Source organism: Humulus lupulus, chromosome 5 (assembly GCF_963169125.1).
Source record: "Humulus lupulus chromosome 5, drHumLupu1.1, whole genome shotgun sequence".
NCBI lineage: Eukaryota > Viridiplantae > Streptophyta > Magnoliopsida > Rosales > Cannabaceae > Humulus > Humulus lupulus.
In genome coordinates, this window is record NC_084797.1 from 11,427,793 (window position 1) to 11,499,881 (window position 72,089).

The window sequence follows — 72,089 nt, forward strand, 5'->3', positions numbered from 1 at the left end:
TAGCAGCCACTCTCCCGCTAAAGTCATGTGATGTTCACTTGTTTGTTGAAAGCTTTATGTTCAGTATGGTTATAATGATAATCATTTGATAATGTTTTGAAGAGTATTATGTTTTCTTGCTGGGCCTTGGCTCATGGGTGCTATGTGGTGCAGGTAAAGGGAAAGAAAAGCTCACCTAGCCTTGAGTGGAGAGCTGATGTGGTGGTGTGTACATATGCAGCCGCTTGACTGCCACGGTCATGGTGTTCTCAGAGGAACTAGGGGGTTTACCCTATTTTTGCCGCTTAGGTCGGCGGGATTGTAAATTTAAAACTGTAATGACCATTTTGTACTGAGAACCACTTGTAAATGTTTTGTTTAGCTCTGCAGAGCAGTTTGTAATAAAATCTCCATTTTCTTTTTATTGGTTTTACACCTTAACCTGTTAATTACACTTAGAGCACGTTTTTGACCAAAGGACTCGGGTAACGAGTCAAATTTCCGGTCCACCGTTCACCGTAACTGTTCTGGGGTAGCCAGGGCGTTACAATTTTACCCTTGGGAGTATTTAGGCAGCCTTAAGTGACCTAGGGGCAAAAGGGTCTTTTCACCATGTGATATGTTTAAAGCCATTGAAGGCTGTAGAAACTTGAAGAAAACAAAGCATAGAAAATTTCCTCCTGTACCTATTTTCTCTTCCTTTTCCTTTGTGATTTTTGAGCTTAACTTGAGGATTCAAGCTTGGGAAGTAAGTCTTGAGGGCTTGGGATTGTGTTCCTATAACGCCCTAAACTCCAGGGACCGTTACGGTGCGCATTAAAAACAATGCTAAACTCTGTAATCGAGTCATTTGGCCATAAACGTGTAACTAAGTATGATTACCGGTTTAGGGATTAAATTTTTTTGTTAAGATATAACGTTTCATTAGAACGTTTACTATATACATTGGGATCCCAAAAGTATAATTTAAAGGTCTTTTACAAGAAAATATTTACAACCAGCCGATCTAAGCAGAAAACAGGGTTTAACCCTAGTTCCTTTTTCAACCTTCGACCGTGGCAGTCGAGCAGCCGCATATGTACACGTTGTCACCTAAGCTCTCCAACTCAAGGATGGTCCAACTTTCTTTTGCCTTTACCTGCACCACATAGCATCCGTGAGCCGAAGCCCAGCAAGAAAACTCAATATGCTCATGAATAGTAATAACATGTCATCAAATCATAATGTGCATGCCTAGCAATAATAGCTTTCATCATGCATGCAAATAAGTTCAAATAAATGATTATGGGGTCCTGCAACTGAATAGATGACTAGTGAGTCAATCTCTGGGGACCTGCTTCTTGAATAAATGACTAGTAAGTCAATCTCAGAGTGGGTGAATAATGAGTCACACCCTGCATATGTGACTAATGAGTCACACTCTGTATAGAAGACTAATGAGTCTCACTCTGTATAGGTGACTAATGAGTCACACTCTGTATAGATGACTAATGAGTCAATCTCTGTCTAGGTGACTAATGAGTCACACTTTGTATAGAAGACTAATGAGTCTCACTTTGTATAGGTGACTAATGAGTCACACTCTGTATAGATGACTAATGAGTCAATCTCTGTGTGGATGACTAATGAGTCATTGTAACACCCTGGATAGCCAAGACCGTTACACTGTGTGTTTATAAAAGTGCTAGACTTGCTAATCAAGTCATTTAATTAAAAATGTGTTGTTGAAACTATAGCGGAGCTAAGGTTAAAAGATTTTGGTCTTAAAAGTCACATTTCTTATAAATAATATTTCCTGTTAGTATGGGATCCCAAAATAGTAGCAGGTTCAAAACCATTTACAAAAGATTCATAATTTAAGTACAAGTTAGCCATACTAAGGCAAAATAAACAGTTCAGCGATCCCTGCCCTGATCCACTCCTTGGCCAAAGCAACCGAACAGCTGGCTATGCACGTTCAGCCCTGCAGCTCTCCCTCTCAGGATTGGTCTAACTTGCCTTTGCCTTTACCTGTACCACGTAGCACCCGTGAGCCAAGGTCCCGCAAGAAAACACAACAACAGTGCATAAGCAATCAACAGCCAGTTCAATATCTCATATAGCATAAATATGTTCACAACCACATAAATATTCAGAATAACCAAGTATTCAGCATACTAAGCATATCAACACATATCATATTTCAATTTGCAAATGATAACTAGGGTTAGCGCCCTCAGGCCGCACCCTCCGTTATCCCACTGACTCCGGCCCGCTTAAACCGAGCTCAGTGAATAATAAGTTGTCCTCGGCTACCAGTGGCCAAGCCGTGCCCTGTGCGCAAATATTGAATACGACACCCTTAGGCCGCTATCACATGTCCCATGGCGTGATACCATCATTGAAATTATACAAATATTGGGAGCTCTTAGTCCCATCTCAAACATATAACCGGGTGCAGTTTTCTTACCTTTAGATTCACTAGCTTTGATCACTTGACTCCTTGAGCACGATCCCTTTTGAGCCCTAGCGCTCACCTAATCATAATCATAGATCAAAGTCATCATCAATCCTCAAGTCCATAACCTAGCCTCGGGACCAATCCCAAGCCCTCGGGAAGTCCTAATTCCACCAAACAGGGTGGTGGAACCGAACCCCGAACCATTGGTCAAAAACCCTTGTAAATAACCCTAAAATCCCTTTCTGGAAATAGGGTAGCGCTACAACGCTCAAAAGAGGGCGCTACAGCGCTACAAGTAGTACCAAAATCCCCCAGAAAGCATGGCCTAGCGCTACAACGCCCAAAGGCTAGCGCTGTAGCGCTAGTCACAGACAGCCAATACCTCAATTTCCCTTCCTGCGATTTCCCCAAGCCAAACTCAACCAAAACTTCTCCAAACCTTCACCAAACTTGAAAACAAGCTTATTAACACACTTCACTCATCCCAAGCACCCCAAATACTCAAAACCCAATCACATGCATCCCTAATCCCAAAATTCACCATAGCCACTTCTAGACTTCAAAACTCAGCAGAAACCAAACAAAACACCAAAGTTTAAAGCTCATAATGTATACCTTTGATGGAAATTCGACTTCAAGTAGCCTCTAGATCTCTTTAGCTTGCTCTTCCTCAGCTCTTGGCTCCAACTTCCCTAGAATTCCCCATCAACTCAGCTTAGATACCTTAGTTAAAAACCAAAACCAGAACTGAAGGAACTACAAAGTTTTACCTCAAGTGATGGTGTGTTCTTGCTAAGCTCTTCCAACTCCTCAAGCCTAGTTCAGGATTCCTGTTGCTCAGCCTAACCTAACTCCCCTCTGAGTTTTGCTCCAAGAAAATGCCCAGAAATGGTGAAGGAGATCACCAACCAACTCCTAGGAAAACAACTCTGTTTTCTTCCCTTTCCTTTCCTTTCTTTTCCTTCTTTTCTTTCTTTCCACAGCCTTCTACCTTTCTCTACAATTCCCACCAAGTATAAAGCCTTAACATACTTATCTCTGAGAATCCAATTGACCAAAATGCCCTCCCTATTAATTCTAAACCATTTAATCCACTTAGGGGCATTTTAGTCATTTTACCCAATTCCCGCTAATTCCTCAAGTGTCTCTAATATTTTCCGCTTACCTCCAGATACCTAATTAATCACCAATTATATTTCTCGGTGTCAAAATAAACTCCAATATACTCATTAAATTCCCATTTATACCCCCAGGCTCACCCCGAGCCGGGTATAAATCCCCGCCATGACTTTTTCGCTATTCTGCTCACTAGGATCGTCTCGAGTCATAGATCACAGATATATCCACATAATAATGTGGTCTCAACAATTATCGCACATATATACAGTTATGCCTGCAACGAGCCAAAATTACGATTATGCCCTTCTAACCTAATTAGGGCCTACATGCATCCTAATACACATAGTCATGCATCTCAAATATTCAAATAGTCATATAACATGCTTTAAATCTTTAATCATGCATTTTACTCATTAAAATCACACATAATTCCCATTATGCCTTCCAGGCACACTAATCAAGGCCCTTAAGCTTTATTAGCGAATTTGGGTCGTTACAGTCATACCCTGTATAGGTGACTAATGAGTCACACTCTGTATTAGTGACTAATGAGTCACACTTTGGAGGTCCCATACCCTCCTAGCCATATGACATGTAGGTCACCTTAGCCGTTCTGGCTCTGGCTCTAAATAACTAACCCTTAGACTAGACAAGCGCTTTTTAATTTTCATCAAATTTGAGGTCGGTCCAGCATTAATGCTCATTTGAGTCATTCAATGCAGATGTCGATTAGATCTAATCTTTTATCAGCTTGCGTTGACACGCTAAGGCCATACTTGACTTATGAGTCAATCCCATGTGACTAGTGCTTAGTACCACTGCCGAACTTGACTAATGAGTCACAACTTCACAGTTGATACTGACACAATTGCCAATCCCTGACTAATAAGTCAGTGCTTCCTCATTTAGGTAATACAAACAGACATATATCATATGTCAAATATTCAGATATAAGGCATTTGGCATGCTCATTCAGTAATCAGAAGCATAATTATAATCATGCACAGTTACGGAGACTCAAGCTCTGATCAATCTCATAATCAACATTCATGACATGCCCTAATCTCATGTATCTTATGCATTTTCAATGCAATCAATGTCCACATATAGAGCACTCAACATTCTTCACGAATAACCATGCATGTCACATATGGGGTGCAGTTTTCTTACCTCTATTTCGAGTGAGAAACAATAATTGAACGACCCTTGAGAACGATCGACCCCTTTTTAATCCTTTAGCGGTCACCTATTCATAACCAAATACAATCTCCAATTAATGAAAATCTGTTAGGAGTGTGTCCTAAAAGCATACAAAGACATTTGTTTTCTCTGTGAATAAATAAATACAATGGTTTAATTATTATTGTTATATTTAGATTGTTAAATTATTATTTGAATAATTTTGTGAATATCAGAAAAATTTCATATTCATTATTGAGGATGTGATCTTGTATTAGTACGAGAGAATTAAGATCACATGAATGAATAAAAATAGTCAACAACAACAAATTAAAGTTATGGGATTATTTAATTGGAGTTGTAAGTACGGTTTACTGAGTATCATAATTATACAAATAATCTAGATTCGGATTATTGATGTGGAAAGACATCTCGGTAAATGTGCTTTATATAATATGATTATATATGACATGGACCGATATGAATTAAAGTCTTTATCCAAAAACCATTTAATAATAAAGACTTGTAATTCATATCATAACTGATGATCATTTATAGATCAACCTAAATCCTGAGTGTTCATGAACTCCTGTTCATGTTTATTAAATCTTTTGATTCATTCGTTAAGGTCTCTTCAAAGAATGAGGCTAATGACTTTTGTTTTGGAGATTTAATATCATGGATGGCTGGGAACATGTATCAACAATACGGAATCTAATCTTTTTGTTTTTTCTTTTAAAAAATATGTTTATTTATATTTTCAAATAAAAGTTTTCATTATTAATAACAAAAATATTTATTAACAATCTAACTCATGAAATATTATTTTTAATTTTGTTTCTTTATTTTTTAAAAATAAAAATATATTTGGTAACTATTTTTGTTTTTTGTTTTTAAAAACAAAAAATAATAAATGTGTTTGATAATTTTTATTTTTATTTTTTGTTTAATAATACAAAATGAGTTGTTAATTTGAAGAATTTAAGAAAAAAAATAAACGAAAAATTTGAAAACGGTTTAAAAAAAATTTGAAAGTGAAAATTTTTTATTTTCAAAATTTAAAGAATTTTAATTAAATTTTTTTAAAATAATAAATAAAAATAGAGTTACCAAACACAATTTTATGTTTAATTGTCAAATTTTTAATTAATTAAATAAAAAAATTATTTTTTAAGTGTTACCAAACAACACCTTATTTTTACACAAAATTTTTAGTTTTTGAATGATATTCTGGTTTCAAATAAGATTATTAACTAGTCTTAAAAATTTTAGTTATGGTTTCGAAAAAATTATTAACCGGTAATTAATTTTGAAGAGACTAACTAATTATTGGCTTTGTAATTAGTTTTTTTTTAAAATTGTTGATCAAGTGACTAGTTTCAAAGAGACTTAGAAAGTACTTAATAACTAATTATGTTTTTTATATATATAAAATAGTTTCTATAAATAATTAATGATATGTTTTGTCAAAAAAATTAAAGATACGAAACTTTCATATTTTTTATTAAGATGAACTATTTTTCTCATTTTTTTTATAAAGTCCAAAAAGATATTCCGAAAATGGAGAGCAATATCATAAGCATGAAAAAATAGGATCTCTCCCCAGTGAATTAAATCTAGAAAGGGAAAAAAAACAAAAGCAAAGGGAGGATAAAATGAGTTGCTTATAAAATTTTCATTTTCTTTCAATAAACATGTATTTGTATAATTATTTATTAAGATTTAACAATTTATGTATAATACTAGATACAAACAACGTGCAATATGCACGTTTGCTTAGTTTTATTTATAAAATTTATTAATTATTTTTATTAAATTTATATTAATGTCATATAAATTTTAAATAAATATCCTATTTTAATTAAATAGTTTATTTATTTTTGTTTAAGCTTATGTTTGTTTTAATTTTTGAATTTGGGAGTGACAATATGAGATTATATATTATATGTTTAATGTAATATTAAATATTATACGTAAATTTTAAATTTAAGTTTCTTGCTATTTTTTTTAAAGTAATTTGTTCCTAATTGACAGTAGATTATATTATATGTTTAATATGATATTATTCTAATAAGTGAGTTTAAGTTTAATTTAATTATATTTTATTTAAGTTATAAAACGTATGATTTTATTATTTTTAAATAATTATCATTGTAAAATATCTTATTTTAATTTATTTAATTATTTATTATTTTTAAATAATTATCATTGTAAAATATCTCAAAAATATCATATTTTAATTTTTTTTAATTATTTATTTAAGTTTAAGTGTTTACAAACTACCGTTAAATATAAGAATATTCTATTAAATATAAGAATATTCCGTTAAAGTTAACGGAAAAAAATAAAAAGCCGTTAAAACCAATAATTTCCGTTATCTACACACTTATTATATAGAAGATGTTATACCCAGATTTCGAGCCATAGTGAATGTGACCTCGAAAGCTGAGTTCGCAACAAATGGTCTCGCAAGGATTGGGTATGCTCCAGGATGGCATATCGAGTCTGCAAAGTACGATATATGATCTCGAATGTGGTGACCTCGAAATGATCTCGATCTCGAAAGGTAGCTCTGAGAACACCCTCATCTTCAGGAACAACTTCGGAGCAGGGGTCTTGAGCTCGATGTACTATCTCGAAAGCAATGTTAGCTCGGGAGATGTCAGTGGCTCGCACAATGACGTGAAACCTGAGATGCTAAAGCCTTGGAGATACACTATAACCACCTTGAATATCTACAAGTATTGTAAACATGAGATGTAATCCTCATTTATTGATGTAAATCCCCAAGAATCGTGGGATATTATTTAGTCAGTTATGCATTTCCTGGTCTTCAGGGACGTTTCCTTTTTTATCTGATTAAAGGCATTTAAAGTCATTTATTTTATTCACAAAAGAGTAACTACCCAAAATATGTGGGATAGTATTCTGCATCCTTCTCTATAAATAGAGAAGCCATGCACCATTGTAATGGACCGAAATTCTGATCCTTGAGAGAAAACTCTGGAGAATTCATGCTAAAGAATTTTTCAGAGATAATCTTAAGATTAATAACAGAGACTCGTGCACTAGGCAGATTTAACTGCTGAACCACGTAAAAAACCGTGTGCTTGATTTGTTTGTTTCGGTTGGCCATCGTTATTCATTGTTTTTGTGCTCTTCTTTTATCTGTTGACGAAAAACGGCGTCAACAGAAGAGATATACACATTTATATCAATATCAATCTTTTGCATCCCTATATTAGTTTTAGGTATGTTGTTCCTCTCTTTCCTGTTCATTCAACTTTTTATCTGACTTTTTAGTTATTCAAATTACAACATTTTTTTAGTTAGATATTGATTTGTTATTTTTTAGTTAGATATTGATTATTGACAATATATTTTGTTGAACAAAAAAAAAATAATAATATATATTATTATAAAAAAAATGATATCGGTCAAATTAGTGGAGATGAATATCTCCACTTTTCTCTGCAACTTCTCATATTCCACTCTCACCACTCTTCACATAAAGTAAAATAGAGTCTAAAAGGGAAAATAAATCAAACACAAGAGGAAGGGAAGAGAGAAGAAAAAAAAAACTCTGACAAAACGCCTCCCAAAAGCTTTATGGCTTACAGGACCCTAGATGAGAATGTGCAAGTTCGTTTAGCTGAGCTCGAGACATTAGATGAAAAACGACTTGATGTCCAACAAAATCTCGAAATATACCAGACACAAGTAGCTGGGGCATTCAACAAGAAAGTTAAATTCAGATGCTTTTCAGTTGGCGATTTGGTACTGACTATAAAAAGACTTGTTGTTATAACTAGAATGATGAAAGACAAATTTGAAGCTAAATGGGAAGGGCCATATGTTGTTACTAAGGTATTCTTAAGAGGAGCATATGAACTTTCTGATTCAGAAGGCCGACGCATCTACCCATGTGTAAACGAAAAGTTCATCAAGAAGTTTTACACTTAAACAAAAAGGTTTTCACCTAATGTGTAGATCGCACACTTAAAAAAAGGGTGTGCAATGAACTACGAAAGGCTTGATCCCACTTTGGGTACGTAGGCAATCTAGTTTATAACTAGGCCTGACCACAAAAATAAAACAACTCATATTCCCCTTCAAAAAAAAAAGGAACTACGAAAGGCTTGATCCCACTCTGGGTACGTAGGCAATCTAAAATGAAATATGTTATTAATTTAGATGCAGCCGCAAAATCAAAACAAAACAATTTCTCCACACAACGGAGTTAAGATTCAAAAAAATCCAAATGACAAAACTACCATCAGTTTCTAATGGTGACAAAAAAAAATGATACTAAAAGTTTTGAAACTAAACAAAAACAATTGATGAGATCTTTAGTCTATCTTGAGGAATGAGGTTAAAGAATTGTGGATCTTCTGAACTTCTTCTTCACGAGCTTCGATTGCAGCTTTAGCTCTTTCGACTTCATAGATTTTTTCCACACCAGCTTCAAGCTTTGATTACTTTATCCTCTCATCAATCTGTTGATGTTGCTATAATGAGTCTTCAAGATTAGAAAGATCTTTTTCGGCTGATGCTTTTTCAGTCTCATATTCAGTTCGTCTTTGTTGTAACGCCAATTCCGCTGCGATAATTCTTGCCTCCTCGATCTTAAGATTTGTCAAAACTTGTTTCTTGTACGACATAGATATAGATAGTCTATCCATGGTAGCCAAATTTTATTCACCGCGATTAATTATATCATGGATGAGAGATATATCAATATCTATGGCACTTTCAACTACTTGTGAAGCAACTGCAGATTTTTCTTTAAGAGCAAATGAATCATTGACAGAACTAATGAACCATGCAATCACTGGAGTTTCAACATTCATCATCCTACAAACAACATCCAGTAAGTCGAGCTTCTTAATTGCTTCAGCACGACATTCCAAAATGTATTTTGTTGGTTGAGAAAGAGATAATAAATTAAATATGTCATTCATGATGCCAATTACGAACTCCTTGGTGTATTTGAGGTGGTAATTGCTAAAACAGACAATATTCTCTCGAGACAACATTTCATCAGAAAATTCAACATTAACATAGTCATCAAACTTATCAAAATCAACAAGCTCATCTACTCTTGAACTAGAGGCATCAATACAAATGTCAAGGGGTGCATTAATTGAATCATGTGTAATTGGAAAAGCTATATTTTTATCTCGATTAATTTCAAGGGTTTTCGTACGCTTTTTCCTTTTGAAATTTACTTTTGAGGTATCATCACTATCTGACCCAACATCGACATAGTTTGCATAAGAAAATTCAGTATCATTTGGAGTACACTTTATAAAGACTTCATCAAGAGTTGAATAAATCTCTCGAATGTCCTTAATGATATATTTAGGATCCTCTTCTTCATAAGGTTGCTTCAAGAGCTCTAAATGAAGATTCTAGACAGATCTCCCTAAGAAAGGCATACAAGTCTTTGCCCACCAACGACAATACCACCACTTACACTGACCCATACGAGTCATACTAGGCCCGGGCTTTCATATCAATGAATACCAGTATTTCTCCTTAAAAGCAAGGCCCGAGCTTCAGCAATGCCAGCTATCCCACATTGTGTTCTATGAGAAAAACTATAACGGAGTTCATTTAAGGGCACACCTTGATCAAAACCAAATTGGCGAGCAAATCTATTGGGAAAGTATGGCTCAACATACAATTATTTACCTACTCTCACAGGTAACATAGAAGAACGCATAGAAACCAACATCTCAAATCTATCATCATATAGGTCTTCATTGTCCATACAATCAAAATCTTCTTCAGCAGGGAAAGAATATGGTCGGTGAATGACATAATCTTCTTCTCTTAAAATACGGCGGGCTGCATTAAGACTTTGATTCTCAACTGGTACCCCAACATATTTTCTTAAAAAAGGAAAATCAATAGAGGAGCTCCAATTGCTATATAGGTCACGAAAATGTTCAGCCAACTAGCCTAATACATAATGTATAGGCAAGAAACTTTGGCCTTGACCTTGCACATGTGTAGCTACAATATTTAAACCATGATAAATATATCCTAAAATAGAAGGTGCAAGTGAAACTCTGACCCCTTGTGCCATTGATGAAGCCATATAAAATGTTTCAGGCCTTACATCATATCCTTGATAAGGAAAAACAAACCAACTTAACCAGAAAGATATGAAAGCTGCAAGAATACACTCCTTGGATGTATTTAAAGGAAGAGAGCGTACATAAATTTGTTTGTCATCTTTCCTTTTTAAAGTTTTCTTTGAGGGTTTGGAGGTTGAAGCTCCCTTAATACCTTCAAAAATATTTTTCCCTCTGTAAAAATATTCGACCCACTGCTGCTAAGTTACTTTTGTACCGCTCAAATGGTCACAAATTTGAGCACGAGTCCTTAAAAGTTCCACAACAATAGGGCTACGCATAGGCCCTTGCATCAATTTAGCATTTAAAGGAATAAATTCCTTATAAGGAATCCCCAAATTTGGTAAGCCACCAATGAAATTCAATTCATATACAGAAAGGCCCATTTCACCGCTGCTATGGTGAAAGGTATTAGCTAAAGCCCCCCAAGTTCCGTAAAATCTCGCCATATGTTATTCTCAATTAAAAAAGGGAACCTAGATACAGTTATGGCACCATAAATCCCTACATCAGTCAAAGTACCACGATGAAGACGTAAACTTGTTTCTGTCCATTCCATAAGATAAGAAAAAAAATTGAGCTATCCCTCTAAAGGAAAAGTTACCACGGGTTTTCTTCTCCAATAAGATGCGGTGAAGGCTAGGAAAAAACTCACTGGTAACCTTATGAGTAGTATCACCATCATCTCTGTTATCAACCAACTCAAGAACCTTAGCCTTGAAAATAGGACCATAATGTCGCATATGTTGGATGGCTTCTTGATCATTCGAATAGTGATATCGCAAATCACCATAACTAACATCTTCAATTTTGGACAAGGAAACAAGGTCATGTGGAGTCAGTGAAACCCGAATTTCTTTCAATGGTATAGAACGTTGATAAGATGGCCCAATCTTAATTTCAAATCTTGTTTCATTAGGAGCCCACTGAGAATGGAGAGTACCAAAGGCAAACATTTCAGGATAACTCTCTCACTATATAAAAAAAATATATTATTAGTGAAAAAAAAACTCAAGCATGCACATGTACATAAATGACATGCACATGCTTGAGGGGGCATCTGTTGAACGAAAAAAAAAATATAAAATAAAAATATAAAAATATATATTGTTATAAAAAGTGGTATCAGTCAAATTAGTGAAGATGAATATCTCCACTTTTCTCTCCCCCTTCCCACATTCCACTCTCCCATATCCCACTCTCACCACTCTTCACATAACGTAAAATAGAGTCTATAAAAGGGGAAATAAATCAGACACAAGAGGAAGGGAAGAGAGAGAAGAAGAACAAAACTCTGACAAAAATTCTGAGAGAGATTATGATATAAAATAAAAAAGAGAAATTGTAATGCCCCAAAATCCCTAATGAGGTTTAATGGTTGGATTAGTAGGTCGGGACGGTCATAATTGATTGATTATTCCATTAAATAATTATATGCATGATTTTGTGAATTATATTATTAGATGATGATAAATGCATGCATATGGGTCCACTTTTCATTATAAAGGGTATTTTGGTTATTTGGCTCGTTGAAGGCATATGTGTATATTTTCATGCATGTTGGTGAATTATGATTGAGGCCACATTATTATATGGATATGTTCGAGCTTTTGAGCATGAGACGATCTTAGAATGCAAATTAGCAGTTTGGTCATAATAGGGTTATTTACCGGGCTCGGGGTGAGTCCGGGGGTAATTTAATAATTAGAACATTACAAGGAATTAAAGGGTAATGGGATATGATTTATTATCATTTGAGAATATATGGAATAATGGGAATTGGAAGACGTTAATTATAATAAACGAGATAGGCGGGAAATGACGATTTTACCCTTGTTAGCCTTAAGAGAGAATTTAATGACCTAGGGGCATTTTGGTCTTTTGACCTAAGGTTAGATATCAACTAGAAAGTTGTAGAAAGTTTAAGCAAAAACAGAGCAACTGGTTTCCTCTCCCACGATCATCATCCTCCTTCTTCTTCCTTTGGAATTTTTTAACTCCATTTGAAGATTCAAGCTAGGAGATCAAGGTTTGAAGCTTAGAAGCTTAGTTCAACCATTGAAGAGGACTCAATTCAAGTGTGAGGTAAGGTTTCAGCCATGTTTCTCTGGTTTTTTGCCATGTTTTTCTATTAGTTTTCAGCTGAGATTTTGAAGTGGATAGTTAAGAATTCATGGAGGTTTTTGGGAAAGTTTGCTTGGGTTTTGATGAGATTAAGGTATGGATGAAGTTGTGGGGTTAAATTATAGGTTTGGATGATGTTTGAGGTTGATTTTGAAGCTTAATTTTCAGGGGAAATCGCAAGGGAGAAGACCAGAATTTTTCTGGTCTGTCAGTGGTACCCCAGCGCCACTTCTAGCACCCCAATGCTAGGCAGAGGAGAGAATGGGGTTTTCTTTTACTTGGGGCAGCGCCACAACGCTAGGTAAGTTCCAGCAAGACCTATTTTTAGGGCTCGGGATGACTTTGGGGGCTCGGGGGCTGATCCCACTGCCCCGTTTGGGTGGATTGGGAGTCCCGAGAGCACGGGATTGGTCCCAGGAGTGAGGTTTTAGATTATAAACATTTTTATTGATTTATTTTATTGATGTGATTCCATATTTGATTATGATTAGGTGACCGCTAAAGGATCAAAGGATAGATCGTTCTCAAGGGTTGTTCTTTTATTATTTCTCGCTCAAACCAAAGGTAAGAAAACTGCAACCGGTATGTGACATGCATGGTTATTGATGAGGCATGTTGGGTGCTCTAAATGTGGACATTTATTGCATATTAAATGCTTAGCAATCTTGCTTACTTGTGAGTGGCATTGACTTATTAGTCATAATCGACAATGGTGTCAGTATTAACTATGAAGCTGTGACTCATTAGTCAAGTTTGGTAGTAGTACCAAGCATTGGTCATATAGTATTGGCTTATAAGTCAAGAACGGTATTAGCGTGTTTAACGCAAGCCGAAAAGATTAGATCAAATCGAAATAAGCATTATCGTTATAAGCATGAAATGCTTGACCGACCTTAAGTTCGATGAAAACAAAAGCGATTGTCTAGTCTAAAGACTAGTTACTTAGAGTCAGGGCCAGACAGCCTAGGTGACTGCATCGCCACATGGCTAAGGGTGCAGAGCCCAAGTTCGTGACTCACTCATCAGTCACTTATCTGATTCAAGTTTGTGACTCCATAGTCACCCATCTGGTTTAAGTTCGTGACTTACTCATCAGTCACTTATCTGATTAGGGCTTCACGCCCCAGCATGATTATTAGAATCTCGATACCATCTAATTAGGGCTACACGCCCCAGCATGAATATTAGAATCTCGATATTATCTGATTTGGGCTACATGCCCAGTATGATTATCATAATCATCAAGTGATATTGAATACATGCAGTAATGAGTTTTCTTGTTGAGCCTTGGCTCATGGGTGCTATATGGTGTAGGTAAAGGGAAAGAAAAGCTCACACAGCCTTGAGTGGAGAGCTTAGGTGGCGATGTGTACATATGCGGCTGCTTGACCACCACGACCAAGGTGTTTCTCAGGGGAACTAGGGGTTAGCCCTATTTTTGCCGCTTAGGTCGGCGGTTTGTAATTTTTACACTGTAATGACCGTTTTGGATTGTAAATAACTTGTAAACGATTTTGTGGGCCCATGTACAGTTTTATGTTTTAAATAAAATATATCATTTCCTTTTGATCGAGATTTTTCACCTTATGCACGTTTATAACCAAATGCCTCGTTTAGCAAGTTAAGCATAGTTTGAAGTTCACGGTAACGGTCTTGGAGTAACCAGGACGTTACAGAAACTAAGAAAAAAAATACAGAGAGTTAAGATTTTCATCTTCAAGAATTCTACAAAGTAAGTACTAGGGCTTGCCCCTATTTTCTTCTTGGTATTCCAAACATCTTTTCTTCTCCACTGATTTTCTTCTTTTGTCTTTGGTCCACTTAGACCTAGGCTATATAGGCCTACAAAAGGTCTGCAAAAGTGAGATATAACCAAAGGGGAAAGGAGAAATCTTGATTTCTCTATGTTGTTATGCTGTCCAAATCTCTCCTAAAATTAAAAATGATTTTATGTTGTTCATGGTCCACTTTGACCTAGACTTTATAAGCCAACCAAATGTCTTCAAAAGTGAGATATAGCCATGGAGAACATGATAACTTATAAAAATTCACATGCCATTGTGTTGTCTAATTTCTCCCAAAATCAAAGATAATTTTTTATTATTCATGGTCCACTTTGACCTAGGCTTACACCACTTTGACCTAGGCTTTGTAAGCCACAAAAGATTTCCAAAAAGTGAGATATAGTCATGGATAATATGATAAATCATAAAATTCACATTTGATTATACTGTCAAAATTTTCTTAAAATATAAATATCATAAAAGAAAAATTAAAACTTGCTAAAATTCAATACCTCACTGAAATGATCAAAGCCCAAGAATGTAGAAATCTAATTAGCTAAAATATATGTTGATCTAATCTCTCTAATTATTAGGCAAGTCTCAAAAGAAATATGTCTCGTCAAAGTACTCTTGCTAAAAATAAAAATGGAAAAAAAGAAAGAAAGAAAGAGACATATTCAATATGCAGAAACTTCACTGAAGGCATATTTATGTTTACAAAGCAAAGCTTAGTCTTATGAACATGAATTAAAGTCATGCTAAGTCAACATAGTTTAGCGCCTGCATAAAGTTCTTTTTCAGTAAGCATATAAAAGTATTTGTACACATATACATATTTAGCAGAAGATGACGTGGGCTTTAAAAAAAAAAGATGGGTCACGAAATGCTACTGTAAAACTAAATATAAATGCCTAGAAATTCATTTTGAGAAATCCAATTATTCTATTGATTTTCAACTCTTACTATATATATCTGCATGTATATTTTCAAATAAAAATATTGATGACGCGTATATGAATATGGCCAAAGAAAATGTGGCCAATAGTCTACACAAAATATATGTTGACAAGATATATGATATATATATATATATATAAGTTCAAATCAAAATGAATGGCATATTTCGGGTCTCACAATATTGGAGACTGCTTACAGTCTAAAGTCTAATTTTTGAAAGTAAAAATCTACCAACAATAAGGTTAAGACTCTTTTGTGTTTGAAGATTTCAATGGCAAGTTCACAGGGTTTTCTCCTACTAAATTCGTTAGTTGGAGATTTCAAAAACTCATACTCATATGCATATATATTTTATTTATAAACAAAAATTTTGGTTACCAAAACTGAAGAAGCAAACTTTGTTGAAGATGACTCCTTAAATCAATAAATATATGACAGATGAAGATAGATAATTGTCGCAAATAAACATTCTTCGCCTCCTAAGGAAAATATATATAAGTGATTAAAATTATATATTTATTTATAAATAATTGTTTATTATCAAGGAGAACAAACATACATACCCAAATATATGCTTCACTTTTTTCTCAAAGTTAAACCATGTCTTTCAAGTTTGGAGAACTTTGAAGAATGCATCATGTTGAGTATAGTAGAATGTTTAAATAAACAAGAGATGATATCTTATTTCGATTTCAAATTCGAATTCGAATTCAAATTCAAATTCAAATTGAATTTTAGAATATAAAATAATGATATTATCTTATAAATATATATCGGATTTTATCACAAATTCTAAATTCAAATCTCTAAAATTAAATTTGAATTTTAGTATATAGATATTATCTGATATGAAATTTAATTATTCACTACCAAATTTTGGAATAATTAAATTAACAGATTCTAGAATCTGGCAAAATTAGTTTTGATATCTTTATTTTATAAAAATAATTTTCTATAAATAAAGAGATTTCAACATAAAACAAAATTCTAAAATCATATCAAATGATAAAAGAATTTTTAAGCAAGAGGTCTTTCACCTAAAAATTTTTAAAACATCACAAAAAATATTTTTGAAATACGTTAGACTTGATTCCTCCAAATGATAGATAGGCAACTTAGTCACTAAAACTAAGTGCAGTCACATGAACCACAAATTCTCAAAATTCTCAAATATCAAACACAACTCTCAAAATTCCATAAAATGTCATTCACCTCGGAATTTTTCATAACTTCCAAAACATTAAATGATTCCATGATATGGTCATCTCCTGGAATTTCATAAATTTCTAAAAATACCATGAATTCCTATGAATGGTCATTTACCAGAATTCCTCCACTCATTTTCCAAAATATCTATCTAGAACTACAAGTGACTTGATCCTTCATAAAGAAGGTATGTAGGCAGCTTAACCAGTCAAATTTACTGAATGCAGTCACAATTCCAAACTCCTCAAAATTTTCCCAAAATTACACAAGTAATTAACATCATCATAATTGGAATAAAAATGTTTTCCTTTAAATAAAAATGGTAGTAATTAAGAAGTTATTTTTATAATTTTGGATGGATCGAACTCAAATTAATACATTTTTATGTTATAAAATCGACATAAGTGAAATTGTATTTGACAATAATTTTAATATATTAAATTTAAAATTTTGGTCTAATAATGATCAGGGTCATACCTTGGAAGCTATAACTTGTTGTCGGAATGGGGTAGTGTCTCCTGAATTAGCAGAAGCAATGGGGATGCGAGAGGCTTTGAGTTGGATCAAGAAGAAATCATGGGATAAGGTGACTATCGAGACTGACTGCCTCACAGTTGTCCAGGCCCTTCGTTGTTCAATTTCTATGGACTCTTATTTTAGGAGTCTAATCACTGAGTGTAAGGGTTTGTGGAGTGATGTTAAGAATATTAAAATTTTATTTGTTAAGCGGTCTGCGAACAGTGTTGCTCATGCTCTTGCTAGAGCATCCTGTCATGTTGCTGACTGTACTTTCAGGGGAGGTGATCTCTCTCCTGCTATTCTTGATGTAATTTTGAAGGACAGTTGCTAATAAAATTCCTTCTTTATTTCAAAAAAAAAAAAAAATTTGGTCTAACATATTTATTACTAAGTAACTTCGTTAAATCTGTGATAATAATATTAATCATTTGGAAATTCAAATATAAATAATTGAAAATAACAAAAATATTTATTAATAATGAAAATGATACACCCGTATCAATAAATATTTTTGTTATTTTCAATTATTTATATTTGAATTTCCAATGATGATTAATATTATTATCACAGATTTAACAAGGTTACTTAGTAATAAATATATTACTTAGTAATAAATATATTGTCAATGATTTTGTCATCTTTTTTCTTTTGTATGGTCAATGTTTATGTTTATGTTTTGTTCAAATTTTGTTTTGGTCAAGTTTTGTTTTAAAAATTGGCTAACTTTGAAGGATTTCAAACCACAATTGATAAGATAAGTATTTTTTTCATCTCATTGAATTATGGAGATAGAATTTTCCAATTTAGTTTATTTAGGATATGATTTTTGATTTGATAATAATATTTATTGTTGTATTTTTTTTTGTTATAAATTTATCATCCTAATTGATGTTTAATGGTGATATTTTTTTCTTAGAAAAGTTTTCCAGTTTTGTTCTCAAGTTTTTTTTATTTATTCGTAAAAAATTTATTTCAATTTATATTTGTTTTATTATTTATTTTTTGGAAGAATATCTGTTACAGTTTTTCAAGATAACTGATAATTGGATTTTAAAAAAGAGGTTAGTTATTTTTAATTTAATATTTTATATTTTTACTAATTATTTTCTAATAACCTATTATCTATTAAACTTATTGTTGTCAAAATATTTTTACTATGTTCTTCAGTGTGTCTTGTTTATCCTAATATTTCATTTTATGGATACTTGCATCTTTACATATTTTGCAAATGTTCTTCTGCTGGTATTTCATGTGTTAATATACTTGAATGTTTGAATTATAATTTTATTTATTTATTCTTAAGTTATAATTTAACTTGCTAACTTTATTATGATCCATATATATATAATTTTTTTTTTATATTTATTTACTAGATTCTACCTTCTTGTATTATATTTTTTTAATTTCTAGTATTAATTTAATGTTACTAATGTTGGTTTGTTGTTTAATGTTTTATTTTGTAGGATGTTTTTCAGTGATTCAAGAAGAATGTGTGGCGTGTGGTGTTGATGATGGGGTTGGATTGAATTCTATCAATGAGACTTTCAGTGCATGTTGTAGAGACCGATTGTTTAGCACTTATGTCCGCTTTCACTAAGCAACATACATTTTACAATGACCTTGAGTCCTTGTTAGAGGATATAACAAGTATGTTATCCAGATTTTTAGGAGTGGATTGGTTGCGCACACTCTTAGGATGGATAGACAATTTGTTTAGTTAGACGTTATCCCTGACTTTCTTTGAGATATTTAGTCTTTTTAGGTTGTATGACATTACATTTTTTTCAATGAAGTTTTTCATTGCCACAAAAAAAGATTAAAAATACTCAGGATCCAAATTATTCCGAACCAATCCAATTACAAAAAATTAGATATCTAATTACAATTAGATTGAATTAGATCAGTTGGCGGATGAGACTGTGAAAATCCAATTAGGAACTGGTCTAATTCAATTACAATTAATATTTTTTTTGTATAATTATATTATATATAAATATATTTAATTGGATTGTTATTATTTTTGGATGATATGTTAGCACTTTAGAGATGTTGTTATTGTGTTTGTATTTTATTATTATCTAAATAGTTTAGTTATTGATTTTGACACATTAGTTTTAAATATGAATAGTGGTGTTATAAAGTTAATAGTTCGACAACTTAATATAGTAATTGTAAGGACTTAATTTAGTATTATTATTAAATAGTGTTTAGTTTATTGCATGATTTCTTTTGTATGTTTTTTTATTTGTTAATTTATTTAATAATAATATTTAAGCTTGAAGATAAAATAATTGATCCATTCTAATTATAATTGAACTGGATTATATTGGATTTTGAAGCTAAATTAAATTGGATTGGATGATTCCAACATCCAAGTGAATTGATTAAGAATAAAAAAAAGTTCAATGAGATGGATTAGATTGGATAAACACCCATCAAAATAATATCCTCTATATTGAGATGTGATGATTAAAATAGTACAATAACTATAATAGGTGTTATATCCACATATTCTTTTTCCTACATGTTTCTTTCTAATGAATTAAGTTGCCGTCTTGAAGGGTTTTGCCAGTTTTGTTTGTCGTTTTCATTTATAATTTAGTATTTATCCTTTTAATTTTAAAACATCTATTTCCAAAATTTATTATATGAATTAAATCAAAATACATTCTTCACTATAATAATAAAAGAAACAGTCAAACGTGGAAATATTTAATCATTTTTCTCAGCATAAAAAATACTTAAAATTTTTGAAGCATTACTTTTTTCAATACTTCATTTGTTGGAGATGTTAAGTGTTACTCACTAGATATGTATCACCTTATAATTTATGTATTTTTGTTATCAAAATGTATTTTTTAAATTTGTATTAATTTAAAATTTCTTTTCAATTCATTTTTCTGATTTAAAATATTTTTTTTTTAAAATAAACATAAAATTGATCGATTACAGAGTGACAAATGTCTACTTAGTCAATATGCTTAACAGTTTCAATACATGAGGTACTGACAAAAATAATATTATAGTAACTTTATGTATTTTTGCCACAAAGAAAAAAGATTAGGTATTTATCTTTAACCTATATTGAACATTGAATATTTTTGCCATAAAAATAAAAAATTAGGTATTTAACTGTAACAAGTGTAAAACATTAAATATTTATACTACAAATATCCTTTTTTTTTTAAGCTAATTTTTTTTTTTCTGAAAGAAAAAAAAAGTGTAATAATAGTGTTTGGGGAACAATTAGAAAATAGCTTAATAAAAAATTTATGCACAAAGTACAATAGAAAACTAAAGCCGGTAAAACCCAACTTATAATTTTTTTGAATTTTTTTTACAATAAACTTATTTATTATATATTATCTAAAATAAAAATATTTAAAATAAATTAATATTATAATAAAATAAATAATATTTAATTCTTAAATATATTTTTTTTCATAAAATATTTTGTTTACTTTATATATACACAATAATATATTACATTATACAATATAATATTTTTGTTTATAATCATTTTATTAGTCTCTTATTAAAAATATATTTAATTTAAATATATAAATTTATTTTAATAAAATAAAATAGATATATGCTGTCCAACTCACAATACTTTAAAACTTAATCATTTTTTTCCACGGATCAGCTGCGACTGATTTTCCATATCACGGCTACAAATGTTTTTTTTTTCCACAAGAGAGTTGTACTAAAGCCCTTATTCCTATATCCAAACAACCCCGAAAGAGAAATTGACAGTTGGCTTGGCGCCATTTTAACCATAATAAACTTTTATTTAATATTTAAGTTTTAAATTATTGGACACGGTCATATAGTGGACTGCCGTGTAGTATACTCTGACCAGTCAAACAACTTGGCTATATGACGTGGCAAAATATGATTGGCTGAAGACATCTTCCACTATATATTAGCCAATCATGTGTGAGACACAAAACCGTTGACTTGATTCTGAGAGTTAAAAGACTTCGGTAGAGACAGAATCTCCCAGACTAAAAGGCTCTATTATTTTTGCTTGCTAAGGAAAATTGTTTAGAGGCCATTCTTTTTCTGGGATTAGTTCCTTTCCATTAAAATCTTGCTTTTTCCCGGAAAATCAAGCTTGGGCAAATATATTTGCTGACTTGTTATGCCAGGTCAGCTTCTCTCTCTCTCTCTCTCTTTCTCTCAGTATATTATTACATTTTTGGTGTTGAGAATTTAATGGGAAAGTACGGAAATTTAGAATACTTACTTAAATCATGTTTGGTGGCTGAGAAAGTGAGAAAAAAGGAAAGAAAAATGTTTTTCTTCTTATGATATTGTTTTGTGGTTTATAATATAGCATTCTAAAGTTGTTTTGGATGAGATAATGGAACCATCTATGAGAATTTTCAACTGGGTATTAGAACACTAAAATCAAAATGTTTTGATTTTCACCTTTTTCTAGTTTCTTTAGAAAGATATGATGATGATGATCATCAGTATTGCTTTAATCTATTAGTATTGCTATAATCTATTTTGTCAAAGCAAATTTGAGTTTTTTGAAAGAAGAATTATTAACTGCAATCTATATCTATATATGGTCAAAATATGAATTGAGTTTTGTTCTTTATCATCAGAAATTTGGTGAGGCACCTACCCTTTTTGGTGCTGAATTGTGGTTCAATTCGAGATCAAAGGGACTTATTTTAAACCATCAATCTTCAACAAGAGGATGGCAAAGGATGTGATCATTAGTGTTTCAGTGATTCCAGCTTCTGAGTTACTCACTCACATTGTCCTTGATTTATTTGAAACTGCACAATCAGCCAAAAAGGTTCTGTTTCAGAAAGATAACTTTATCACATTCTCAACACACTTGGAGAAAACAGCAGCCATTTTGAAAGAGTTGTCCAAACAAAATCTTGACCATTCTGAGAGCTTAAAGAGTGCCTTGACAATTTTGAACAGAGAATTGAAAGCTGCTAAGCAGCTAATCGAAGATTGCAGCAAAAGGAATAAGCTTTATCTTTTTTTCAATTGCAGGAAGATTGTAAAGCAGTTAGATAGCAGTACTAAGGAGATTAGTCAAGCATTAAGCCTAATCCCACTAGCCTCTTTGGATGTGTCATTGTCAATAAATGACAAGCTTAGTGAGTTATGCAAGAGTATGTTAGAGGCTGAATACCAGGCAGCTGTGGTGGAGGAAGAAATTTTGGCGAAGATCGAGTTAGGAATACAAGAAAGAAATGGCAATCACTCTTATGCAAACAATTTGCTGTTTCAAATTGCTGAGGCTCTTGGTTTGTCGACTGAGAAGTCTGCATTGAAAAAGGAGTACGAAGAATTCATTCGCGAGATAGAAGATGCCAATGTGAGGAAAGAACAGGAAGAATCTTTGCAAATGGATCAGATTATAGCTTTGCTTGAAAATGCTGATGCAGCAACATCTTCTGAGGAGAAAGAGAAAAAGTATCTTGAGAGGAGAAATTCTTTAGGCAATCAACACTTGTTGCCGCTCAAGGGATTTTATTGCAGCATCACTCATGAGGTTATGGTGGATCCAGTCGAAACTTCTTCTAGACAGACGTTCGAAAGAAGTGCCATAGAGAGATGGCTTGCAGAAGGGAACAATCTGTGTCCCTTGACAAATGCTCCCCTTGATGCTGCAGCTCTACGGCCCAATAAAACTCTTAGGCAATCCATCGAAGAATGGAGAGATCGAAACACCATCATTACCATTGTCAATATCAAACCCCAACTCCAGTCAGATCAAGAGGAAGAAGTTCTGCAAGCCTTGAGCCTGCTGCACAAGTTGTGCATTGATAAAGAGCTGCATCGAGAATGGGCGACATTGGAGGACTGCATATCAGTTCTTGTTGGACTTCTTGGTAGAAATAATCGAGATTTAAGAAAGGAAGTTCTTGTGATCTTATCCATCCTTGCAAAGGACAGTGAGGATAAAATGGTAAGTCTAAATCCACTTTCTATTATAATTTATAAAAAACTAGAATGAATAAGCTTAAGATAACTCCAAAATGCTGATTTCCATTGGCTTTGGAGTGCCTATTGGCATATGATGTGATAATAGTTATTGTATATCAGTTTGAAAGATGGAGCTGACATTTTTTTTTCTTTCTTTCCAATATGATATTTTTGACAGGAAAAAATAACTAGAGTAGATGGTGCACTTGAATCTATTGTTCGCTCACTTGCTCGCCAATACGAGGAAAGTAAGGCGGCATTGCATTTGTTATTGGAGTTATCCAGAAGTAATGTTGCACTAGATTTGATTGGAAATGCTCAGGGCTGCATACTTCTCCTATTGACTATGTTAAGCAGTGAAGATAACCAAGTTGCTACAGAAGCTCTACAGCTTTTAGAGATTCTGTCACTCCAAAAGAACAACGTTAAGCAAATGGCGAAAGCAAATTATTTTAAGCCGCTGTTGCAGCTTCTTTCTTCAGGTACGCCGTTGTTAGAAGCAGCATTTTGCATAAACATGTGAAAATGATTTTGGAAACAAATTTGGACACCATTGTTGAGTTTGAAATGTCTAAAATCAGCATAAAATCTGGCTAAACTAAGTATATCTTTTGGATTATTGTTAATTCTGATCATGCAGGACCTGAAGATGTTAGAATGTGTATGGCTGAAACTTTGGCCGAAATAGAATTGACTAATCACAGCAAACTAGCCATTGTTAAAGATGGAGGACTGCGGCCACTTATTGAAATGCTTGCACAAGGTGATTTGGAGGCCAAGAAAGCGGCTATTAAATCTCTCCTGCAACTCTCCAATTTACCTCAAAATGGCCTGCAGATGATCAAAGAAGGTGCAGTTCGACCGCTGTTCGAAGTTCTTTATTGCCACAGCTTACAATCACCAGCATTGCGTGAACAGGTAGCTGCCACAATTATGTACCTTTCCATATCAACCGCCAACCAAGAATCTGATGGCGAACAGGTCTCGCTGTTGGAGTCAGAGGAAGACATTTTTAAACTTTTCTCCCTCATTTCTTTAACGGGGCCTGAAATAAAGCAAAGCATTCTCAAAACTTTTCACTCTTTGTGCCAGTCCCCTTCTGGTTTAGACATCAGAATGAAGTTGAGACAGGTCTCTCTCTCCCCCTCTCTCTCTCTCTCTCTCTCTCTCTCTCCCCGTCTCTCTCTCCCTCTCTCTCTCTCTCTCTCTTATCCTAATTAGTAAAGGGTTACTTATAATGGATTTTGTCATTTCTGTGTTATTCAGCTCTCTGCAGTCCAAGTCTTGGTTCCTCTATGTGAGGTCCACCAACACTCAGTTCGAGCAAATGCAGTGAAGTTGTTCTTTTGTTTGACAGAAAATGCTGGCGATGACAGCACCTTCTTGGAGCATGTCAATCAAAGATGCATTGAGACCTTGCTCAAAATCATTCGAATTTCAAATGATGTGGAAGAGATTGCTTCTGCACTTGGTATTATAGCTTATCTTCCAAAGAATCCAGAGATGAATCAATGGCTTCTAGAGGCTGAGGCACTTCAAATAATTTACAATTGTCTCAATGATGGGAATAGAGATGTCTCTTACAAAAGTCAGGTAGTAGGGAATGCTGTCGGAGCTATTTGTCGCTTCACAGTTTCAACAAACCAAGAATGGCAGCATAGGGTAGCTGAAGCTGGTCTCATACAGGTACTGGTACGGCTTTTAGCTTCTGGAACTTCTTTTACAAAACAAAATGCAGCCATTGCTCTTAAGCAGCTTTCAGAAAGTTCAAAAAACCTCAGCAAGCCAATTAAGAAACGCGGGCCTTTCCTGTGCTGCTTTTCTTCACCCGAGACTGGTTGTCCTGCCCACATGGGCAGTTGTGGAGTTGAGTCTTCATTCTGCATTCTAGAGGCTAATGCTATGGATCCCCTTGTGAGAATGCTTGGTGAACCAGATCTTCAAACCACCGAAGCTGCTCTGGACGCGCTTTTGACATTGATTGATTCTCAAAAACCACTGGATGGCATTAAGGTTCTTGATAATGCTAATGCCATTGCCGCAATTATAAAGTTACTGAGCTATGACTCTGCTAAATTGCAGTGGAAATGTCTAAAGGGTTTGGAGATGATCTTTCAATTGGATGAGTTAAAGCGCAAGTACGGAGGTTTAGTGCAGATGCCACTGGTTGACATTGCTCAAAAGAAAGCTAGTGATATGAGGGAGATCAAATCTCTAGCTGCCAAACTACTTGCTCAATTGGGAGTTTTAGGTGCTCAATCTTCCTTTTTCTAATAGATATTGCTGTACACTAGAAGTCAGTGTCAATTGTTTTTTATTGGCATACTTTAAAAGGTCTTAGAACTAATGAGTTATTCCTATAGATGCAAACATTGGACTGCTTACAATTATAAAATTCAGATTCTTTGTACAGAAATCTATATTGATTAAAGTGTGAGAAATAAGTGAAATACTGAATTGTCAGTATTTCAAGTGATAAGCCACAGATTCTATCTTATGTTGTATGTGTATTAAGGAACACTGTAAGCTTGGATTTTTCATTTTGTATATAGATAATATGCAGAGAAAGAGTTTTCTTCCAGAAAAGAAAATTTATATAAAATGATATTTTGATAATAACAAATTGGATAGAGAACTAATCAACAGTTCACAGATATGGTAAGTAATGCTTGAAACTATTTACAGCCGTGGAAAATAAAAATATCATAGTCTAAGTCTTAAGTAAAAAAAAAAAAAGTTAGCACCAAGATCATCAGAATGCTGGACAATCTTCCATAACAATCCCTTTGGCAGTTGGGCAAGCAGCCAAAGGACAGCCCTCTGGGTCGTTTCCCCACCAGTTGAGACTAATGTTTCGAGATCCCAGACAAAGGAATATCAATATTGTCATGAAAGCTGTTCCAGCATCCAGACCACCAGAAAGGACATAGTTCGACCTCTGCCACAATCGCGGATAGTACCTGTAAACCACATAGCCAGAGAGAAACCCAACAAAGATCCAACTAGTGAAGTTGACTGCAGAAGCTGGAGGCATCATTGATGTGGAACCCAGTAAGACCGGCATGTGAATGAGCCGAATCCATTCGTGTTGTGGAAAAGCCTTGTGTGCAATCCAGACTAGTAGTGGGGCAATGGCCCCAACAAGGAAGAACCAGTTCACCATGCCATACTCTCCAAGGTCCCCAAAGATCCTCCGTGGTCCAACAAGCCCCCAAATGACAGATGCATCATAGAAAACTCGGTCCATTGGACAAGTCCAAGGGCTGTCACTCGGCAGCATGGAGGTATCACAGAGGTTGGGTATGTACCCCATCAGCCACCATGCTGTTGCTGTGTATACTATCACAGATACAATAGTTCCCACAACCTGAAATGCAAAAAGCTTGTTAGATTTTAGATACAACTTTTTCTTTTTCTTTTTTCACTTTAAGAGAATAAACTTCAGAGACAGAAAATCTTGACCTGTGCCATGAACATTGATCTTGGTGGAATCTTCATGTAATGTCCAAGCTTGAAATCGGCTAGAAAGCTTAGTGCTTGAGCCATACTGATGTACCCATAGACCTTGAAGCACATGTTCGCAACAGGGTATTCTGGATACAAGTACCCAATTACGTACTCTGTAATGACATTCAAGCCAGGTTGCTACAAAGATGTATAAAAAAAAAATCAGTAATAAAATAAGTGTATAGACATGAGCTTACAATAAGACAGTTTTTTATATTTTATACCTGGTTTGTAGTTGCTTGGATGATACCAATAGGAAGAGTGAATATAATTGCAAGGGCACAAGCAAGCAATACTCCCCACCATGGCAGCTGGAGTGACTCCTTATAGTACTCACAGGCGAAGATGATAAGAGCAATGTTTACCACAAGAATAATATGAAACCACCACGTGGGCACTGCTTTATAACTCTTCATAAGTCTTGAGTGTATATCCACTTTGTTAGTGCCACGAAAAGCCTTCATGGTTTGATTCCACAAGTCCCTGCAAGAAATATTCAAATTAATGAAAACTTCATCATGTATCTCTAGCAAGAGAAGGAAGTTGATTGAGTACATACCTTCCATTGAAAAGTATAACATGTACGAGTGTAGCAGAAAGAGTAGCAAATCCAAGACCATAAGTCATTGCAAAGAAAGTGCTCAAATTTATAGGTCCAGTCTTTGCATATGTAGTTCGATCTAGTTGGAAATTTTTATCAATGATGCTCAAGATGTCGTATTTCGTACCATTCGACATGAAAAGGGAGCTGGAATATATTGGGAAGTTCTTGGCATTGTAGATATTGAGATAATAAGTGATTGGAGTCATCACATACATTACTAAGACAAATCCAACTGCAATATTTGCAGTGGCAAACCATGGACTGGCCAGAGGACTTCCAAGGTAAGAAGAAATGGTGGACCAATCAATCCCAAAAGAACCAATACCAAGGCCTCGTAGTCCAGAACCCAGTTGTTGGACTAAGATGGACTTAGGAGCAAGCCAACAAACCCAAGAGAAAGATGTCAACATTAAGAAAAAGTAGCCTGGAATGATGTAGTAGGCGAAGCTGCAGACCAAAGCTAGAATGAAGTACTGGGTTCTGGTGGTTTCACCTTTAACTCTTTTGTCCTTCTCATGAAGAGCTCTGCAGAATTAAAATAAAATAATTAACTCATCATATTAGGGGCTGATTAAAGACAAAGATCACTGCATTCTAATTTACAGTATGTACCTGAATAAGGAGACTTGAACCAGATTAGAGGGCCACCACATTTCTCCTGGTTCAACCAGATATCTTCTGAAAATTCCAGCCCAACCAAACCCCAATACCTGTAATTATATTAAAAATTATAACGCATAGTATGGCTTTTTTCTTTTCCCTCTTTGCAGGACAACATTATTGGACAAAACAAAGCTCACAACTCCATAGATATAAATAATAATAGTGATACTGAAAACCTTGGTAAATTAACAGATTCTTGATTCTTTTAAGGTCCCACTAAGATTCAAATCTCATACTAAACAAGCAAAAAGAAGAGCCATTTAATAATTTCTTTCTGGTTGACAAAGCATAATAATTTAATAAAGGTTAACAGTAGCTACATAAAGCCAAGGCTCAAAAGACAAAAGAAAGAACACAACAAGAAATCATCAAAAGAATTCATAAAAAGAGATATTACGGACTGACCTGAGTGGTAAGCATGACAAGGAAGGCAGGCAAAATAGTGAGGCTCCTCTTATACAAAAGCTTAACAGCGGTCAATATATGAGCCGCATAAACAGTCCCAGCTCCAGAATTCGCAAAAATGGTGATTAAAACATGCTCTTTAATATTAAACGGACCTGGGTTCATCGTAAACTCGAAAGGAGTGCCTTGAAATATAGGCCTTGTGGGAAGAGACTTAGCCATGAGATGACCAAGTGGCACCACTGCAATCTGAGCCGAAATCGATGTAATCATCAATGGTTGAGTCCTGTACCAGAAAAACTGGTTGATAAACGACAAAACCACACATGCAGTCAAACCCAGAACCCACATTCGAAAAGTGAGAACCGGCATTGTTGGGTCATCGGTTTTCGGCACCGTTAAATTCACTTGTTTAACGACACACTCATCTTTGTCGTTTGAGGACTCTACGGACCTCACGGACCCAGACTCGTCCACCATTGTTGCAGCGCTTCAGAGGTTCACACAGAGAAAACGGAGAAAAGAACCAGAACCCAGAAAGAAATGGGATCTGGGAAAGAGTCTGAATCTAATCAGAATATTGGTAACGATGTATATATATACACACACAAGCCTATACAGTCGGCGTTTATAAAGATAACGAAGAATTCTAATTTAAGCTAAAAAGTTGAGTAGAACGGTGACTATGCCAGCTAACATCTCTCTTGGAATATTTTCTTTTCGTTTTTATTTTTTGGAAAAAAAAATAGAATATATTTAAAAAAAATCACATTTTATTAAAATAAAAAAGTAACTAATCTTAGTTAGCAGTTGGGTTTTGGGATTGATAATTAATATGGTTATATCTATATATATCCTATAAAAGCTACATTATAGTTAGAAATCATTTTCATGATAAACATTTGTAAATATATAATACATCTTCTCAACTGTAAATAATATCATATAATATAATATTTGCTTTAAAAAAAATATACTAAGTACACCCTAAACATTCTTTTCTACCCTTTATTTTAAAACATTTTCTTAATTAGGCTATTATAGAAGAGAAAAAAAATAACATAAAAAAAAACTAACTAGTGGTCATTATCATTAGGATCTTTTCATTTTATGTGTAAATATACATTTTTTTTTCCTTCTAAATATCGAGGCGATATATTAGGATCGCATGCAAATTATTGAGTCGGTCAAAATTCAAACTCGTAAGAAGCCAACATTTTCGGCTAGTGAGTTAAGTTTTTCTAATAAATAAATATATAAGGTATAGTATAGTGGGTAGAGTAATATATATATATATATAGACAAGTGACCACTTATGTAAAATTATTAATAATATAAGGGTACTTTGTAAAAATCACATATTTTTTAAGTTCAGTTTCTACTCTAATCTAGTTTTAATAATATGATCTCTCATAATTCAGATAATTAGTTAAAAATTTAGATAGGTGATCAAAAAATTCAAACAGTCAGTTAAAAGTTTTAGATAGTTAGTCGAAAAATTTAGACAAATAATCAAATTTTGGACAAATATCATTTTATAAAAAATTATCAAAACTAAATCAGAGTATAAAATCACATAAAAAAAAATCATTTTCAACAATTTCTTATAATTATTTACTTCCAAATCAAATTAAAGTTCAAAGATCTCAAGTCAAGTTGCTATATCCATTCATAGCTGGCCTTCTTCTTTTCTTTAGTTCACACTTGGTGGGTATAATTTTTATAATATATAATCTTTCTCACATGGGAATTTAAAAGATTTTGTTTTTTATTCATTCAATTATTATGGATAGATTCTTTGGTTCTTTTTTTTCTTTTTTTTAAGGTTATCAAAAGAAAATAACATTCCATTTTAGTTTAATTTCTATTGAAATCCAGACCAAAAAAAAAATTCTATTTTGAAATTATATCATTTGAAAATATTGTATAAAAATTAAAATGTTATGATTGGTTAGTTATTTAAAAAAAAAAAAATCAAAATTAGCAGATATGTATTTAAAAACAAGAATTCAGAGTAGTTAGTAGATGTGGCATTTAATATTTTGAAATTATTGTTGTCATTTTTAATATTCATCCCACTTTTATTTCGGACTTTAAAATTTTCAAATAAAAATAAATTGTAAGCCACATAAATAAATAAAACTCGAATAAAGATTCGAATCTACGATATCTTTTTCACATATTTAGTATGATTTTCAGTGAAAAAAATGAATTAACTTTAGACATGAAAAGCCTCTTTTTTTTCTTTTTCACTTATTTTCATTTTTATTATACTTTATACCATAAAATCAAAGATATATATATTTTTTTTTGAATAAATCAAAGATATTTATTGAACACGCACTAAAGCAAACGAAAGAAAGGTGATATTAAAATAATTTAATTCAATATAGATGTAGGATAATTCTATGATGATTATATTTTGTGTTGTTGGGTCGTGAACAGTTTTTTGTGCGATTTTTTGTATGACTGCGTATATTGTAGTTAATTTAAACATCGTGCAAATTTTCAGCAAATTTCGAATAATTTATTGTGTTGAAAACTAGGTTAAAACAAGTTGTTTTCCACGCACATAAAAAAAACTAGGCACGAGTGCAACAACCTGTTTACCTAGTTTTCGGCACGGTAAATTATTTGGAATTTCCTGAAAATTTGCATGATGCTCTAAATAACTGCATTAAACACGGTTATGAAAAAAAATCGCGACGAAAATTGTTCACGAATCGAAAACCCATAATGTATGCACCGATGCATCCTATATATATGTATGGGGTATTTCTATGGTGCAACTCACAAAAAGAGGTGCACCGACACACCTCTTTCTGTTTGCACCTTGTAAACAGTTTTCGACACGAAATTTTTTTATAACCGTATGTATTGTAGTTATTTGGAGCATCTTGTAAATTTTCAGAGAATTTCGAATATTTACAGTACTGAAAACAATGTTCAAATAAAATGTTGCACGTGTGACTATTTTTTTATACGCATAGAAAATAATATGTTTGAACATTTTTTCGATATTCTAAATTATTCAGAATTTTTCTAAAATTTAGATAATAATCTAAATAATTATAATATACACAGTAAAAAAATCGTCCCAAAAAATATTCTCCGGTCGCAAACCAATTTGTGAGTTGTATGTATTTATATATATATATATATATATTTTCTTCTTATTGGGTTGCACTAGCTAGTAGCTACACATTTAAATCAACCCTTTTTCAATCAATTCTTGTTATTAAAGTGGAAAATGACAAGTTGTCCTTCTCTATTCAAAGTGGAAAGTAATTGAATGGAGGTCATTGTCATTGTCTGGTCCAAAAGTCTAGAGTTGTGACAAATTGGTATGAATATGGGACCAAATTACAATAAAGTCTAAGTTGTACTCTACTTTTATATCCATATCCTCAAAACCAAATTATATATATTGAAATTTACGTTCATATGTTATCAACTACTGTATATAGTCTACACAGTACTTGTGGAAATTTTTATGACAATGGACATGTAACGTGATAATTCATGTTAATTACAAAAAAAGAAAAGTGGTTATGACTTTTAGTTTAATATCAATTAAGGATTGAATTAACGCTAATTTCGCTTTATATTTGGTCAAAATATGGAAAATTAATGTATACATAAGGCTGTACAAAATCTGTTAATAACAGACCCTACAGATCAATCTTTTCAATCTACTCATAACCAACTACCAAAAATAATTAGACATATAATTATAGTAGATTTTTTTGAAACAAAATATTATATTATTAGTCAATATGTTTTATCACCATAACATATATGATTGAAAAAACCCTAAAAACATGTTATTGGGTTTTTTTCTTTCTTTAAACTGTATATGATAATGTGTTGCTCTTTGATCTGGTTTTGCTGCACTCAAATGGTAAACCCTATCACTACTTGTCCATATCACTAATTGTCTTCTTCATTTTTTATATGATCACTCCTTTAATAAAGTTAACCATCAAATCTTTTTTCTTTTCTTTTCTTTTTTCCAAACTGTTATCACCACTAACTAAGTTAGCATTCTATTGAACAAAGATGGTACCTCATTAATTTCTCCAACTCATTCTTGTATTACTTAAAAAATAAATGTTAGTGAAACTACCAAACAGGCACAACCAAGGAATCGTCCACTCAAGGAAAAACAAAAAAGATCATATAAATTCATTACATTCAAATATATGAATCACTAAAAATAATTGTATGAATTCACCATAAAAAGAATCTCTAAACTATATTCTACCATTAAAATCAAATAATCCTTTACTAAATAGTAATTTCACAAAACAAAGCACAACAAAACAAAGTGACATACTCAACCATTTAAAAAATTGGTGAATAAATTGGTACGTGTACATTTTGGATTCTATGGCATGATTGTTGTGGACAAGGTCGGGAGGATTAGCGGGTTATGTTTACTTTGGACAGATAGGGTAGTGGTGGACTTGGTGGAGTACTCGCGTAACTATATTGATTCATTCGTTACATCGCATGACTCGGTAAAATGGTGATTTATCGGGCTTTATGGGGAACCCGATAGCAACCAGAGACACCATTTCTGAAGGATGCTTAGAAGATTGGGTGATGGGTTCAGCGGACCTTGGCTTGCGGGAGGGGACCTTAAATGAAATTTTATTCAATTCTGATAAGAGCAACGATCCCCCGAGAAGTCGATATTTGATGGAGAATTTCCGCCAAGCGTTGGATCATATAAATCTCTTCGATGTGGGGTTTGAGGGTGTAATGCCCTGAATTTCCTAATAGGGTTTAGGACCTTGATTAGGAGGTCGGGAGGGTCATAATTGATTTATCATGGTATTAAATGATCATATGCATGTTAATGTGAATTATATTATTATATGATGATAAATGCATGCATATAGGTGTATTTATAATCATAAGGGCATTTTGGTAATTTGGCTTGTTGAGGGCATATTTGTAAATTGGGTGCATATTGTAATCTGTGAATGAGATTTTATTATTATGGAGATATATTCGAGCTATTCGGCATGATACGATCATAGATTATGAGTTAGCGGTTTTGTCATAACGATGTCAAGTATTGGGTAATAAGAATGCTTATTTGATGATAAATTGGGAGTATTTGAGATCAGGATGGAATTCTGGAAGTTTTGACTATAATGTCCCTAGGGGTATTTTCGGGACCCCGAGCCTTAGGATTTATTTGAGGTTACTTAAGCTTGAAGTAGCTTGTCAAATAAGAACGTACGTTAGAAAATCGCTCTTTCCCTTCCCGATAGCCTATTTTACCGTTCGAAGCTTTCTTAAAGGAATTTCGAGTTCTAGGAGTCGGAATCAAGCGAGAGTCGAGGCATAGCGATCATAGGAAAGATTAGAAGCTTCTTAACTGAAGGATTTGACGGAAAACAACCCAATCAAAGGTAATCTAAGTTTGAAGTTTTGAGTTTCTAAAGTTTTTAAGCTTAGAATTGGACTTTGTGAATTGTTGAGTTTTTGGTTGGTTTGAACCTTGGGTTTTGAGGGTTATGGAGCTTTGGGAAGCTTGGGAACTTTGTTTTGATGATTGGGGAATGTTTGGGTATGATTTTGGAAGCTTTTAAAAGTTGAAAACACGTTTGGGAATGGCCCAGGGTTGGGGGCCGCGACCCTGTTCTTGGGCACCGCGGCCCTAGCTCGATGAAGAAGGAGAAGGGTTCTGACTTGGCTGGGCGCCGCGGCCCTTGGTGTTGGGCGCCACGGCGCTTGCTTCAGGAAATTCTGGGGGTCGCGGCCCAAGGTGCTAGGGCCGCAACCCTTGCCCTGTTTTCACCCCGTTTGCTCGTTTTGACCCTAGGAACTTAGCTATAGGCCTCGGGAGTGTTCCTACTACTTGGATTAGTTTGGATTGTTGTCCCGGAGGCTAGATTTTGGTTTGGTAACCTATGTTGATCATTTTATTGATGGTGTCCCATATTTGGTTATGATTAGGTGACCGCTAAGGGCTTAAAGGTTGATCGTTCTCAAGGGTCGTTCTTATATTGGTTCTAGCTCAAATCTGAGGTAAGAAAATTGCACCATGTGTATATGTGACATGCATGGCTATTATTGGTGCATGTTGGATTGTTAAATATAATGCATATGATGCACGAGAAACATGTGATTAGGACATGCTTTACATATTGAGTATGATATTGTTCAGAGCTTGAGTCTCTGTGTTCGTGCATAGTCCTAATTGTACTAGTACATGTTAAGTAAGCATGCTGAATACCTTGTTTTTGGATATTGGATATGTGATATGTGTTTGTGGCATGGCTTACTTGTGTGTGGCACTGACTTATTAGCCAAAATTGGCAATGGTGTTAGATCCATGTGTGAAGTTGTGATTTACTAGTCAAGTTCACAATGGGTTGAACACTGATTGTGTTTTACTGACCTAAGAGTCAGAAATGGCATAGCGTCATGAATGCCGAGCCAAATGAAGATTAGATCTAATCGATATCAGCATAGAATGACTCATATGGGGTATTAATGTAATATCTAACATTTTTATAATACATTTATTTATTATAAATCAGAGTTTTAATACATAAAATGTACAAGTTTACAAATTGAAGAAATAGTAATGAAAAAATAGTGTTTAAAATATGATTTTATGTTTTTAATGAGATTAAAGAGAGAGAAACTTGAGTAGTCAAGTATTGGATCCAAATGTCATATAATTTTAATTGGAGATTTTTATAAAATTAAGAAAATTTTGCTAAAAAGGCTTATTTGAAAAGAATTTTAGTATTTTGGGTCCAAGTGTAATTTAAAAAAAAAAAGGCTTCAGCCTTTTAACCGAGCCTCTCTCTCTCTCTCCTCAGAAAAAAAAAATTCTTCTCTCTCTCTCTCTCTCTCTCTCTCTCTCGCGTGCGTGCGTCTGCCCGACCACCGAACATCCACTGGCGGTCACCGCTTATAGCCACGCGCCGGACCGTTGGATTCAGAGGCCTCCGAACTATCGACCACGCGGGAACCTAGAGCTCACTCGCCGATTAAACACCTCAACTGGTCGATTTAAGTTCAGCCACCCCGCGACTTCAAAGTTGCGATTCGGCCACCTCGGACATCTGTTTGCCGATCCATCACCACCATCGTGCTCCTCGTGTTGTGGGCTTCAAAACCCAATAATTGGTTCCTACATCTACCATAGTTGGGTGGTGGGCCCACCACGAGCCACTGCGATCCACCATAGACCGACGGTCGAAACTTAGTGTTTGAGGTTTCGAAGTACGTTTTGAGCCTCAGAAAATCATCGTTTGACTTGTTGTGGAACCCGATCATTGTGGTATAAATTCTTTAACCTATATTGTTAGTGATTAGAGTAATTGTTATTATGTGTATTTATAGTATATAATTATATATTCTTGATATATTGAATATTTTTCTGTAATTATACTGACTGTTTGGGATTATATATATTTCTGATACATGTTTGATTTTGGGTTTGTCCATTTTATAGCCGTTGTGCTGTCCAATTTTCTAGAAAATATTAGATATTAAATAAAGTATAAAAATACATATTTAATTGATTTTATATTAATATGGAAATTATTATGATTAAGTAATTTTAATTATTATTGTTATTATTTTGTTAAGTAAATCAAGAATATAGTTTCATATATATATATATATATATATGAAAAGTGTGATTTATGGTAAACCTATTATTTAACAATTATTCTTATATATTAATATTTTGTTAATATTTGAATATTAAAATAATATCAATATTAGTTTCTTACAGTTATTGATATTTGTAAGACTAGTGAATTTTAGATAAAGTATATTTATTATATCACTGGAATTGATATTATGACTAATTAATAATAATATAAATATTTATATCTATATTATTATCATTATATCGATTATTACAACTTTATGTTAAAAATATGATTTCTTTTATTAAATGACTATTTGAATATATACATTCACATATGTATTGTTATTAAGGTATTTTGTTATTAATATTGAAATAAGTTTATTTATAGAATTATTATTATTGTTATTATTATTATTATTATTATCATGAGAGTACATTATTTTATGAGCAAGATTTAAAGCATCATTTTATATGAAGAGTTAATTGCATTACGTAGATAATAATTATTATTATCATTTATATAGTTCATGGTATTGTTAATATACACTATCAATAGTGTATATTTACGATTTTGATAGAATTTAATAAATCATGTGCCTTGAATAGGATTTGTATGGGTTTGATTGATTGACTCTTGGTGAGCAGTTTTAAAATAAGCTAAGGACCTAAGGTAAGTGACTCTCACCTTTTGTGCTTAAGTGTAAGATGCATGACTACATTGATTGTGTATATCTGATGAGTTAAGTATGAGATGATGATGATGATGCATATGATAAGTATGTGAAGAATGGTTATATGAATACCATAATAGTGTTGTGTGATATGAAATTGATGAATTTCGTGATATGTGAAAGATGTCTTACTTGGTTAAGATTGATATGAATTATGTGCAAGTATGTGTTCTTATGTTGATGAATATGTGGATTACTTTTATGTTCATGATTTTGTTATATGTTATGATATATGAAGTGTTTAAGTTTTTAGGCTGGAAACCTTAGACCTGAGCCATAGCTCTACGTTAAGGTATAACAACGCCACCAACCCAAAGCTTCATGATTATGACTAAAGATGTTTTGAGTTATATGAGATGTGATACAATGCCTTGATTGAATACCATCAACATGAATCATGAACATGAACATTGGCATTTCAACATCAGCATGTATGCATGGCATGTACAGTTATGTGATACATTATTATGTGATATAAGACCATGCATATGAATATGAGGAAAATTGTGAAATGCCTTGAAATGTCTTATGTGAAGTGAACATTTTAATGACACAAGGATTAAGCAAAGTGATAACAAGATGTTTAAAAAGGGTGCCACTGTTTTGATGAAGCAATTAAGTAAGTGCAATGAAGAAGACAGAGGTCTATAAGACTTATAGTAGCTGCCCACTAGTGTGGGCTAGGTCAGAGTTGACCATTCAGATATGTTTGCCATGTTTCCGTCTTTCTCCTCCATATGTGTAATAAGTATGGCAACTATGGCAACGATGAAATGAGTGGTATGATGAGCCTAGCTGCGATGATGGCTAGCCGGAGGAGAACCCATGGGATTCTACATGATATGTGTAACAAGCCCTGCAGGCATTGGCTGAATCAAACAGTGTGCACAAGTGAAATTGGGCCCATAAAAATGTGAAACTAAAAGAAAGAGCATAAAAGTAAAGTTTGAAAGTGCATGAGAAATAAATGAAATGCATAAGTATATATAAGTTAACATATTAGTATATGTGCACTACAAACTCACGACATTCATGTGTATGTGTATGCATGAGATTTGCTTACTGAGCGTTAGCTCATTATGTTATTTTCCAACATTTTTCCAGGTGTGGCTTTAGATGTTGAGCAACTTGTGGAACGCGGACTCAGTAGCAATGCAATAGTGGTTTAGAGTTTGCATATGGATACATTAAATTTAAAGTATTCATAAGTGTAATAATTTCTATTAATAAGTTTATATAAAAGTTTTAAAATTTTCCTGTATTTCTTAGTATCATTTCATTTAAATTCATTTGGTCAAGTGCCTAACATACTCGTAAATCCTAGAATTACGAGTATGTGGCGGACGTACCCTACCTTAGGGTCGTCACAGATAGTATCAGAGCTTTGAGTTTGTAGATGTCATATACTCGTTATGTTATGAAATTTTGGGATCCGAAATGCTACTGAGTTTCGCCACAAGACAAGCCACACATTAATGGTTAGTATAATCTATCCATATTTTAGTTAATGTATGTTAATGATGTTGTATAATTGTATTAGAAACTCATTGTGTGTTTGAGTTTCCATGATATAAGTATGAGTTTGGATTAAATGATTATTCTCATGTACGGTAGAGAAACTGAAGTTTGTTATTTATCTGAATGCATGCCTTTATTATTGATGTGATAAATAATTGATGATTTATCGATGTCGATGTTGGGTTGTTATTTGATATTCTCAAGCTTTGAAAGTGACCTATCAGTTCAGTTAGTATGTTAAAGGGTTAATATGTCAGGTTAGTGTTTTGGAGAGCAGAGTTTTAAGTTGTTGTTGAGAGCACACAATAAGAAACTTTAGTGAAACAGTAGTAAATATATAGATATAAAAAAAAAAGTACATAATACATTAAGGATTGGGGTTTTGGACACGTTCTACCTCGTTGATCAACTTTGTTGTTCAACTATAAGGGTCTCCCCAGTAGTTTGCAGTGTCTGAAATTTTTCCTTCATATCGACTGAGTAGTTAGCAAGAAGTTTAGTTAAAGTCCCATTCTCCTTAACCAACTTCTCCTTCTCTCGAGTCAATCCGTTGTTAGCATTTCTAATGGTTAGCATCTCTTGTTTTTGTGTTTCTATATACCTTTTCAAGTGGTCAACCTCTTGCTCTCTTGCAAGAACCTGTTGGCCTAGGTTTGAGACCGATGCTGCCGCCTGAATGGTAAGAACTAAGGAATCTTTTACAGCTTGTAGGTCTGATCTATGGGATACAATTGTTTGGTCTTTAGGGGTGAGTATGCTTTGACATATACTAATGGCCACCTTTTTATTGAGCATAGCTGAATCCTCCACCGTGACAAGGCCAGTATCAGAGTAAAATTTGACTCATTGCCTGAGTCCTTTGGTTAAAACGTGTTCTAAGTGTTATTAACAGATTAAGGTGTGTTATCCATTAAATTAGCATTGATGACGTGGCAAGTAATCCCTGACACGTGGCTGACACCTGGAAGCGTCTACTAGAGTATCGACCAGAAGGCACAGTAGAAGCAGGGTAAGCCCGTCTTACCCACGACCAGTCTGGTCGATGGTTCCGTAGACAAAGCAATATTTATGGGAAGATCTTTGTAATCCCGAATTTATCTCACTCAATCTCTTGAGTACCCGATTATTCAGGGGAGAATATCTGTAACAATCTTTTGTAACCCCCCTTGAGCCTATAAATAGCAAGAGATAGCTCAAGGGAGGGACTTTTGGCTTTTGAATCATTCGAAACTATAGTAATTCTCCTAGTAAACTTGTATTGTTCTTCAGAGGTTGGTGAAACTCATTGAACCCTAGTTCTTTGATCACTCTTCTGATTCTTATATCAATATTAGTCTAAGTGGACGTAGGTCATTACCAGATCCTGGGGCCGAACCACTATAAAAATTCTTGTGTGATTTATTGTTTTTGCCATACGTTCTTCTCTATACACTCATTCACATCAATCACATTTTGACTTCGTGTCAGTTGGCCAAATCTTGGGTCAACATTCTGGTGCTTTCATTGAGAGATTGATTTATTGCTGTTAAGAAAACTAATGGCGAAAGCAGCAAAGAAAACTGGGCAGGCGACCGCCGCTGCACCGTCAAACCCGCCACCTCCTCCTCCTCCTGCAAGCATGGAGGAAGATGAGCCGCAACTGGACTTTGAAGAGGAGGAAATGGACGATGCGACGCTGAAGAGTACTCTGGGCGCGTTGCAGGAAGAGCTGGCTAATCTGAGGGCCAGTCAGGAGACTGCCGCTGAAGTTATGGCGCGGCAGCAGCAGGAGATTGAACGGCAGCGCGCGGAATTGAGCGAAAGGCAGGCGGAGGTTGACCGCCGCCAGAACGAAGCCATGGAAGCCCTTGAGGCAGCCTTGTTGTTGGCTAGAAATCAGGCTGCACCTGCCTCGCAGCCTGACCAACCGGTGAATGGGCCACCCCAGAGGGGTCCTAATCCGAGCCCACCGATTCAGCCTTCAAGTCCGCAAAGGCCCGAGCAGCCTCAGATGCCCCATGACGATGTCCCACAGGATCCTGAGGCGCAGCCACCATCCCAAGCTGCTCGGGGTAATCCCCTGCAACAGAGGCAGAATAGGGTCGAGCATTAGCCTCGCAGCCCTAGACGCCATAGGGATGATGGGCCGAACCTACCAAACAGAGGTCAGTACTTTCCTGGCAACAGGAGAGACTCAGAGTTAGGCTCTGCGGTCCGAGGCCCCCCACGGCACGATGGTGCACGGGGACACCACGACCAGCGCAGACCACCCTCTAACGCTCGGGATGGTTCAGCCAGGGACGGACATCGCGGGAACAGTCGATCTCACCATAGCCAATCGAAGTTCAGAGATGGCCACGGATACAATGAGGCTGACTCAGGCAAGGGAAATGCCGGTGGGAGGATGGAGAAAGAGGTAAAAGCAGGAGCCAAGTACCTCAAGATGACCAACCAAATAGACAGGATGCTGGGGGGCAGCCTAGAAAAAATAATGTCTTCAACCGGCTCGGTGGTAGCGAGCAGCGAAGAAGAGAAGAGGACCTGAGAGATGTACTCAATGATCGTCGCGAGAAGTACGGCGAGAACGTCCCCCCAGCAATAGAGGCTACCGCGATTCCTACCGCAGTGCAGGCCCAGATAGACGCACTTAACCAGGTTGTTCAGCAGCTGGTCGGAGGAAGGACTTCTTACATCGACCACGATAGGAGGAAAGGCACTCCTTTCGTCCAAAGGATAGCTAACGCCAAAACTCCCAGCAAATTCAAGATGCCTACGCTCCCAAACTTTGATGGATATGGGGACCCAGTATCGCATGTGAATAAGTTTGAGATTCAGATGGACATTCAGAAAGTGTCCGAAGACGCTCGGTGCAGGATCTTCCCTGCAACACTTTCTGAAGCAGCGCAGGAGTGGTTCTTTAAGTTCCCACCTGCAAGCATAGTTTCCTGGGAAATGTTCATAAGGGAATTCTACGGATAGTTCTATGCGGGTCGTGTGCACCCAACCGAAGCAAACCAGCTAGTCGAAATTCGCCAGCAGGACGGAGAGTCAGTGAAGGATTACGTCCAGTGCTTTATGCGAGCGGCAGCTGGAGCAAAAACTGTAGGAGACGAAGGCAAGATGATGGCCATTACTGCAGGGGTTAAACGTTGCTCTCCCCTCTGGAAAAGTCTCCGAAAGGAAGGAGTTAGAACAACCCAGGAGTTCTTGGACCGAGCTGATCGCTATATCAAGCTCGAAGAAGTCATTGCTGATGATGGAAAGCCCTCGAACAAGGGTAAGAAGGCCGCCGAGCCCGCCAAAGCCGCCAACGGTCCCAAACCTAATGGCAACGGCAAAGGCAACGGAAACGGTAACGGTAATGGCAAGAATGGTGGAAAACGGCCGTATAACGAGCCTTCCACCTCCGACAACAAACGAGCCAAGGGTAATCGTTATGAACCTAGGTTCACTAACTACACTGCCCTTGTTGAGTCTCGGGGAGAGGTTTACCAAGCCACAAGCTCTAGTGTGCCTTACAAGAAACCTGGACCCATTCGAAAGGACATTTCGAAAAGAGACACTACCAAGTTCTATCGTTACCATAACGACTACGGACATGACACTAATGAGTGCAACCAGTTAAAAGACGAAATCGAGTTCCTTATTAGACAAGGACACTTGAGAATATACGTACGGGCCTCGGGAAATTCCCAACAAGAAGCTCCAGGTGGCAACGAGCAGGCGTCCACACGCCAACGCTCGCCACCATTACAGCCTGCCCCCGTGGCTGGAACACTTTTAACCATCTGTGGAGGCCCGCACCTCGCGGGAAATAGCGGAAAGGCCAGAGAACGATATGCTCGGACTCTGCGCCACGACCAGGACATCGAGATGATGACTGTGGAGGACCGTGCACCAAAAAAGGCCAGGTCAGAAGAAGGTGAGATAACCTTCTCTGATGGCGATGCCCAACACGTCCGGTTCCCACATTCCGATCTGCTGGTCGTGGACATCCAGATGGCCAATATGATGGTAAAGAGGGTACTAGTCGATACAGGAAGTTCAGTGAACATCCTGTATAAGTCAACACTGGAACGCATGAAATTGTCTGTAAAGGACTTGGAGCCCTGCAATCAGACGATATATGGCTTCTTTGGAGAAGGACTCGCCCCAGCCGGAATGATCAAACTTCCGGTAACGACGGGTACAACGCCTGCAACAAGGACATTACTCGCCACTTTTGTAGTGGTCGATTATCCTTCGGCGTACAACGCCGTTATCAGAAGGCCCATACTGGTTGATCTACGGGCCATCATCTCTATGTGGCACCTAGCCATGAAGTTCCCAACGGACGCGGGGGTAGGACGCGTTTTAGGAAACCAAAGGGAAGCCAGGGAGTGCTACAACGCCTCGATCACAAAGGCGAAAAGTGGAATGTCGAGGAGCACTACCCCAGACCAATTGCAGATGGCGGTAGATATGCAAGCCCAATCAGGTGGTGAAGTCACCAAATAGGGTGTTGCCCAAAGTGAGGATGGAGATTTGGATCCTCGCTTTAGGGATTTTGATGAGAATGTTGGACCCGTCAAGGACCTGGAGGAGGTCCAACTCGACGAAGAAGACCCGACCAGAGTCGTGAAGGTTGGGAAAAACTTAGAACCTACCACGAAGCAAGCACTGGTGGAATTCTTGCGAAGGAACCAGGAAGTTTTCGCCTGGTCGCACAAAGACATGGTGGGGATAGATCCTGCGGTAATCAGCCATGTCTTGAACATAGATAAAACTTTTCCACCCGTGCAACAAAAAATAAGGCTACTCGATAAAGATAGATCAAGAGCCTTGAAAGAAGAAGTCGAAAGACTTAAGGAGAATGGGTTTATCAGGGTAGCGTTTTATCCATCGTGGGTCTCAAATCCGGTGCTGGTCCCCAAGCCTAACGGCAAGTGGCGGACCTGTGTGGATTTTACAGACCTCAATAAAGCCTGCCCAAAAGACTGCTTCCCACTCCCAAGAATCGACCAGCTGGTCGATGCGACTGCAGGACATGAGATCCTCTCGTTCATGGATGCATATTCGGGCTACAACCAGATTAGCATGCATCCCCCTGACGAAGATCACACCAGCTTTCGGACCGATACGGGCTTATACTGTTACAAAGTCATGCCCTTCGGACTGAAAAACGCAGGTGCGACTTACCAACGGCTAGTCAACCACATGTTTAAGGAGCTGATCGGTGCAAACATGGAGGTGTATGTGGATGACATGCTGGTAAAGTCTAAAAAGGCAGAAGGACATGTGAGGGATCTACAAGAGTGCTTTGAGGTGTTAAACAAGTACCAGATGAAGTTGAATCCCCTCAAATGTTCCTTTGGAGTCGGATCAGGGAAGTTTTTGGGGTTTATAGTAAATTCAAGGGGAATCGAGGCCAACCCTAACAAGATAAAAGCCCTGATCGACATGAAGTCGCCAGAGAAGATCAAGGATGTACAAAGTTTGACTGGAAGGATAGCTGCCCTGAGTAGATTCATCTCGAAATCAACTGACAAATGTGTCCCTTTCTTCAATCTACTCAGGGGCAATAAAAAGTTTGAATGGACGGGAGATTGGGAGCAAGCATTCCAGGCCTTGAAAGCTCATATGGCGCAACCTCCCATCTTGTCAAAACCAATCGAAGGAGAAACTTTGTTTATTTATCTGGCGATTACTGAAGTTGCTGCTAGTACAGTACTTGTACGGGAAGAAGAAGGCATACAGAAAGCAGTCTACTATGTCAGCAAGAGGCTAATCGGTGCAGAATTAAGATATCCGCCAATCGAACGGTTAGCATATTGCTTAATACTAGCCTCCAGGAAGTTGCATCCTTACTTCCAAGCCCATCCTATCACAGTTCTAACCGACCAGCCCCTTCGGCAAGTCCTCCAAAAACCTGAGGCGGCTGGGCGATTATTAAAATGGGCAGTCGAACTAGGGCAGTTCGATATAACTTATTCACCATGAGCAGCAATAAAGGGACAAGTCTTGGCCGATCTTGTTGCGGAGTTCACCGAACTCCCAGACAGTGAGCAGTGCGAACAACCTGAAGCGCCCATGCCTCAAGACAAAACTCCTTCGTGGAGCTATTCACGGATGGTTCATCCAACGAATCCCACGCTGGAGCGGGAGTGATATTGATAACGCCGGAAGGGCATCGATTTCACTGCGCAATCAGGTTCGACTTCACCGTGTCGAACAATGAAGCGGAATACGAAGCACTCCTCGCTGGATTAAGAATGGCCAAAGATATGAGCATAAAGACGCTTGATATTTACAGTGACTCACAGCTAGTCGTGAATCAAGTCCTGGGAGAATATCAAGCACGAGGCTTAAAGATGATGGCCTACCTGAATAAAACGAAAGATTTGCTAGCCCAGTTTACAAAGTACACCCTCCAGCAAATTCCGCGAGACCAGAATTCGAATGCAGACGCCCTGGCTAAACTCGCGAGCGCAAAAGATGTAGACACCTTGAACATAGTTCCAGTAGAAAGACTGAATAAGCCGAGCATAGAAGCGGTCGAAGCCAATATGGAGATTCGTCTAGAAGATACATGGATGGCGCCTTACTTGGAGTATCTGACGAATGGTACACTGCCAGCAGATAGAAACAAAGCCAGAACTCTGCAAAGGCGAGCCGCTAGGTACATACTGGTCGATGGTGTTATGTACCGAAGAGGATATTCAATGCCACTACTCAGGTGCGTTACACCAGAAAAAGCTAAGGAACTCATGAAGGAGGTGCATGAAGGCTTCTGCGGGGATCACGCTGGGGGGCAAAGTTTGGCGAAAAAGATTCTAAGGCAAGGCTACTTCTGGCCTACAATGAACGAGGATTCGATGGAGTATGTACGAAGATGCGACAAATGTCAAAGGTTCTCCAAGATTCCACGGGCAGCTCCGAATGAACTAAAACAGATGCAGAGCCCGTGGCCTTTCGCAATATGGGGGATAGATTTGATTGGATCCCTGCCTACAGGGAAAGGCGGAGTAAAATACGCAGTTGTGGCAGTTGATTACTTCACCAAATGGGCCGAAGCTGAACCACTCGCAACCATCACGACCAAGAAAGTTCTTGACTTCGTCATCAAGAACATTGTGTGCCGGTATGGTCTGCCCAGGAAGATAGTTTCAGATAACGGGACCCAGTTTGACAGCGACTTATTCACCGATTTCTGCGAAAGGCATGGAGTTATTAAAAGCTTTTCTTCAGTCGCACACCCCCAAGCGAATGGGCAAGTCGAAGCCGTGAACAAAACTCTTAAAGACACCCTAAAGAAAAGACTTGAAGAAGCTAAAGGAGCGTGGCCAGAGCAGCTGCCTGAAGTCCTATGGTCGTATAGAACGTCCCACCGAACAGCGACAGGGCATACCCCATTTTCCTTGGCCTATGGATATGAGGCCATGTTGCCTGTCGAGTTAGATCCCCCCTCACATCGGCGCTTAACTTACGACCAAGATCAGAACAGCTAGCTAATGATGGACTCCCTAGACACAATCGACGAGATGCGAGAGAAATCTCAACTCCGAGTTGCTGCTTACCAGCAAAAAGTCACCAGGTACTTTAACTCCAAAGTTAAAGAAAGAAAATTCAACGTCGGTGACTTAGTGCTACGATGAGTTTTCTTAAATACCCGCGACCCCACTGCTGGAGTGCTCGGACCTAATTGGGAAGGACCTTACCAGATTGAAGAAGTCCTTCACCCAGGCACATACAAACTTGCACGCTTAAACGGAGATCTCATTCCACGTTACTGGAATGGAGAACACCTGCGCAAGTATTATCAATAAACATTCCTTTTTAAAGGACTGGCTTGTGTAAAGATTTTCAATTTTTTACAAGTTTTGCAAAGAGGGTTAGCCACGCTGTATGGCTAACTGCTCGTATATGTAAGGTTCTATTATAGAATCACTTGTAAAGACATGATTAGTCCATTTTTAATACGAGATTATAAGGGACTGTGCACAGCCAGTCATTCTTGCCAACCATTGTGAATTTACATTTGCAAGTATTTGTTCATTACGTGTGTTGTTTTGCTGTATTACAAGTATCATTTTTTGCACGAACAGGAATGTTCGAACAGGCCACGGTCAAGGCAAGTGACCAAGGACCTAAAACTCCTCGATCACTTGGGGGGCATATAAGGCACATTGATAGCAAAGCATACTCGCAAGGTATGTAAACACATGAACAAAATGAGTGAAAGCATGCTACAGTACTTAGAGTATTTTTCAAAATTTATGTTTTGTTAAATCATGCCAAAGTACTATGCTAAGTTCGGTCATACGGACAAGTGTTATAAATAAAGATATTATAGCATCAAGATTTAAGCTTTTACACCGCAAGCACCGCTACTTGGATGTAACTGTTCAAGTAAAAGAAAAAATATTTACTGCCCGTGCAGCAAAGTTTAAAAAAGAAACTATTGTCTTTACATCACGACCCGTGGGTCGTGTATCCAAAAAGAAAGAAAAAATATAAGAGAAAATTCTAAGAGGCATTCGGGGCCGGAGGGTCCTGGGCAGCATCCTGGTTGGTCGCGTCCTCGACAACTTCTTCTTCTTCGCCAGCGATGCTTGGAGAGGCGGGGTTTGCAGCTCTTGTGTAACGCCCCAACTCCTGGGACCGTTACGGTGTGCCTTGTAAATAGTGCTAAACTCGCTAATCGAGACATTTGGCCAAAATCGTGATCTAAGTATGATTAGCGAGTTAGGGATTAAACATTTTGGTTAAGATATAACGTTTCACTAGAACGTTTAGCATATACATTGGGATCCCGAAAATACAATTCAGAGTTTATTACAGAAAATATTTACAACAGGCCGTTCTAAGCGGCAAAACAGGGTTCAACCCTAGTTCCACTTTAAACCTCGACCGTGGCGGTCGAGCAGCCGCATATGTACACGTCATCACCTAAGCTCTCCAACTCAAGGGTGGTCCAGCTTCCTCTTGCCTTTACCTGCACCACATAGCACCCGTGAGCCGAAGCCCAGCAAGAAAACATAACACTTTTCATAAATATTATCAAATGATTATCATTATAATCACACTGAATATAAAGCTTTCAAACCAATGGGTGCACATCATATGATTCTAGCGGGAGAGTGGCTGTTACATAAGCCACTAGCCTCCAAGCTCTCTTTTCTAGCGGGAGAGTGGCTGTTAGGTAAGCCACTAGCCTCCAAGCTCTGTTTTCTAGCAAGAGAGTGGCTGATAGGTAAGCCACTAGCCTTCAAGCTCTGTTTTCTAGCAAGAGAGTGGCTGATAGGTAAGCCACTAGCCTACAAGCTCTGTTTTCTAGCAAGAGAGTGGCTGATAGGTAAGCCACTAGCCTTCAGGCTCTGTTTATTCATCGACCCTCAGGGTCGGTCAGGCATTAATGCTCCTTGAGTCATTCAATGCTAGTAATCGATTAGATCTAATCTCTGTTGGCTTGCGTGATTCACGCTAAGGCCGTTCTGACAAGTAAGTCAGCGCTTCCTGACCTGTGTCCAGTAACACTGCCGAGCCTGACAAATAAGTCACAGCCTCTTAGCTGATACTAACACTTTTGTCGATTCTGTATTCAGTCCATACACAAGTAAGCAATGCTATCAATATGTATCATATGCCAGTTATCCAAGAATAGGGCATTCAGCATGCTTACTAAACAGTTTCTAGCACAGTCATGATCATGCACAAACTCAGAGACTCAAGCTCTGACCAATCTCATATTCATCGTTCATGGCATGCCCTATCACATGTTTCTCGTGCATTACATGCATCACACTTAATTATCCAGCATGCCTCAACAACAGTCATATGAAAATGGACAAGCATTCATTATGCTAACAATGTTTACATTTAAACATCCAACATGCATCATTCATAGCCATGCATGTCATACTCAACAGCCAATCAACATGCATCATAATAGCCATGCATGTCATGCTCAATAATCAATCAACATGCATCCATAATAGCCATGCATGTCACATATACACAGGGTGCAGTTTTCTTACCTCAGATTCGAGCTAGTACCAATATAAGAACGATCCTTGAGAACGATCAACCTTTAAGTCCTTAGCGGTCACCTAATCATAACCATATATGGAACACCATTAATAACATGATAATCAAAGGTTCCACACCAATATCTAGCCCCCAAGAGATCAATCCAAACTAATCCAAGTAGTAGGGACACTCCCGAGGCCCATAACTAAGTTCCCGGGGTCAAAACGAGCAAACGGGGCGAAAACAGGGCAAGGGATGCAGCCCTAGCACCTTGGGCCGTGGCCCCCAGGGTTCTCTGAGGCAAGGGCCGCGGCGCCCTCCATCTAGGGCCGCAGCGCCCAGCAAGGCTCACTTCCTGACACCTGTTTCTTCGAACTAGGGCCGCGACGCACAAGAACAGGGCCGCGGCCCCCAACCCTGGGCCATTCCCAAACGCGTTTTAAACACTCCAAATCCTCCAAAAACATACCCAAACATTCCCCAATCATCAAATCAAAGTTCCCAAGCTTCCCAATACTCCAAAACCTTCAAAACCCAAAGCTCAAACCGACCAAAAACTCAACAATTAACAAAATCCAATTCTAAGCTTAAAAACTTTAAAAACTTAAAACTTCAAACTTAGATTACATTCGATTGTGTTGTTTCTCGTCAAATCCTTCGGTTAAGAAGCTTTTAATCTTTCCTAGGATCGCTATGCCTCGACCCTCGCTTGATTCCGACTCCTAGAACTCAAGATTTCCTCAAAAAGGCTCAAACGGTAAAACAGACTGTTTTGAGAGAGAACGAGAAGTTTCTAACGTACGTTCTTATCTGTCAAGCTACTTCAAGCTTAAGTAACCTTAAATAAAACCTAGTGCTCGGGGTCCCGAAAACACCCCCGGGGACACTATAGTCAAAACTTCCAGAATTTCACCCTGATCTCAAATATTCCCAATCTATCACCAAATAACATTTCTATTACCCCAAAATTGACCCCGTTATGACAAAACCGCTAATCCATTATATATGACCGTCTCATGTCGAATAGCTCGAATATATCTCCATAATAATGAAATCTCATTCACATATTACAATATGCACCCAATTTACAAATATGACCTCAGCAGGCCAAATTACCAAAATGCCCTTATCATTTTAAATACTCCCATACGCATGCATTTATCATCATATAATAATATAATTCACATTAACATGCATATATTCATTTTATAACATATTAAATCAATTATGGCCCTCCCGGCCTCCTAATCAAGGTCCTAAACCTTATTAGGAAATTTGGGGCATTACATCTTGCCTCCTCTTCGGCCAGTTGGGCAGCGCATCGAGCCAACTCAGCAGTTCTGACTTCCTCTGAAAGGTAACTAAAGTCAGCACCCTGATTATGTTTCCAGAAATTGTAGAAACATCAGAGTGTCGTCTTCTTGTACTTTTCCAGATTCTTGGAGTTGTCAAGCTCCAACTGCTTCACCTTGCCCCCGAGAGTGACAATAGCCTCATCCTTAGACTTGAGTGTCTCTCCCAAATGCTTGATCTCGCGAAGGTGGGTTTGATTGGACTCTCGATACTGCTGCCTCAACTTCACTGCTGCATTCTTCCCAGCTTCAGCCTCTGACAACTTAGTCACCGCCGCATCCCTCTCTCGGACCATTGCCTCCAACTCCTTGGCATGCTTAGCCTCAGCAGCCGAAAGCTCCTCGGCCGCCTTCACCTGATACCTCTTGATGGCCTTTGCCTTAGCCTGATCAAGGTAAGCCTGGGCTCGGGTACGAGCAGTAGTGGCAGACAGCAAGGCCTGTAAATAAAGCAAAAAGGAGTTAGAACTTATCATGAGGACTAAAAGACTAAAGCTCGAAATACAAAGAAGTACTTACGCTAGAGATTTCGTTCAGAGTCCTGTTCAGGATCTGGTCGACGGGCCTGTCTTCAGCTTCGACCATTGCACCTCTAACATGGTTGCTTTTGCCGATGCGATCGAGACGATCCCTGGCAGATCGAATGGCACGGCTCATAAGTTTGGCCCCAAGAGCTTCTTCACGAGTAGGCTGCTCTCTGGCAGGCGCGGCTGGAGGATTCGACGGGGCAGGGGTAGTCTGCTGCTCAGAAAGAACTGGAGGAGGGGTAGAAGTTTGCCCTGTTGGCGCGTCCTGAGGAAGGTCCTCTGTTCGACCCTTCTTGGCTGGAGGGCCTCGGCTGGATTCGCCAGTTCTCTTTTTGGATCTCCGTTGGATTTGAGGAACCTCCTCTTCATCTTCAGCCTGGTACATGTCGAAGATGTTGGGAGTAGACATATCTGCATGTAGGTAAACACAGCAAGTTAATAAGAAAGGAGGCAGGTGAAAGTATGTTATACAACTGAAAGGAGGTAACAAAGTAAATACCCGAGCTATAACTATTGGTCGCTACACCATTGACTCTATTAGTCATATACTCATTATCTGGCATGAAGAAGTCTGGCCCTATATTTGGAGCATATGTAAAGTTACCATCTCCGTCAAACAAGTGACAGGGAATTGGCAAACCATTTAAAAGCGAAATAACTTTACCATTATCGTCAGAAGATTCACCCAAGTCAACAATAGGCTCTTTGGCCTTTTCTTTCCCCTTGCCTTGGGGAGCAGAATGCCTTTCTGCGGAAGGGCTACCCATGGGTTCCCTGATTGTAACCCCCGTTGGCCTCCTCCAGGGAGGAGGCACAGGAGGTTGCTGCTCGGGAACCCCCTCGGCAGTGGTTTTGTCCACCACGGACCCTCTATTTTCATGGTGAGGAGCCAGGAGGCCCTACAGCCTCAATTTTGCTTCAGTTACCAGAGTATTGACACTTTTTGCTGTGTCAGACGTCCTGTCCAGAGTGTTGGACCTCAACACCATGTCTGGTGTTGGGGTCGGACGTAACCAAGGGCCTGAAAAAACAGATTACAGTCTGAGAAAAATGGAAGGAGACACCCTAGGTTAAAGTATCGACCAATCAAAGGCAAGTTCTTACCTCCTCGTGCGAAGGCCAAATTGTTGCTGGTTATGTCTGGAGTAAGGAAATACTCCTTATTGTAATGCTCCACGTTTAATATATGGGTAGTGTCACTCAGGAACGTCCGGCTGGTCTCCTGGTGGCAGAAGTGGAAGAAGCCCGTCCCGTTGTGCTGTGGGTTAGATTTGAGGTAAAAAAGATAGTTGACCTCGTGGGGCAAAGGTTCTGGCCATTTGTTAAGTTTATACAAGATATAGAGTGCGGCCAGCATCCTATATCCATTTGGAGTTATTTGGAAGGGGGCGACACCAAAATAATTGGCCACCCCCACAAAAAAGGGATGAAGAGGAAGGTAAGCTCCCGCCTCAATGTGATACCGGGACCAGGCGTTGTTCGCACCTCCTGGGAGGTTAGCCCTCTGGTCTGCGGTAGGACGTATAATAGTAACCCCCGTGAGGGGGAATTTCCTGAAGCAGTTAGCGACCATTCGAGGGGTCACTAGATTGGCTAGGGAAGTATACCATTCAACATCAGGCGGATTCCGATGGCGAGGGCGGGCCCTAGTTTGGATATTAGGGTCAGGAACGAGATTTTCTCGACCACTGGTCGAGGGAACCCTAGCCTGCGAATCAGGCTGGGCAGGAGAATTTGGGTTGCTTTCGGACTCAGGTATTTTCTTGCCAGTAGACTTGGAGCGGGCCATTGGAAAGGAAGGATGGGGTCTGGAAGAGGATCGCGAGAAAGGAATCTCGTGGACACGTTTAGCTGGTTGTTCTTCTCCCTCGAGCAGCTGGGCGAGAAGGTCATCGTCGATGGGTCTTTCACCTCCCCACAAATCTGGCATTAAAGTCTGCAAACAAAAGAATGGGGAGGTGAGGATGTAAAACTTTAAAAAGCTTTTTAGAATAACGCTGGTCGAGTATAAAAGTTAGGCTTTTATACAACAGCATTCTAACAAAAAGCTAAATCTTTCTACACGAACAGTTTGAAAAACGGATCAAAGGGTGAAAGTAAAAAGTTTTTCTGGAAAAGCTTTTTCAACTCCCCTTAGGGCGGGAAAAATTTATTTTTCAACTGCTTAAAGATCGAATTTTTACTTCGATTTTACATCCTAAAAAGCATGAACCTGGATTTTAAACTAACTCGTAACTCTACTTTGCCTACAAAACATTCTGTCTACAAGCACCTTAAACCAGAAACAGAAAAGCTTAAACAGTCCGCCATCGGAAGCATGCACCACGAGAAATTAGAAGCATGGGATTTCGAAAACTTACCAAGAAGAGTGATCGTGGAGGTGGAAGAAAGGTCTTCGGAGATCAAGGAGCTCACGGTCTGAGTCTTGGAAGTGCAGGAAAACGGTCTCTGGAGTAGTCTAAAGCTCTGGTTTTTAGGATTTTTCTGCAAAGACAATGGCGTGTGTAAAAAGAAAAAAAGGGAGGCTTCGACGGTCTTATATAAATTTGTCTTTGATATTAAAAAAGTGTAATCATTAGTTTTCCTTTTTCAAAGTATGGGGAAACGGGATGGCCGTCGAAATCGTTTCTGGGGAACTGAAAAGGCATGATTAGACAGAAGTGGGTTGCTTTTTTCAAGAACACACGAAGGGTTCTGACACGTCAGGTGGGGTTACCGAAGAGTCGTTCGTTCAAAAGTTTATTTACTGTTCGTAGTAAATAAACTTTGGGGGGCAAATGTTATCCATTAAATTAGCATTGATGACGTGGCAAGTAATCCCTGACACGTGGCTGACACCTGGAAGCGTCTACTAGAGTATCGACCAGAAGGCACAGTAGAAGCAGGGTAAGCCCGTCTTACCCACGACCAGTCTGGTCGATGGTTCCGTAGACAAAGCAATATTTATGGGAAGATCTTTGTAATCCCGAATTTATCTCACTCAATCTCCTGAGTACCCGATTATTCAGGGGAGAATATCTGTAACAATCTTTTGTAACCCCCCTTGAGCCTATAAATAGCAAGAGATAGCTCAAGGGAGGGACTTTTGGCTTTTGAATCATTCGAAACTATAGTAATTCTCCTAGTAAACTTGTATTGTTCTTCAGAGGTTGGTGAAACTCATTGAACCCTAGTTCTTTGATCACTCTTCTGATTCTTATATCAATATTAGTCTAAGTGGACGTAGGTCATTACCAGATCCTGGGGCCGAACCACTATAAAAATTCTTGTGTGATTTACTGTTTTTGCCATACGTTCTTCTCTATACACTCATTCACATCAATCACATTTTGACTCTGTGTCAGTTGGCCAAATCTTGGGTCAACAAGGTGAAAACCAATAAAAAGGAAAAGATATGTTTTATTGATACATAAAACTATTCATGGGCCTACAAGAACATTTACAACTCAAAAAGGTCATTACTGTTCCAAAATTTCAAACCCCGCCGACCTAAGCGACAAAAATAGGGTAAACCCCCTAGTTCCTCTGAGAACTCCTTGGCCATGGTGGTCAAGCGGCCGCATATGTACACATCACCACTTAAGCTCTCCACTCAAGGCTGAGTGAGCTTTTCTTTTCCTTTACCTGCACCACATAGCACCCATGAGCCAAAGCCCAGCAAGAAAACATGACATTATATGTAAACATCATCAAATGATTATCATTATAATCACACAGAGCTCATAGCTTTCAAACAGATGAGTGAATATCACTTTGAGGTCCTGGTAAACCACACTGAGTGACTGATAAACAGATCACTAATTCAAATGGAAGAGTGGCTGCTAGGTAAGCCACTAGCCTTCAACAGGTTCTGGTAAACCATACTGAGTGACTGACAAGCAGGTCACTAATTCAAATGGAAGAGTGGCTGCTAAGTAAGCCACTAGCCTTCAAGCGCTTATAATATCCATCGAACTTGAGGTCGGTCCGACATTAATGCTCTTTGAGTCATTCAATGTAGAAAGTCGATTAGATCTAATCTTTATTGGCTTGCATTGAACATGCTAATGCCGTCCTGACTAATGAGACAGCGCAACGTGTTCAATGCCCAGTACCACTGCCGAACCTGACTAATAAGTCATAGCTTCACAATTGATACTAGCACCTTTGCCAAATCTGACTAATGAGTCAGTACCATGCACAAGTGAGCAACATTTGCTAAGTATTCCACAATTAATCCATGTCCACATTTATACAACCAACATGCCTCATGAATAGCCATGCATGTCACATTTGGGGTGCAGTTTTCTTACCTTTGATTCGAGCTAGAATGAACAAAAGAACGACCCTTGAGAATGGTTTAGCTTTTAGTCCTTTAGCGGTTACCTAATCATAACACATCATAGGATACCATCAATAACATGATAATCAAAGGTTCTCAAACCAAGATTTAGCCTCCGAGACATCAATCCTCACTAATCCGGGTAGTAGGAGTGATCCCAAGGCCTAAAACCATGATCCCGGGGTCAAAACATGCAAATGGGCTCAACCCTGCACATGAGCCGCGACCTTGGCACCTTGTGCCGCGGCCCCCAGAAATTCCAGAGGCAAGTGCCGCGGCGCCCAAACCAAGGGCCGCGGCGCCCAGCGCAAACAGAACCTCTCCCTCAACCTCGAGCTAGGGCCGCGGCGCCCAAGAACAGAGCTGCGGCCCCCAACCCTGGGCCATTCCCAAACGCGTTTTCAACTTCTCAAAACCTCCAAAATCATACCTAAACATTCCCCAGTCATCAAAACAAGGTTCCCAAGCTTCCCAATGCACCAAAACCCTCAAAACCCAAGGTTTAAATGAATAGAAAACTCAACAATTCACAAAGTTCAATTCAAAGCTTAGAAACTCTAAAAACTCAAAACTTTAAACTTAGATTACCTTCGATTAGGTTGTTTTCTGTCAAATCCTTTGGTCAAGAAGCTTCTAATCTTTCCTAGGATCGCTATGCCTCAATCCTCGCTCGATTCCGACTCCTAGAACTCAAGATTTCTTCAAATACGCTTCGGGTGGCAAAAATGAACTAACGAAGGAGAACGAGAGTTTTTATAATTGTACGTTCTATCTGACAGCTACTTCAAGCTTAAGTAACCTCAAATAAAACCTAATGCTCGGGGTCCCGAAAATACCCCCGGGGACATTATAGTCAAAACCTCCAAAATTTCACCCTAATCTCAAATATTCCCAATTTATCATCAAATAAACATTCCTATTACCCCAAAATTGACCCCGTTATGACTGTTGGACCCAAAACGGGTATGTTTTAAATATTTATAACTCGCAAGCGCACGAATCGTATTTATAGAATAGTGTTCGTGTAAGCACGAGATCGAACCCAAAGGAGTTGTCTAAAATCGAAAAGAAAACTATTTTAAACCAAAATTAATAAATTATAACCTAGTTCCAAATATTGATGAGAATTTGTAACAACAAAAATAAAATAAAATATAATATAATAATAAAGAAATTAAAGACAATATATATAACATAAATTAATATTAGAAATCAAAATGGTAAAATAAGATTATTAAGGATTAGAATCCACAAAATATAAGTTCAATAATATTTATAAGTACATTGACTCCCAAGTTTAGTGATAGTTAAAATAATTCAAACTATCATTTTCCAAATAGATTTATAATTTTAAGTACAAATTACTTCTAAAAAGATAAGATTTTTCTTCACTTTTCAAAATTATAATTTCAAAACATTTAATGTAAATCAATCTAATGAAATAACAAATGAATCAATGAACATTATTTATAAGGAAAAACATAATATTTTTGTTCTAAGCATGGATGTGTACAATTTAATGACACTTCTTACACAAAGAATATTATGTTTATGCACTAATGAAGAACAAAGTGTAAATATGTGCTAACAATCCAAAATACATGATATTTAAGATGGAAGAAGATATTTGAAGAAGAAAATTCCATAAACTTTGTTGCACAAAATGGGAAATCAACATACAAAATAAATACTATCTAGTTACATAATGTTTCATCATCACCTTAATAATCTTAAAAAGATTAGAAACTCATAACTAGAATAGCAAATACACACTAAAAATTACAAACATAAATAGGAAAATTTGGAGGAGAAACCCCCAAAATTTCCTCTAAAAATACATAGAAAATAACCAAAAAGAAGAAGAAGAGAATGGAGAGGTTTTGAAATGTGTAGAGTTTTTGGTATATTAACCTCCCTTCTCTCAAAAATATGACACCCCCAAAATGGTCTTCAAAACTCCCTATTTATAGCCAAAATGAGTCAATTAAAATAATCAATTTAAATTAATTAAATTGATTAAATTAATTTAATTAATTATAATATGGTAAATAGGGGTAAAATATATGGTGTAATAATTATGTTTTGGGGTAAAATATGTAGAAAGTGTGGTAAAAAGTGGTATTTTTGTCATAGGGGACAAATGGTACAAAAGTATTTTTTGTTGGGCTCAAGAACAACATAGCATGCAAGGGTTTGGTGGCTTTGGGGCTGCTTTATGGCAGGTGGCTGGTTGTGCACTGGCGTGAGGAGGCTTTGGGCCTGCTGGCGTGGAGAGGTCTTGAGAAGGCTGGTGGAGAGCTGAAGGCTTGGTCTTGTTGATGGCTGAGTTGCTTTGCTGAGGAAGGATATATGACTTGGTGGAGAGAGCTTGGACGTGGCTGAGAGAAGCTTGGTCTTCAATTGGGCCTTCATGGTGGGCTTTGGGCCTTGTGGCTGAAAGTTTTCAAAAATGCCAACTTTCCTATATTTTCTCCCAAAAATACCACTTTTATCTCATTTTTCATTGTTTTTCAAGAGCATAAATTCCCTACAAAATAAATATAAAATAAATCATAATACAATATTTTCAATTATAAAATAAATCAATTTAATTCTTTGAAAATATTAATTATAACTTGATTATATTTTACATTTAAGTTCAATAATACAACATTTTTTTACCACTAACTTAACAATAATAATTCAAATAATTAACTACAATATTTTACAACAAAATAATTATAAAAACACACAAAAGTATATAAAATCATGATAAGACTAGTAAATTCAAAATTACTTAAAAACTTAATAAATTACTTAAAAACTCAAGAATTAAGCAACAATTAGCACATAAAAAGTTGTAAAATAACTCTATTTTGTAGAGTTATCAATGACAAAACCGCTAATCCACTAAAAATGATCGTCTCATGCCGAATAGCTCGAATATATCTCCATAATAATGGAATCTCATTCACAAATTACATCATGCACCCAAATACGCAAATTTCCCCTCAATGGGCCAAATTATCAAAATAGCATAATATATCAAATGTGGACCCACATGCATGTATATGACATCATATTATAATATAATTCACATAAACATGCATATATTCATTTAATGGCGTAATTAAACAATTACGGCCCTCCCGGCCAACTAAACCGCCACTAAACCATATCGGAGAGTTCGGGGCATTACACATGGCATATGGCCCCGGTGACTGTTTGTCACATGGCTAGGGAACGCTGTTCCAGGGTTATGACTGTAAGTCATGGGGAAGGTTATGTTGGTGACTAATCATCATACACCTATCCTGTTCAAACTTATGAACGGTTCTCTTATCAGTTAAGCCCGAGTGACCCTAACGTCACATGGCTAGAGGGGGTTGTACCCACCTTTGTGACCGCTGCGACTGTCACCTATTTGTTTGGACTGAGAGTCCTGGATGATTATTACAATCATTGCTGATATTATACCGTGCTTTACTGTGTTTTCTTGCTGGGCTTCGGCTCATGGGTGCTATGTGGTGCAGGTAAAGGCAAAAGAAATTTGGACCATCCTTGAGTTGGAGAGCTTAGGTGATGAGGTGTACATATGCAGCTGCTCGTCCACCACGACCGAGGGTTGAGAAGGAACTAGGGTTAAACCTTGTTTTGCCGCATAGAACGACCTGTTGTAAATATTTTCTTGTAGTAGACCCTAAAATTATAATTTTGGGATCCTAATATATATATTCTATGTTCTAATGAAACGTTACATCTTATCCAAAAAATTTAATCCCTAAACCGCTAATCATACTTAGTACACGATTTTGGCCAAATGACTCGATTAGCGAGTTTAGCACTATTTACAAGGCACACCGTAACGGTCCCTGGAGTTTAGGGCGTTACAGAGGGATACTCACATGGATGGATATTTTTCTCAAGAGAGACTAGATCGTATGCTTTGCAACAGTGAATGGACCACCCTATTCCCTAATTCTTTTGTTTCTCACATCAAGCTTTTAGGGGTCATACCATCGACCTCTTCTCACTAGAATCCTTAGTAGTTCAAATGTAAGGTTTGTTAGGCATCCTAAGTTTTGCTTCCACTTTGAGTTGGCATGGGCAGGTGATGGTGAATGTCGTGGGGTTGTGGAGAAGGCTTGGGGTCATAGGAATTGCACAAACATACATGCAGTGAATGAGAAAGCTGCGTGGTATGGCTGGTGATCTTAATGCATGGAATCAATCCTCCTTCAAACGTGCCAGAATTGCTATAAAAAAAGAAGAAAGATGAAATGCTTGCATGGTACTTTGGATGAGAACTCTTGGGGAAGATACAAGGAGTTGGAAAAAGAGCTTGATGTCCTCATGTATAAAGATGAGAAATATTGGGTAGCTAGAGCTAAAGGCACTTGGCTAAATTGGGAGATAAAAATTATGCTTTTTTCCACCAAAGTTCTTCGCAGCAGAAAAAGAAGAATATGATTGAAGGAATTATTGATGAGAATAACTCTTGGGAGACTAAGCCGAATGAGATTGCTAAAGTTTTTAAGGACTACTTTGGGAAGCTCTTTACCTCTCATCAACCATCTCAGGCGAGTTTGGAAAGAGTTCTCAATTTTGTTCCAAATCGTGTGACCAATGCCATGAATAATAGACATATGTGCGAGTTTACTGAAGAAGATGTTTGTGCTGCTTTATTTCAGATGAACCCTTGTAAAAGCCCTGGCAAGGATGGGATGGGGGCTGGATTCTATTAGAAATTATGGGATATTGTGGGAAAGGATGTTTGCCATGCTTTTCTAGAGTTCATTCATGGAACAGACTATGTGGAGTGTATCAATGACACTATTATCACATTGATTCTGAAGGTCAAGAGTCCTACCAAAACTACTGATTATAGAAATGTGTTGTACAAAATTATTGCAAAAATGCTGACTAATAGGTTAAGATAATGCTTGGGGGATATCATCTCAGAAGAACAAAGCGCTTTCATTCCTGGCAGATTGATTACTGATAATGCCATGATTGGCTTTGAGTGTCTCAATATTACTAAACAACACAAGAAGGGTAAGTCTGGGTACTGTGCATTCAAAGCAGATATGCAAAAGCATATGACAGAGTAGACTGGGGATTCTTGTGGGGTATGATGGAGAAATTGGGATTCTACACTGGTTGGATTGCCTTAATTCGAAAATGTGTTTCTTCTGTAAAATACTCTATTAATGTGAATGGGGAAATTATTGGCAATATCATTCCCTCGAGAGGTTTAAGACAAGGTGATCCTCTATCACCCTTCCTTTTCCTCGTCTACACCGAGGGGCTATCTGCTCTGTTGAAAAATGAGATAGTGAATGAGAGTATTACAAGCTTGAAATGTGGCAGAAGTGATCCTATGGTCTCTCATCTATTCTTTGCTGGTGACACTTTCTTCTTAATTGATGCCACTATGGAGGGTTGTTCTAAATTCAGAGAGGTTCTTGCTTACTATGAGGAAGCTTCTGGTCAAATGGTGAATTTCAGTAAATCGACAGTCTGTTTCTCACCTCAAATGAACCCCCATTTATGTGATGATCTTGCTGCTACTCTGGGGGTTCTTCTTGTTGCTTGTCATGAGAAGTATCTAGGGCTCCCTTGTTATGCGAGAAAGAGTAAGAGTGGACTCTTTCAATCTATTAAACACAGGGTGTGGAGTAAGTTGTTTGGATGGAAATCAAAACTGTTTTCAGCAGGTGGTAGAGAGGTCATGTTTAAGTCAGCCATTCAGGAAATACCAACCTATGCGATGAATCTTTTCAAATTGCCAGCATCCCTAATCAATGAAATTCATAGACTATGTGCTCGTTTTTGGTGGGGAAGCAATGATAAACCATGAAAGATGCATTAGTGCAAATGGGAACGAATATGTTGGCGTAAATCTTATGGAGGACTAAGGTTCCGAAACTTGTTTCTTTTTAATCAAGCACTCCTCCCCAACACAAGCAGCTAGATTATACAACTTTCTTCACTCTCTCATTGATAGAGTTATGAAAGGGTTGTACTTCTCCACTGTGTCATTCCTTAATGCTAAAGTATCTCAAAGGTCCACTTTTATGTGGCATAGCATCATGTGGGGTAGAAAGATATTCATAAAGGGATCTAGATGGATTGTGCGAAATGGTCATTCGATCAATATTACCCAGGATTGCTAGATTCCCAAAAAAGGTGGCGGTAAGGCTCTATCATTCACCGGAGCAGTGAATTTGATTAATGTAAGCTCTCTGAAGTTGCCCTCTGGGAAGTGGAATGTTCACTTGATTCATCAGTCTTCCGGTACCGAGGAAGCAAGAGTTATCCTCTCTATCCCAACTTCGATCTCCAATGAACATGATTACCTTACATGGAATCACAATGACTCATGTATTTTCACTTTGAAGAGTGGGTATTGGTTTGCTGTGAGGGAGTGTGGCTTTGGGAAAAGTTCTACTTCGTCGGGCTTGCCCAAGTGGTGGTTGTTTTTGTGATCTCTGTCATTCCCCCCTAAAGTGAAGAACTTTGTCTGGAAAGCGTCCTTGTACTTCATCCCCACCTATGTCAATTTGTCTAGACATGGTATTCCTTCATATATTACTTGTCCTCTTTGTAGGAGAGAACCTGAGACTACTATACACGCCCTTTGGGGTTGTTCCTCCTTAAAGAATGTCAGAAATGGCCGGCCTACTCTGGGTTTGGAGAGATTCAAGAAGGGTTCACACTTCTATGTCATGATGTTAGATTGCATGGATAGCATCACCAAACTTGAAATGGAAAAATTGCTAACAATTTTTTAGAGAATTCGGTATAAGAAGAATAAGGTTATCCATGATAATATTTTGGCTCACCGATCCCTTTGTGTCCTCATGGGCATTAGATTTCCTCAGCAGGTTTCATGACGCACAAGTAAAAACCACGAGTGGTGGACTTGTAGAGTCGAGATCAGGCTCAATGGCCTCATATGATCCTCCCTTGGAAGAAGATTTTGTCTTGTTGCATGTGGACGCCGACTTAGATGAGGGGCGTATGAAGATTGGTCTGGGTGCGGTTATTTTTGGGACTGCTCATCGAGTCATTGCTTCTGAGGCCACACCACTAGTCTCAACAATGGCTCCTCATATGGTGGAAGCCTCAACTGTGATTCAAGGGCTCACTCTTTGTTTCAAATTGTATTATAATAAGGTCCATCTCATAATAGACTGTCTAAGGGTATGTCAAGCAATTCTCAATAACTGTCTCAGAGTTTGGTTTGCTGATTCAAGACATTATTAGTTTGAGAAATATGCTAAATATTGTATCTATTAAGCATTGTAATTGCTTGAATACTAGTGTAGCTCATTCCCTAGCTCAGTTGGCCCTCTCCATGGAGGTGGCTAAAGTTTGGTGGCCAAGACTTCCTGTCTCTCGGTGGCCTTAATCTTTGATGTTTGTTCTGTTGCTCTAATTGGCTTATTTTGCCTCAATGAAATCTCTTTTTTCTCTAAAAAAACATAAAAATAATCTCTATAAAAGATCATAACTAATCTATATAAACAAATCACATCTTTGAAATCATTTAGATTATGTATATCCTTATAGAGTAAAATATGTAATTATTTGCTTTTGACAAATAAGTAAAATTACAAATTACAAATTATACGGAGTGCACAATTTTAGAGATGTCATTTAATTTATACACAATATTTATTTGATACTACCAATTACACTCTTCAAACATATGTGAGTTATATGTTTTTAAGTAAGGGTACTATGAAAAATGTCATTATAATAATGGGTAAAATTTAACTGAATTTATTTAATGGCTAATTTTAGTTAGCTAATCCTAAAAATGTGTACTTTTCAATTTATCCCAAAATAAAATATTGTTATACCCATTTTTTGGGAATTTATGATGTTTTAAAAAAATGAAAATATAACAATTATAAAGGGATGATGAACTTACATTCCTGTTCTCACAAAGCACAAAGCAGTCCCTCTTCTCAAAAAGCATAAGGTAAACTATTACACGCTAACATGAGAATCATGTTTGTAACGCCCCGCATCACTATGGCTGCTTCTTGGAATGACGACTAGCCCTACAAACCAACACGAGTCTTTACAGTGTGCTTTGTCCTCACTCGCACGTTTCCCGAGAAAACTTCCCAGGAGGTCACCCAACTTGAGATTACTCCAGGTCAAGCACGCTTAACTTTGGAGTTCTTAAGTGATGGGCTACCTAAAAGAAGATGCATCTTGTTGGCATAAGTAGTACCCATCAATCCATTTAAGTCATCTTCAACTGTGTAGTCCCATACCTACACATTCTTAGAATCATCACACTTAACCTTCCCCAGGCGGTGTGGGATTGCACAACTTTACCCAGTCTTTCCCCTTACGGATCACGGGATTCTGACTGTCACAATCATCCCCCCTTACGGGCCCGATGTCCCCGTCGGCCACACTTCCAGTTGGGTCAAGGCTCTGATACCATTTATAACGCCCCACGTCACTATGGCTGCTTTTTTGGAATGACGACTGGCCCTACAAACCAACACGAGTCTTTCCAGCGTGCTTTGTCCTCACTCGTATGCTTCCTGGGAAAACTTCCCAGGAGGTCACCCATCTTGAGATTACTCCAGGTCAAGCATGCATAACTTTGGAGTTCTCAAGTGATGGGCTACCTAAAAGAATATGCATCTTGTTGGCATAGGTAGTATCCATCAATCCATTTAAGCTCTCTTCAACTGTGTAGTCCCATACCTACACAGTCTTAGAATCATCACACTTAACCTTCCCCAGGCGGTGTGGGATTGCATAGCTTTACCCAGTCTTTCCCCTTACGGATCACGGGATTCTGACTGTCACAATGTTTGTTCAACACATACTATCTGCACTAACAAAATTAGCAAAGGAGTACATAGTTTTCATTTATCAAAATATAATTGTATTTGTGTTGTAGTGTATTATTTACGGGTCAAGCTCAATAGCTTAGGCCCATGATTTATATGTAACCCTAAACTCTTCACTATAAATAAGAGGAGATGAGATAGAAATGGAGAGGCAATTCATAATGTCAAAACTCCATTATTGTATAAACAGTCCTTATATAATGTAAAAATGAAGGAGGACTGTAGAACAACTGACAACGTAAGTTCGCCGGAAACTATGGTTTTTCAAGCTTAAATATCAATAAAAGTGACCAAGTAGACGTAGGTCATCTTTATGGGGCTGAAACACTATAAAATATGGTGTTATTTAATTTATCATATCTCTATTCTTGAATCCATACGTTTATGTTCTCATGTTGACAAAAAACGGTATCAACAAATATAAAATATTTTTTTGTGGCAAAGTATTTTAAAATTTAATATATATATATACATACATATATATATAAATAATTTTTAAATTATTATTAATATAATAAAGATGACAATGTATATATTCAATTTTGAATGTATAAATTAATAATATTTGATAAAATTATTTTGATTCTTGTGCTATTGAATATTTTGTATTTTTTTTATAGAGTTTATTAAGAATTTTATATTTTTAGATAATGTACATGATATATGTAAAGTTTTAGAAATCTTCATTGAAATTAAAGTATCCATCAAATCAGAGCATTGTTATTTCTAAGGCTGCACAACGAGTGGGTTGCACTACAACAAAAAATGTCATTTGCGTCAGTTTCTAACTGTCACAATTGAGTTTTTGTGTCAGTTTTGTATGTAACGCAGAATTCCATGACGCAAACCAGGCTGGCATTTGCGTCAGTAATGCACTGTCACAAACCTGGCATTTGTGGTAGTGCCCCACTGACGCAAATGCTAGGTGTTTGCGTCAGTGGAGCACTGCCACAAATGTCAGATTTGTGACAATATCCCACCGACGCAAATGCCAGCCTGGTTTGCGTTAGTGGGGCACTGCCACAAATGTCAGGTATGTGACAGTGCCCCACTAACACAAATGTTATATAAAAATAAATAAAAAAATGCTATGAGTCGCGACCTCGTTTACCCAGCCACCCTATGCGACCAGCCCCCCTATACCCAGTCCCCAGCCTGCCACCTCTCAACCCCTGCAACCCCAGCCAACCCCCATGACCCCCGCGACCCTAACCACCCCTATGACCTCCGCGAACCCAGTCAAAGAAAAAAAATCAAGAGGAGAGATTTTGGGTTTTCAAACAATAATCTTCAAAATAAAAAATCTATACAAAAATTAAAAAAAAAAATTATGTATAATGTTCATAAACATATTATATTCATCAATTTAACCATAAAATTAAAAAAAAATGAAAAAAAAACTCACCAAAATGGGTTGAGAAATTCGGAGGCGCCGTTGGTTAGGAGAAAACCTAAGTTTTCAATTTGGGAGAATAAGGGGCTCGAGGACGATGGTTCGGATTTATAACTAGGCGCATTGTTTGTGTCAGTTTCCCACTGACACTAACGACGTGATTGCGTCAGTGGGGCACTGACGCAAACACGTCGTTAGTGTCAGTGGGCAACTGACACAAATGGTGCGTTAACGGCGTCAGTTGGCCATTGACGCAAACTTCGCCAATTAACAACGTCAGTGTTATCACTGACGCAAATTCCCCTGCATTTGTGGCAATGCTTAACTGCCACAAATCCTAATTCTCGATCAACGGCGTCAGTCAACTGCGTTGTCTAACGCGTTTGACTGACACAAAATGGCTATTTTGGTGTAGTGTTGGTCGGGTTGCAGGTGAGAGAAGGTAATACCAAACTCGCCCGAAATGCAGTCAGGTTAGATCGGATTCGGATCGGGTCAAGTTGGGGAACATCGGGTGGTGTTGGGTTCAGGTGGGCCCGAGACTTTACTTGTTTTTTTTTCCTGTAAAATTAGACTATTAACTCTTTTGTTTTTTTTTTTTTTTTACAATTGGGTTAATTTATAAAACTATTGAGTATTGACTTGACTATGACTAGATAGTATTGTCCATTGACTATTCCAATTCACACAATTCAATTCACAAAAATAAAACTAACATGAACATCCAAGTTCCAATTCTAACCAAAAATAAAAACCCATAATTTCCAAAGTCCTTAATTAAAATTATAAAGTCCATACCAACCATACCAATACCATAGTCCAAAAGTCTTTAACAAAAGTTACTAAACTACTAAAAACTTAAGAAGTCCACAAAATGTCCAAAGTCCAAAGAAAGAAATTTCCAAAAAAATAGGGTTGGACGGGTACGGGTTACATCCGAACCCGACAGTAGTGTGATTGTGAGCCCAAACCCAACTCGACAGGACCCTCGGGTTGAGCCCGACCCGACCCGACTCGCCCTTTCAGGTTTCATCATTTTTTTAGGTTTTCGGATGCGGGTCGGGCAGGTCCTACGGGTTTTCGGGTCCATATGTGCAACCCTAATTAACTCTTGATATAATATTTTCACCTTTAATAATACTAATAAAGATAGAATCTAAATATATATAATTTTAAATAAAGTGATACTAGAGATATACAAATTTTGTATATAAATATATGTGTCATTAACTAGATAATTAAAAAAAATGTTGTGTCCACCTAACAATATTAGTAGCTAAAGATGTGAGTTTACAATAAAACTGCATAATTAATTATATTAAAATAATACAATTAAAAAAAGTGAACCTAATAATATCAACTGACTACCATTCTGCCCAGCCAAAAAAAAGTAGCTGAATTCATGAGTCAAAGATATTGAGATACAAAAAAAGATATAAATAAAATAAAAAATATTGAGATATTCATGAGTTAGAGCTTATCTTAAATCTAGGTATTTCTACAAAATATCATTTTTTTTTCTTTTTCGGTTTGATTGAGCTCTTTATTTGCTTTTTGTGGTATTCTATTTCATTTTATTTTTGCCCAATTTGGTTTATCATAATTGAGGAAATTATATTTTATATGGGAATTTGAATAGAGTGTGCAAAAATATGGTTTTTTTTCTTTCAAAAAAAGTTAATCTATGGCTTTTTCTAAGAATTTTTACTTTTATGGGTTTATTTTCTCATATTTTTGTATAAAAGTTGGTTTATGCCATAATTTTACTCTTAATCAAGTTTTATTAATTTAGAAGGGTATGTTTGTAATTTAATTATTATTTTGTTTAGCTTATTTATTTTTTATATTGTTTTTATATTACTAATTTTATATTAAATTTTTCTTTGGTTGTTTTGCAATTTTTTTTTTAATATGAATTGTTTTTAAAATTATTTTTTATTTATTATAAACATTTTTTTCCTGTTTTTTTAGATTATACGTTTCTTTTTTCAAATCCTGGGTAAGGTAACCAGATACTTGATTGATTTTTGACAATTATGTAAAAAAAAATCCTACAGCTAGGTTAAATAACATGTATCAGAAGGGGTAACCAGTTATCTTGAGATGAGTAATTTTCTGTCATAAAAGAGGTAACCAGTTATCATAAGAGAGGTGAGGAGTTACTCATATTAAATATGAAAATAAACATCAAATTTGAAGGAAAAAGAGGAAGAACACTTCATTAAAAATGAATAAGAATTAACTATGATTTTAATAACATAAGTAACCAGTTACCATAAAAAAAACTCATAAATATACACGCCAGAACGTGAAGGTAACTAGTTACCCCCAGAAATATACACATAAAGAACGTGATGGTAACCAGTTACCCATTCACGTTCTCATATTTTTATTAGTTTTCTTTCCAAATTTTGGTATTCCTATAAGTGTTACAGTAAAACGAAAATGTTGAAAAAATTGATTTGAATTTTTTTACATATAGTGGAAAAAACTATAAAAAAATTGACAATAATATAAAAGATAATAGATAAAAAAAATAGTAAAATAATTATGTAATGTTAAAATATATGTGTAAAAAAAATGAAAAAATGGAACGAGAAAAGAATAAGTACAAAAATGAAAAAAAAACAAAAGAAATGATTAATAAATAAAAATGAAAAGAAGAAGAAGAAAAATAAAGGAAAAATGATAAGAAAGAAAAATATGACTGAAAAAATTGGTAGAAAAAAATGAAAAAAAAAATGGAAGAAGAAAAAAAGAAAGAAAGAAAAAGTTCATATGTGTGAAAAAAGAAAAAAAAAATAGAAAGAGCAAATAATAAATACAAAAATGAAGAAAAAATAGAAGGAAACAAATGAAAAAAAAAGAAAGAAAAAAACTGAAAAAATATGAACAAAAAAACAATACAAATGAAAGAAAAAAAAATAGATAAATGAATAAAAATGAAAAGAAGAAGAATAATGAAAAAATGAAAAAAAAAAGGATGAAGGAAAATTTGAATAATATTAAAACAATAAATTATAATAAAATTATAATGTAAATGGGATGGGTTCGAGATAGGGTCATGTCCCCCGCCCCATTAGGGGGAGGTCCCACTGGGTCTATTCCTCGCGTGTTAAATTGACATCCATATTCACCTTTGGATTAATCACTTAAAATATTGAAATTCTTATTTATAGTAATGGAAAATTCTTGGATGCACCCTCTATTTTTGGGTCTACCAGTGCATTCCTAGTACTTTTGGTACGTAAATAATTATAATTTAATTTTTATGACGATGTACATTGTACTTATATAGAACATCATGCAAATTTTGTAAAAAAGTTCGAATAATTTACATTGTAAAAAACAAAATTCAAACATTCTATTTTCCATGCGTATAAAATAAACAGTCACGAGTATTACAAATAGTTTGAATATTGTTTTCGGCACTATAAATTATTCAAAATTTCTTAAAAATTTGCAGGATGTTTTAAATAATTACAATGTACACTATCATAACTATTCACATGCCGAAAATACAAGAGGGTGCACCAGTACACTCTAAAATGGGGGTGCACCAAAGAAGCCCCTATAGTGTACTCCATTACACCTAGTGTACTTTTTTTTGTTCTAACCAAGTTTTTTTTTTCAATTTTACTATTTTAGGTAAATTTTTACATTTTTATGATTTTGCATTTTTTTTCCTTATTTGTGTTGTTTTCAAGTTGTTTGTTGATTTTTTTTTTATGTTAAGTTGTTCTTATGTATATTGCTCTTTATGTTGTTTTAAAGTTGGTTTTTAGTTTATTTTGGCTTAATGTAGTGAGTTATTTTCTAGTTGATTCTTAGTTGCTTTTTATGAAACCATATTTTTGTAATTATGAAAATTTAAAATCGTATTTTTTTGTAATTATGAAAATTTAAAACCATATTTTTAGTTGCTTTTTCTTAAACCATATTCTTAGTGTATATGTTTTTTGTGGTACGCTGTATCATTTTTTTTATGATATTTAGTTCCTATATTATTATACATAATGGTAGTATATAATTTTATCAGTATAGTATATACAATTTTTAGTAGTAATTTTGTAAGTTTTGTTGGTATATTATTTTTCAACTCAGTATATGTATTTTGTGGTATGATATATTATTCAACAACTTATAAAAAACGAAAAAAAAAATCAAAATAACTTTAAAATAAAAACTAATTAATTTAAATTTAAATTTAAAATTAATTAAAAATCTATAGTATCATAGGTACTTAAGGAGTTACGGAGCAACAAAATCTACTCCTTAGGTACTTTTACCGCCAATTTTTTTACAAAGGTAATTAATTGCAATAAAATCTATTACTTCGGTATTTTTGCTGTCAATTTTTTTACATAAGTAGCTATATGCAATAAATGAAACTACATTGGAGTTTTGCCACAATCATTCCAAAATAAAATAAAATTGACAACTAAAAAGAAATCTATTACTATGTTAGCACAACTAATAGCTAATTAAAATGCGTAGTGTGTTATTTATCACTAAAATAAAATAGAAGAATGGGAACTGACATAATAACTTAAAATTATGAACATCTGATAAAAAAAAGTAACGGTTGATACCTAAAAAGTTTATGACCATGTGCACAATGTAAAAACTAATAAATTGAAACAATAACAGCTAACAATTAAAAATGTTTGATTAAGTTTATGACTGATTATTTGTGCAATGGTCGTTCGGTGTAAAACTCAACCGTTATTGTTAAAATTTTGAAAATAAGTTATGCAAATAGATATACATAAGCAGCTGAAAAATATATTCGTGTAACTAAAAAATATTCCTGCACAATATAAAAATAAATGCCCTTTAAATTGACAAAAAAAATATTAATTTACATAAATTAGTGAAAATATATTTATTTGTCACATAATATTGACTACAATATATTATGAAAACTCAGGTTGAATATCAATCAAAGTAATAAAAATTTACTTTATTTATTATTGAGGATAAAAATGGATAACTAGTAAAGAGGAGGTAAATATCTAAACAATTAGTAAGTAGATGGTATAAAGGCATTTTCTTCTCCATATTATAAAGAGTAATTAGCGGCGAAAATATAATACTTAATTCTCTTTTATTTTTTGGCTAAATTTTTTTCGTCACACTTTCTTGATAACCGTAGTTACCTCACTGTTATGTGCCACTTACAGTGCCACATGTTGAGTTTTCACCGGTCCGCGTCATTTAAAATTTGTCCAATCAGCAACTTGCATCCACATCACGAAAAAATGCCACATAAGCCACGCCATGTCATTATTTATATAACTTAACTTAATTTAAAAAAATAATAATCTGAAAAATCTAATAAAACTGATAATTAAAAGTAAACTCTTTAATTTTGAAAACAAATATAAAGCTATTAGGTCCCTTAGTTTTATAGTGAGAAGCAGAAAAGGAAAAAAATCTAACTGCGAAAATCTAGGGTTTTGCCATTGTCCGATGCTCTTGAGCTTTTAGGGAGGAAATTAGAGGTCGAAGATGAGTGCAAGGGTTCTACCATTGTCAACTGTGAAGGTTTTGCCATTGATGCCTGTGAGGTTGGAGAAGAGTGGGGTCGAAATGGCGTTTTATAGAGGAGAAGGAGACCCAGTACCCGATTATGGTAAGGGTTTTTTAACTTTTAATTTTTGGTACTTTCCAGCTAAAATAGGGTCTGAAGTGTTAAAAAAGACATCACCCATTACTTTATTCAAGAAATGTAAAAGGAAAATGACGTTTTTTTTTCACGTATAACATGATTACATGGTTTCTTAGTCAATATTGTTTGGTTAAAGCTGGTGGTTGGATGCATTAAAGGAAACTTATGGGCAATTTCTATATGTGCACACACCACAAGTGGGGTCCATTTGTTTTTGTATTTAGTGGCACTATAGAATTTGATTTCCACTTTCAGTAAAATATTTTTTACTTAACCTTGTTCTGATTTGTTTGCTTCCTCTGTGATGTGTTATGTTGTTTGTTTGATTAATGGAATTGGATATGTGATAATAGTAGTTTCTTCATGTTGAAAATGCATCATGGGGGTATGTTTTTACACTATTTGGTAATAAAAAGTATGAGGGTGGGAGAGTAAGTTATTTTGACTGGATTGACAATGATACATTCAGTAGGGTGCAAATTGAGGGATTTTCCATCAACATAGGATACAAGATCCCTTTTGGTATTTTGTATAAGCCAAAATATGCACATTTGAACACAAGGAGGATAATTTTAGGGGATACACAAATTAAACAAAATTTAGAAGAAATTTCTATAAAGAAGTTCTTAGAATGTCTGTGTATTTGGCCCTGCCAGAGATGACTTTTGAGTTGGAATGGAGTAAGGATCCAACTACTATTCATCACATACTAGAGCCATCAAGACAAAAGTTAAGGAAATGTGTGACTGAGGAGCTTCCACCCGATTCTAATGTTGTGGTTGATGTGGTGGGCATACCAGAAGACATGACCAAGAACAAGGGAAAATGTAAAGAGCCTGAGATGGTGATTATAAGCTCAAGTGATGAATCAAATAGTGAGGGATTAAGTGAGAATGATGACAGTGATGAAGAAGGGATTGCTTATGCAGTATGTGAGAAAGAAAATACTGAAACTTGGAAGTGGTTCCTGAATCTTTTGAAGACAAATCTGGATATAGAAAGGCTAGAGGTGTATACCATGATGAATGATAGGCAGAAAGATTTGGAAAATGTAGTGGGGTCAGTTTTCAATGGAGTAGATGTTAAATTTTGTGTTAGGCACCTCCACTCCAATTTTAAAAAAGACCATTCGGGCCTACTCATGAAGCAATTCTTTGGGCAGCAGCAAGGTCAACAACAATTCCTGAGTTTCAAAGAAGAATGAGAGAACTTTGGGACATTAATCTATCTGCCTACAACTGGTTGGCTGCAAACCAGCCAAGTGAGTGAATTAAGTCTCACTTCCGTGAAGGTCTAAAATGTGATGTCCTCCTCAACATCTGTGTGAATCATTCAACACTGCAATAATTGATGCTAGAGATAAGTCTATCATAACTCTGTTCGAAAAAAAATAAGGTATTGGCTTATGTGTCATTTTTGTAAAAAGATGGAGAGTGTGACCAAGTTGATTCACCCTCTTGGGAATTTTTTTTTGGAGATAGTGGAAAGGAATAAATAGGTTGTCTAGAACT

The 72,089-nt window shown here is 36.4% G+C and overlaps 3 protein-coding genes across 3 annotated transcripts in view; 2 read left to right on the top strand and 1 right to left on the bottom strand.

Moving 5' to 3' along the window:
* The first annotated feature begins 21,441 nt into the window (after positions 1–21,441).
* LOC133834441 (U-box domain-containing protein 43-like) lies at positions 21,442–25,824 on the top strand. The gene is made up of 5 exons (XM_062264054.1): positions 21,442–21,598; positions 22,064–23,391; positions 23,587–23,890; positions 24,049–24,539; positions 24,675–25,824. The coding sequence occupies exons 2-5, from the start codon at positions 22,159–22,161 to the stop codon at positions 25,680–25,682; spliced, it is 3,036 nt and encodes a 1,011-aa protein (XP_062120038.1). The 5' UTR covers positions 21,442–21,598; positions 22,064–22,158; the 3' UTR covers positions 25,683–25,824.
* Positions 25,825–26,015: 191 nt separating this feature from the next.
* LOC133834443 (oligopeptide transporter 9-like) lies at positions 26,016–29,283 on the bottom strand. The gene is made up of 6 exons (XM_062264055.1): positions 28,588–29,283; positions 28,132–28,229; positions 27,475–28,044; positions 27,140–27,398; positions 26,871–27,053; positions 26,016–26,775 (listed from the first exon to the last, which is right to left on the bottom strand). The coding sequence occupies exons 1-6, from the start codon at positions 29,065–29,067 to the stop codon at positions 26,161–26,163; spliced, it is 2,205 nt and encodes a 734-aa protein (XP_062120039.1). The 5' UTR covers positions 29,068–29,283; the 3' UTR covers positions 26,016–26,160.
* A 41,059-nt stretch (positions 29,284–70,342) lies between these two features.
* Positions 70,343–72,089, top strand: part of LOC133780269 (uncharacterized) — a 2,699-nt gene continuing 952 nt past the window's right edge. The window contains exon 1 of the mRNA XM_062220105.1: positions 70,343–72,089. This exon is cut by the window's right edge and continues 463 nt beyond it. Within this exon, the coding sequence (XP_062076089.1) occupies positions 71,210–71,782 (573 nt within the window). The 5' untranslated portion in view covers positions 70,343–71,209 and the 3' untranslated portion in view covers positions 71,783–72,089.

What these genes read in the sequence shown, in the direction of transcription:
- LOC133834441 (XM_062264054.1), top strand. Translation starts at nt 22,159, where the DNA reads ATGGCAAAGGATGTGATCATTAGTGTTTCAGTGATTCCAGCTTCTGAG. An exon ending in AGGACAGTGAGGATAAAATG is followed by an intron (nt 23,392 to 23,586) that starts GTAAGTCTAAAT and finishes TATTTTTGACAG; the next exon opens with GAAAAAATAACTAGAGTAGA. An exon ending in GTTGCAGCTTCTTTCTTCAG is followed by an intron (nt 23,891 to 24,048) that starts GTACGCCGTTGT and finishes CTGATCATGCAG; the next exon opens with GACCTGAAGATGTTAGAATG.
- LOC133834443 (XM_062264055.1), bottom strand. Translation starts at nt 29,067, where the DNA reads ATGGTGGACGAGTCTGGGTCCGTGAGGTCCGTAGAGTCCTCAAACGAC. An exon ending in TTGTCATGCTTACCACTCAG is followed by an intron (nt 28,230 to 28,587) that starts GTCAGTCCGTAA and finishes ATATAATTACAG; the next exon opens with GTATTGGGGTTTGGTTGGGC. An exon ending in GATCAATGTTCATGGCACAG is followed by an intron (nt 26,776 to 26,870) that starts GTCAAGATTTTC and finishes TTTGCATTTCAG; the next exon opens with GTTGTGGGAACTATTGTATC.